This window comes from Lissotriton helveticus, chromosome 8 (assembly GCF_964261635.1).
Source record: "Lissotriton helveticus chromosome 8, aLisHel1.1, whole genome shotgun sequence".
Classification (NCBI taxonomy): Eukaryota; Metazoa; Chordata; class Amphibia; order Caudata; family Salamandridae; genus Lissotriton; species Lissotriton helveticus.
In genome coordinates this window covers 238,062,016-238,134,104 of record NC_136069.1, presented here as the reverse complement: position 1 = coordinate 238,134,104, position 72,089 = coordinate 238,062,016, and positions in this window count along the sequence as shown.

Below are 72,089 nucleotides of genomic sequence, written 5' to 3'. Positions count from 1 at the left end.
ATCATGGGCTCATCAAAAAACAGAGAGAAGTCTTCAAGACAGGGAGAGGACTTTTATATATTCTTTAAAATACACTCACTCTACCTAACCATGGTGCCCTTAGCCACCGATATCTGACAAAATCCTGGTGCATTTCACAACAACTACTCCCCTCTAAGGGGTTATCGCCGCAGTAATAGTCAAGGTACCCAAGGACCCCAACGTTTCCAGGATCTATGCACACTGGTTGCCACGATCGACAGGAGAGAGCGGAGCAACGTGTGCGAACCGGGTACCTAAGTACTGTCAAGTAAGGGAAGCGCACCCTTACGGGTACCTGCGCAGCCGGAGATGTGCAACTAAACATCGACTAGCACCCTGAGACCCTGCACTGGTAAGGAGACCACGTGGCGACAGGTAGCAACCCGGCCCGCAATGGATTTTGGATGACACAGTAGCCGGAAGTGAATAGTGCAGCCTGCTTCAGTGATCAAGAGGGCGGAATTTGCATTGCAGAGTGGGGCCTCCCCCAGCTACTGTCTTCGGACACAGTAAGTTGTGGGGGCCTACACGCAGGAAGAAGCAGTTGGTGCGCGTTGGCACACCAGAGCACGGTGAGGGAAAATTGTAGCGCCCACCACATTGGCGTGCATGATTACAAGCAGCCGTGAGGCGCCCACCTAGATGTGAGAGGAGCGAGAAGTAAGCGCTGCAGCACTGCCATGACAGGACCGTCCTAAAGAGTGGCTGAGTCTTGATGTGCATGGTAAATCTGTCAAAGGGCTACTGTGGATGAAAGACACACCATCCGGGGCTCACCGATGGATATTCAGCCTAAGGCCCAAAATGGGGCTCCCGCCAGCATGATGCACAGGACACAGACAGCAGTTGCAAATCTCCAGGCTGCCTAGGGACATCTTCGCTTGCTTGGAGCAGCATAATCGGCGCGGCTCTCTTGGCATGCCCCCTTGCAGAACTGGGCCCTGGGGCGGTCCTGAGACACAAGGCGCACACCTTGGCCATCCAGTGCAGCCTAATGGTGGATCGCACCTGATCTGAGGGCCCTGTGTTGATGTCCTCTCTGTGGTGTGGCCCTTGGGACACAAGGGAATCCTACTGCTCCAGAGCATAGTGTGCCGAGAATAACAGCAGAGCATGAAAGCAGCAGATCTCAGGGATCGATTGAGGTGCACTCTACCATTGTAAGATAGGTAAAAGTGACAAATGGAAACTGCAGTTGGGCCTACACAAATCCCCCAGATCATGGGAGCTCACAGCAACTGATCCTGAAGCTACATCAGACAACCAGGATGGATCAGCGGATGCAGATCTGAAACAGATACTGCGCACCATGAAGCAGAGCTTGTCCAAAAAAGAACAGCAAAGTAGATGCTTTATCGTTCCGCATGGACAGAATATCTGAGTGCCTTGAAAAGCATGGAGGTAGGCTCAACAGGACAGAGCAAAGAATATCGGATGTTGATGACATCGTGAAGGGGGACTCAGAGGCGGACAAATCGAGAGACAACATTCTTCAATCGCTCCAACCAGACCTCGAAGTGAGATTGAGATGGAACAACATCCGTATTTTGGGGTTGGCGGAGTCATCAAATATAGGGAACATGGAGCAGCATGTGGAGCAACTACTCATCGCTCTCCTGGGCAGAGACACTTTTTCGGATATGTTTGTAGTGGAACGCACCCACTGTACCTTGTCCTCCGGCCGTTCCCGGCCGGCAACCCATAATAGCAAGAATGTTAAATTACAGAGACCGCAATGCTGCCATGAGGTAGACGGGTATATTGGGGACTGTTAGATCTGGGGGTCTCTAGCTGGCAGAGGTAGATACCAATGTCCAAATAGGGACCCTTGCTTCTAGTCAGGGCAAGGGGGATACACTCTTTAGATAACCCCTGCTCACCCCCTTGGTAGCTTGGCACGAGCAGACAGGCTATCAAAGGCAATGTGTAAAGTATTTGTACCAGCGCTCACAGTAACACATTGAAAACACCACAAATTGACTCCACACCAGTTTAGAAAAATAAAGTATCTTTATTCAAACTACACAAGACGAAAAAAAACAAAAATCCAACATACACAGTTCCAGAATAATTCTTTAAAAAGAGTTCAAGGGTTTGCGTCAAAATAATCCATAGTTGCGTCACTTTTAGCCCAAAATACTTGTATATGCGACAAAAGTTCCACTCGGCAAGTGCAGCGTCGCAAAACAAGCATAGTGTCACTCCTGAGACCCTGGGAGGCGAAACGACAACCCCGCTGCACGCAGCAGGCGTGTTGCGATGAATCCGGTCTGTAATGGGAGCGATGCGATACCTTGTGTGGATTCCGGCATGCAGCTTCTCCAGTAGGTTGCATCTTGCACAGGCACGATGTGACAATCTTCGGGGCGAAGATGATCTCCGGTGCAGATTGGCGCAGTGTTGATCCTCTTCTGCTGCGGCCCCTCAATGCGCTTGAGCTGGACTCTGTGACGATGTTTGCAGCAACGGGATGCAGTCTGCAAGCAAGCAGTGTGGCGGTTTCCCGCAGCGCCGACAGGCTCTGTGGTGGTACCTGCAGCGAGGGGAATCTTTCCACACCGGGGCAATGCGCTCTGCAAGCAAACGATGCGTCGGTTCTTGCAGCAGCAACAAGCGCTGCTACGATCTTCACTGCGACACAAATCTTCTCCCACTGTTGACAATGCGCTCCACAAGCGAGCGTTGCGTGCAAATTGTAGATTTCTTCTTTTCTTCTTCTCCAGCTCCCCAAACAGCAAGAAACAACCTCCAGAGGTCCCACAAATGGATCAAGCTCTCCAGGAAGGTCAAAACCCACACAGTAGAGTTCATGGGGGAAGCTGAGGGTGAAGTCCTTTTGTTCCTGGGACTTCTTAATAGGAGGCCAGCTCTCCTTGGGCCCTTGGACATCTCTTCAAGCAAGGGGACACAGCAACAGCAAAGTCCTTCCCCTTTCCTTGGCAGCAAAGCAACTGCAGGTCAGCCTTACATCAGGTCAGTCCTTCTTCTTCAGTCTTCCAGCTTTCTCCTTTGCAGAGGTTCCCTCTTGATCCCAGGATGACCTAAAGTCCTGGGGTCTGGGTATCCCTTTTAATACCAATACTTTCTTTGTTCTCTGCAGGTAGAGAGGCCTTTGCTTTGTCCAAACCAGTTCTGGTCAGTCTTGGAGCACTCTGTTTACTTGATTACTTCTTTCCTTTGAGAGACGGGGGCAGGGTCCTCAGCCACCCAGCAGGAGGTGGAGCCAGCATTGTGGAAGGCAGCCACAGCCCTTTTCAGGCCCAAGTACTATCCCCTCCCACCACTCAAGATGCAGATGGAGCTATTCAGCCCAGTGCTGACTCATCCTGCCTCCCGGAGCCACCCCAGCCCCTGTCACTCACAAACCAGACAGTCAATTCACAAACAGACAAAGGCACACAGAAAGGTCAGACAAGGAAACAGCCCCTTTCTAAAAGTGCAGTTTTCAAACACAGGATTTAAAAATCATCCTTCCTAAAAGATCAGTTATTAAATTCTGAGTTCAAGGATACCAGACTTCAATTTTCTATCTTGCTCGTATGGAAAGATATGCAAGTAAACATTATACACAGCATTCCACATTCTAGCCTATGGGCAAAATAGCGTTTCAATAGTGAAAAACGAAAATGACTGTAATTCACTATCCGAACATGTCACCTACACTAGTACATGCTCTATCTTTCACATACACTGCACCCTGCCCAGGGGGGTACCTTAGGTCTTCCATAGGGGTGTCCAATGTGTACAGAAAGGAAAGGGTTAGGCTTGGCCAGTGGGGACACTGGTCAGGTCAGAATGGCAGTTAGCAACTGCAGACAGGCACTGGGGTGGCAGGCCTGAGACACCATTTTAGGGCTACTCATGTGGGTGGCGCAATCAGTGCTGCAGGCCCACTAGTAACATTTGAATCACCAGCCCTGGCACACTCAGTGCACTTTACTAGGGACCTACTGGTAAAACAAATATGCCAATGATGGATAACCAAACACAATAACAATTTATACAGAGAGCCTATGCACTTTAGCACTGACCAGCAGTGGTAAAGTGCCCAGAGTCCTATTGCGAACAACCACATCACTTTGTAGTTTAACCCTCCTCTCGAGAGACTACACGAGCCAAGCGGCGGTTTGCTAAAGCGAACTCCGGATGACTGCACCTCGGTTAAAGCGAGTTTTTTCGAGTTCTTAATTATGTGTGTCTGGGTTAAAATACAAAGACATAATAACATAATTTTGGAATAAAAGCAAGCCTTTATTGTCCATCGAGAGGGAGCTGTGGCGGCATCGAACGCCGATTGGCCGATGCCAGGTCGCCACAACCAATCATATAGAAGTTCTTTAGAATAGCCCAGTGCCTCCCCCTGAGTCAGTCACAGACCGAGACAACGACGGACAAGTAGGCACAGAGTCCAGTTGGGCTATACTTCATTTTCGTTTTTGTTTTCGGTTTCTGATTTTGCTTTGCCAACGATTTTAGAGATGGATAAGTCAACCGGTTTATAATCTTACTGAACACTAGCAGATCTATTTTGGTCAGACACAATTATGGGATAGGTCTTTGCTGTCCAACATTAGTTTTAATAGATTGAATGTTACCAATTGTTGCAAGCAGTAGCTACGGCTGTGAATGCGAGTTAAAGTCCTCACTTTGGGATAGGTTAATACTAATAGGTTTTGCTCTACGTACAAGACATCTTTGTACCCTAGGCACTACTATAGGACAGAGCAGGTTATAGTAAGCTCTCTCTGCCCTTGTTAAATGCGGGGTTATCTTGTCCTTGCAGAGCGGGGTCTCACAGTTCCTGAGCCAGGTCCAGGAAGAGGTGAGGTCTTTTCCCCGGGCACACTGGGTGAGTACTTAAATATCTTCAAATTTTGAATAGATTTCAGTATCTAACAGACCACGTTAGCCTAATAAGGGTCCACGTATGTGCTTTGTTTTTTACAGATTTTGACAATACACCAGGTGCTAAGGAGGAATTCAAACAGATGAAGGAGAATCATATCCTTTACTGTTGTTATTTCACTTGTATGTTTTTTATAATTTTTTCACACATTTAATCACAAATTTGGCAGTAGCATCTACATCGAACAGAGGCCCTGACGAAAGCCTATGGTCCTTTTCCATGATAGGCTGAAACATGTTGGCCCTCTCGCAGCTATTTGTTTAAACTGCGATTATTTTGTTGCACTGTTCTTGTTTTTAAATTGGAAGGGGCTTACGTCTAATAAATAGTTTTTTGATAAGCTCCCTATGTTATGTTATGTTATGTTATGTTATGTTAGGGCTATTTGTATTGCGCACGGCTGCTCCAGCGAAGGAGCGTCCCGGCGCACCGACAAGGTGGCGAACACAACACAACAGAAAACAGAAAATATTATTTAAAAATGGGGGTATGGATTTTAACATAACTCAGAGAACAGAAGGGTTTTAGCGGCCTTGCGGAAGGAAAGCAAGTCGCCAAGGGTCCGGAGTTTCAAGGGGAGAGCGTTCCAGAGCGCGGCTGCCCGCACCCTAAAAGAGCGACCCCCCGCCCGACTGAGTTTGAACCGAGGGGCTGCCGCTAGTTCTTGATCCAACGAACGCAAAGTGCGGCCCGGGATGTAAGAGCACAAAAGTTGGCACAGTAAGGGAGGCGGTAGGCCCTTCAGAATCTTGAAAGATATGCACAGTACTTTAAAATGGATCCGCTGCCTAACGGGTAACCAATGCAAGGCTCGCAAGGTTGGACCGGCCGAGCAAAACCTAGGAAGACCTACGATTGCTCTGGCCGCTGCGTTCTGCACTCTTTGAAGTCGGGTTAGCTCGGCCTGGTTTAACCCTATGAAAAGGGAGCTGGCATAGTCCAGCCGAGCCAAAACCGTTGCTTGTACCACAAGTTGACGGGTTGCGGCATCAAAATATTTAAGGGCAGGTCGCAGATTGCGCAAGATGCCAAAGCAGCACGCCGCCGTCCTTTTAGTGTGACCAACAAAGTTGAGGGAAGGGTCCAGCCAGACACCAAGATTTTTGATCTCCGCAACCGGAGTGGGGGTGGGACCCAACTCAGGGGGCCACCAGGTATCTCCCCAAAGGTCCGTCCGCTTCCCAAAGACCATCACCTCCGTTTTTTTGGCGTTAAGTTGGAGACAGTTGGACGTCATCCAACCAGCCACCGCCCTAAGTCCTTCTCTGAATCTTGGGGCATCCACCCCAGAGTCCCCGCTGATCGTGACCGCTAGCTGGGTGTCATCTGCGTATGACACCATGGTCATACCACAGAGCTTCACCACCTCAGCCAGCGGCCTCACGTAGATGTTAAACAACGTGGGACTCAGCGAGGAACCCTGCGGAACCCCAAGAGACAGAGGATGACATTTGGACTGATAGGGCGGGGACGCCACACAGAAGGAACGATCCCTGAGAAACGAACGAAACCACTGGTGTGCAGTGCCAGTCACCCCTATCTCCTCCAGCCGCTGCAGGAGAATTTCATGGGAGACCGTGTCAAAGGCGGCGCTTAGGTCTAACAAAACAAGCGCCGCCGTTTGACCTGCATCCAGAACTGCCCGCAGGTGCTCGACCATAAATAACAATGCTGTCTCCGTACTGTGGCCGGCCCGAAAACCATTCTGGGTGTCGTCCAGAATGTTGGCACGCGACAGATGATCAGTGAGGGCGGTGTTAACATGCACCTCCGCGAGTTTGGCTGGCCACGGGAGAAGCGAAATCGGGCGGTAGTTCTCCGATTTTAAGGGGTCGAGAGATGTTTTTTTCAAAATGGGCATAACTACCGCATGCTTCCATGTCAAAGGCACCTGGCCAGATGATAGCGACATGTTGATTAAGTCGCAGACCGGGCGAGCAAAAGTCTGGTCTCTGAACATTGGTGGCTTGAGCGGGTCAACCGGCGACCCAGACTTGACTCGAAGGGCCAATGCCGTGTAAGACTCCAAAGAGAGACAGGGGAGAGAATCTAGCACCACCTGATCCTGCTGGATGGGTGGCCCCGTACTGGTTTGTGCAGTGGTGGGGAAGGCCCTATAGATGGTCTGGACCTTCTCCAGGAAGAAAGCCGCCAGCGCTTCACAATGGGTATTGGAGCTGATGGAATTGCCGGCAGGCTTCCTAGCCACAAGGTCTTTAAGGGCCTTAAAGATGGTTTTAACAGGATTCCCACTGCTGCGAAACTCCAGAGCGTAATATGCCGCCCGGGTTCTACAGACCGCGCGGTGATAGGACTTAACCGCAGCCATATACAGGTTTTTTTTGCTGCTGTCATACCTCTTCCTCCAGTCTCTCTCTGCACGTCTACAGACACTTTTTAGAGCCCTCAGATTGCCATCATACCAGGGGCTGGGGGCGCGGAGGCCACACTTACTGGAAACCATCGGGATAAGGGAGTCGAGGGCTCTGGTTACCCATCCGCAGAAATGGTCATAACCAGATTCCACGTTCTCCACTGCACCCAGAGGATCATCAGTGAGAAGGCGATGGAGATCTTCCGCCTTAAGTTCTATTTTAATCACTACACTCATCATTATATTTTTTGCACTGCACTTTCTCATCAGATCAACATTATGTGGTTCAATCTAGTGATTGTGGGTCATTACCCCAAGCCAACTATGGGGGTATGCCAGATGTCTCAATGATCAAGAGACACAATACCCTGGCAGGATTACCAGATGAGAATATTGATCTATACAAGTCATTGATGGGAATCCTCAATGAGGTTGATCAACAATCACAGGTGGCCCATTTTTTGGTGATCTGTTCTGTTAGTTAAATATGGTAGTCACTTCCTTATCTTAATGTACTCAATTAGACGTTAAGGTAGCTCGAAAGAGATCCCAACAGGGTTTCTAGCTTAGACCTCTAAGTTTGTTTGTTGTATATGCTGTTCTTTCAGGGGATAAAACTTAGGCTGGTCTCTAAATGTCCCTTTAGCCCTCCATTATCGTCCTGTTATTTGTGTTCCCTTAAGGAACCCTCCAGGCCCTGAGACTGGGTTTTGGGCACCTTGGGACCCACAGTCCCACACTCACTCCTTCTCCACTGAGACAGGACGTGAGCCCCTACACCCCTCCGACTACACTGGGACCTAACTGGGCTACACTGAACCTCTTCCACCTCACAGGTCTGGAAGATATCTGCACCACTCCTTTTGGGATCACTCCCCAATGTCTCTTCAGACTCTCTAGAATCCACCAAGAGGTCTGCCTCCAATGCAAGCACCCTGGAATCAGAGGACTCACACTCCACCAGGTGTTGGCATAGCTCTGGCAAACAGGGACTTAAAATTAAGTATGGGCCGAAAATCCGTTCCGCTCGTGGAATTTGCGGATATTCGGCAATTTCGAGATCCGCGAATCTTGCGAAATTGCCGAAAAATCTGCAAATACGCTCGCGGGGCGAATATTTTTTTTTTGCACCTGAGTTGAAGCTCAAATTCAGTAACGCATTATAATCAGCCCAAAAAACTAGTGAGCACGGTCGAGGCTAGGCAGGTGTGCTTTCTCCCCAGATCTACCGTCTACAATCAGCTGTAATCCTTGATGGAGGTCTTTGCATCCACGAGTTTCTCGAGCGCAATCCCCGTGTACTTCCTGTGACCAGGAGGCTGCTTTCTCCTCATCTGCTGCTCTGATCGGTCTCTGACATTTTATAAACAAGAGACATGTGAACTCGCATAGAAGCCCCGCCCGTTTGGCCCCGCCACACACACACACTAGGGTATGCAACGTCTTCCTGCCCTTTCCCCCACTGTGATGGACAGCTCACTCGAGGGACCTCGGCGAGGTGGCAAAGTTACAAACACACGTGGTCACTCGAGACAACTCGAGTCTTTTGGCCTTTACGCAGCTGTAGTGTAGGAAAAGCACTGTATATTTACCCAACAAGATAGCACTTACTTATTAGCTAGTAAAAATTACTCCTGTTGAGTGAAGGTATGGCACAACACGGTGGCCTCTTCGTGGATACATATGCAGGCAGGATTCACTCTGGCACGATGCTCCTGTCACAAAAATTAAACCTCAACAGGAAGCACTTACAGATATAAATAAAGCGGGTGCTCGAGTTGAAGCTCAAATTCAGTAACGCATTATAATCAGCCCAAAAAACTAGTGAGCGCGGTCAAGGCTAGGCAGGTGTGCTTTCTCCCCAGATCTACCGTCTACAATCAGCTGTAATCCTTGATGGAGGTCTTTGCATCCGCGAGTTTCTCAAGCGCAATCCCTGTGTACTTCATGTGACCAGGAGGCTGCTTTCTCCTCATCTGCTGCTCTGATCTGTCTCTGACCCTTGATAAACAAGAGACATATGAACTCGCATAGAAGCCCCGCCTGTTTGGCCCCGCCACACTCCCAGTAGGGTATGCAATGTCTTGCCGCCCTTTCCCCTACTGTGATGGACAGCTCACTCGAGGGACCTCGGCGCGGTGGCAAAGTTACAAACAAACGTGGTCACTGGACACAACTCTTTAGGCCGTTACACAGCTGCAGTGTAGGAAAAGCACTATACATTTACCCAACGAGCTAGCACTTACTGATTAGCCAGTAGAAAGAAGAAACAGTACTATTTGTGCAAAACCGCGAGTTCGCGAATTTTTTCATGAACTCGTGGATTTTTTTGCCATTTAGCGAAATTTTGCGGACCGCAAATCCACAAAATTCGCCCATACTTACTTAAAATATGTTCTCCAACAAATGAATCACACAGCCCTCCACAGTTGTTAACCAAGCTACCCTTTGCCTCACCCTCCAGTGCCTCAAACAAGTACCCCACACCACTCTCCTAAGACTGGCAAGACAGTATCTGACTGTCTCAGTCACACAAACCACACTCTTCTGGGCGTTCTTCACACTCACACACCGAGGTTTACCATGGGGTACCCCTCTCCCTGCACCTCTCATCTAGAGCCTGTAGAGTGTTCCTCCCACCATTAGGAATATGGTCCCCTGTGTCAGTCCCGCAATCTACTTCAGGGACACTGCACACCCCTGGAACTACCTCATAAACCTGAACCCCCTGGTGTATGTCAACCCCCTCCCTCAAGTCAGGTGCCACATCTCTGGGTGTTTGTACCTCTCCCTCAGCACTACATACCATAATCTTGCTGCAACCATCAGAGCTGGACTCCACCTCAGCAAAACTTACTTCCTGGGCACTCATGGCACTCAAGCCTCCTGAGCTCCAAATCAAGCTCCCTCATTCTCCATTCATGGGCCAAGGTCAATTTCCAATTCTTCCAAGGTATAAGGCTGCTTGCTCTCCTCTGCCTTGTTCTGGATTTCTATTTCCATCAGCTTTGTCTCAAGCCTCATGACTTCTAATTCATGATCTCTAACCCTTTAGTTTTCCTCCAACTCCTCTGGGGAAAAACTTCTAGCAGAATGGTTGCTACCTGCCCTGGAGGCTGCCCTGGGCAGAGGCAGATGATGTGACCTGTAAGCATCCCCTTGTGCATCCTCATCCACCTCTGCATCATCTGTCTCCCTAGCCTCTTTGGCCTCCCACCAGGCCCTTAGAGCCTTCCGTAGCACCTCCTTCCTGGAGCTGCTCTCCATGGGACATTCAAAGCTCCTGCAGAACTGCTTGAGTTGACCTATTTTGTAATGACTTAACATTTCAATATCAAACAATAGGTGCCTGAAAGGTTAGGCGGTATACTCTGCGCTTAAGGACTGCGCGATTTGGCGCTAACGCGGTGTTTTTTAAACTGCTTGTACAGCGTGCATTTTCTACGTTGCATTTTCTACTTTAATTTGGTGATTTTAAAATAATATTCTTCTTGTGTGCCTTAGCGCTTATTTGCCCCTCACTTGCACGTTAAAATCTTACCCTTCCACCGCTGTTTGGCGGGTCCGGTTCTGGGGTGGTGAGGGAGCGCCATACTGGTGTAACCAGCGAAGCCAGACGCCGCCATATTGGTGCGGGTCGTGGCGCCTGGTTTTCATTACTTCCGCCGGCCTACTTAAGGCGGAACTTGCCCGACGATCCTTCCCTGGCAATAGGTGCCTGAAAGGTTAGGCGGTATACTCTGCGCTTAAGGACTGCGCGATTTGGCGCTAACGCGGTGTTTTTTAAACTGCTTGTACAGCGTGCATTTTCTACGTTGCATTCTCTACTTTAATTTGGTGATTTTAAAATAATATTCTTCTTGTGTGCCTTAGCGCTTATTTGCCCCTCACTTGCACGTTAAAATCTTACCCTTCCACCGCTGTTTGGCGGGTCTGGTTCTGGGGTGGTGAGGGAGCGCCATACTGGTGTAACCAGCGAAGCCAGACGCCGCCATATTGGTGCGGGTCGTGGCGCCTGGTTTTCATTACTTCCGCCGGCCTACTTAAAGCTCCACTTTTTCAACGCGCAGCGGGGACGCGCAAGGTGACGCCTTCCCTGCGCCTGAGTCGTGCCAGAGTCCTGCCCGTCTGCGCCCGTCAGCGTTCCGGCAGCAGACGGGGCAGGACGGCTGGCAGACTTGGTTATTTTACAGGTACTATTGTATTTTTAGCTGTAATAATGTGTTATTCCTACTCGTCCGAGACCCTTTCCGATCTTCGCCCGCCGATAGGGCGCTGCCATTTGGTGTTTCCGGGCCACCGGGCATTAAGAAAAGGTTGTCAGGTCTGTGGCTGGCGAGCCCCTTTATATAACAGACCTAGTCATCCTTATCCGGAGACTACTCTTACTTGTCTACTTCTCAACACTCGTTCTCTTGGATGCCATGCCTTAGATATATGGAATCTGCTCGAGAACTCTGATATATCTTGCCTTTATCTTACCGAGACATGGCTGAGTGACTCCTCTGCCCCAGACTTAGCCAACGCCATCCCACCTAAATACTCTATTATTAGGAGAGATAGAACATCTGGGCGTGGGGGCGGTGTAGCTATTATTGTTAACAACCAATTGCGCTGCACTACCTTCCCGGTAGATAATATTCAGAACACTGAGGCACTTGGCTTCACTCTTCATTTGTCTCCTCAGTATGCTTGTACTGGTATTCTGGCATATCGTGCCCCTGGTCCTTTAGGCTCTTTTGTGGACGAGTTACAGGTTGCTTTATCGGTTCCATGTCTTAAATCTAAACATTGTCTATTGTTAGGCGATTTGAACATACACATGGACGAGGTCGCGAATCCCGACACGATAAAACTGATGGAGGTTACTGCAACTTTAGGATTTACTCCATTTATACATGATTCCACACATAATAAGGGCCATATTTTGGACCAAGTTTTTTCCACGGTTACGATTAATGCACTTGTCCCTCAACCCGTATTATGGTCGGATCATTTCTTAATTACCTTTAGTCTTTCCAGTATTTCTCCCGCCAGATTGAACTCTGTGACTTCGGCTAAACATCTGTCTAGGCCTTTCCATCTGTTATCTAGTGAAACGTTACTTCAAGCTTTGGCACGGTCACCTTGCACTCTGTCTGGTAATGTGGAAACTGACCTATCCATTTATACGGAATGGCTCAAAACCACACTGGCGGATCTCGTGCCCGAGAAAGCTGTCAAACCTGGAAATAAACGTGCTTCTGCTCCTTGGTTCTCATCTAAGCTTAAAGAAGCTCGCCAAAATTGTAAGAGAGCAGAAAGAATTTGGAGAAAAGACTACCACCCTTGTGAGAGAGTAAAATTTAAAGATTTGACAAGATCCTATCATAAAATGATTTGGAGTGAAAAAAAATCTTATTTCGAACGTCGGATAGATGATTCGGACAATTCTTGTAAGGAGATTTTTAAAATTGTTAGAGACTTTACTTCGCCATCCTTGGCCATTCCTGTTCAGGGTCATTCTAAGTCTTGGCTAGATGAGCTGGCACATTATTTTGTTGATAAAATAACTAGCATTCAAGCCGACCTTGCCATTTACTCTAAACAGTCTCGGGTTGTTGACCCTGACGCTCTTCTTTCTGTTAACCCCATTCTTGGGGAATTTCCGCAGTTAAGCCCTGCCGCTTCATTAGACTACTTGACAGGCTTGAAATCGGGCTCCCCTCTAGATCCTTGCCCGGTCTCTTGTCTTAACAAAATAGCCTTTGCGCTAAATGGTCCCATAAACTCCATTCTGAATTCCTCACTGTCTTCTGGCATTGTCCCACAGGCCTGGACGAGTGCTCTTATTCTTCCATTAATTAAAAAACCAACTCTCGATCCCATCATACACGCCAACTATAGGCCTATTTCTCTCCTCCCCGCTCTGGCGAAGGTGGCGGAAAGACATGTGCACCGATCTATCTCGGATTTCATCGAGAATAACAACTTGCTGCACAGTACGCAATCTGGGTTTCGTGCGAATTACAGCACAGAGACCGCATTGCTGGAAGTCACCACCGCCATCAGAGAGGTCTTAGACTCGGGAGGCAAGGCTGTGTTGGTTATGTTAGATTTGTCGGCGGCGTTTGACACCGTCCCCCATGATACCCTCCTAATTCGACTCTGGGATTGTGGTCTTAGGGGGACGGTGTGGAACTGGCTTAAGTCATTCCTAGCCAGCCGTCGGCAAACGATCTGGGCGCCACCTCACTCCGCAGCTATGTCAGCCCTGGAAGTGGGGGTCCCTCAGGGGTCTATTCTTAGTCCCCTGCTTTTCAACATCTTTATGGCCCCCCTTGCAGAGGTTGCGGAGTCGTTTGGCGCTCAGATCGTGGCTTACGCTGATGACACCCAGCTCTTGTTCACTCAGAACAAGAATGAGATGTTTGATGGGACACGTATCAGAGGCTGCTTAGAAGCAGTCTTTGATTGGTTCAAGAGACACGGCCTGAAATGCAACTCCGACAAATCGGAGCTGCTTTTTTTCGGGTGTGTCTCCGAACCAAACTGGAAAAGTTGGTGGCCCCAGGACCTTTTTCCCCCTGCCAATGCTAGTACCAAGGCTAAAAATCTTGGCATTATTGTCGACAACGAGCTGACTTTCGGACCCCAAATAGCCTGTCTTGCTGGGAAGTGCTTCGGTATCCTGAGGATGCTCAGGAAATTCCTCCCTTTGATTTCCGTGAACCATCGCAGGGTTATCGTCCAAGCATTGGTAGGGTCTCGCATGGATTATGTTAACGTCCTTTATCTAGGTCTTCCTAAATATCTAGTAAGGAGACTTCAGGTTGTGCAAAATTCAGCCGCTCGGGCTATCTATGGTCTTCCTAGAAGAGCTAGTGCCTCTAATTTGCTGAAGGAATTGCACTGGTTCCCTATAGCCAAAAGGGTGCTGTTTAAGAGCTTGACGTTAACTTACAAGGCTCTTCACGACTTGGGTCCCAGGTATATTAAAAAGCGTCTTGTTTTGTATAAACCGAGCAGAGCTCTTCGCTCTGCCTCCTTGTTTTTAATGTCCGTTCCTTCCATCAAACGAACGAGACAAGGGGGGCGCTCCTTCCACTACCTGGCCCCACACGCTTGGAATAAATTGCCTCTTGCTCTTAGACAAGCCCCCAGCCTGACGTCCTTTAGAAAGGCATTAAAAACCTGGCTTTTTACTTATGAATTGTGAAGTCTTTTAATTTCAGTTATGTTTCCTTTCCAATAAAGGCCCTCTTCGCTAAAGCGCCGGGACACTCCATTGCGAGTAGCCGTTGCGCTATAGAAGAGCCCAATTAACATTAACATTAACATTAACTTCAGTTCTGCAACATCAATTGCTGATTTACCCTTCTGAGACATGATGCATGGATGACTGAAGGATAAGATCAAAAATAGAACCAAATCAAAACACAGTATGTGGTTGCATAGTGGTCTGCACTAAACTAGTAATGTACACCCATTACTGTGGGTCAAGTACAAATACAAGTTCAAATCCGACCGCTGTCACCAATGTTAGATCTGAGGGTCTCTAGTTGCCAGAGGTAGGTACCAATGTCCAAATAGGGACCCTTGCTTCTAGTCAAGGCAAGGGGGATACATTCTTTAGATAACCCCTGCTCACCCCCTTGGTAGCTTGGCACGAGCAGACAGGCTTATCAAAGGCAATGTGTAATGTATTTGTACCAACACTCACAGTACCACAGTGAAAACACCACAAATGGACTCCACACCAGTTTAGAAAAATAAAGTATCTTTATCTAAACTACACAAGACCAAAACGACAAAAATCCAACATACACAGTTCAAGAATAATTCTTTAAAAAGAGTTCAAGGGTTTGTGTTAAAATAATCCACAGTTTTGCCCAAAGTACCTGTAGATGCGACAAACGTTAGAAGCGGCAACTGCAGCGTCGAAAAACAAGCGATGCGTCACTCCTGAGACCTTGGGGAGGCGATGCGACAACCCCGCTGCACGCATTGGGCATGTTGCGACGAATCCGGTCTGTAAGGGGAGCGAACCGATACCTTGTGTGGATTCCAGCACGCAGCTCATCCAATGGGATGTATCTCGCACAGGCACGTTGCGACGATCTTCGGGGTGGGGCCAATCTCCGGTGCAGCAGCGATGCGCGGCGCAACGTTATTCCTCTTCGGCCGCGGCCCCTCGATGCATTTGCACTGGACTCTGCGACGATGTTCACAGCTACGGGATGCAGTCCGCATGCAAGCGGTGCAGCTTTTCTCTCAGTGACAACAGGCTCTGCGACGATACTCGCAGCGACAGGAATCTTTCCGCACCAGGGCAATGCGCTCCGCAAGCGAACGATGCATTGGTTCTTGCAGCGGCAACAGGCGCTGCGAAGATCTTGGCAGCGACGGAAATCTTCTCGCACTGTCGACGATGTGCTTCACAAACGAGCTATGCGTGCAAATTGTAGATTTCTTCTTTTCTTCTTGTCCAGCTCCCCAAACAGCAGGTAACAACCTCCAGAGGCCCCACAAATGGATCAAGCTCTCCAGGCAGGTCAGAACTCACACAGCAGAGTTCAGGGGGGAAGCTGGGGTTGAAGTGGTTTATTCTTGGGACTTCTTAACAGGAGGCCAGCTCTCCTCAGGCCCTTGGAGATCTCTTCAAGCAAGGGGACACAGCAACAGCAAAGTCCTTTCCCTCTTCTTGGCAGCAAAGCAACTGCAGGTCAGCCTTACAGCAGGTCAGTCCTTCTTCTTCAGTCTTCCAGCTGTCTCCTTGGCAGAGGTTCCTTCTTGATTCCAACATGATCTAAAGTTCTGGGGTTCGGGTATCCCTTGTTATACCAATATTTTCTTTGTTCTCTGAAGACAGAGAGGCCTTTGCTTTGTCCAAACCAGTTCTAGTCAGTCCTGGAGCACTCTGTTTACATGACTCCTTCTTTCCTTTGAGAGAGAGAGGGGCAGGGCTGTCAGCCGCCCAGCAGGAGGTGGAGCCAGCACTGTGGAAGGCAGGCACAGCCTTATTCAGGCACAAGTGCTAGCCCCTCCCACCACTCAAGATGCAGATGGAGCTATTGTGCCCAGTGCTGACTCATCCAGCCTCCCGCAGCCACCCCAGCCCCTGTCACTCACAAACCAGACAGTCAATTCACAAACAGGCAAAGGCACACACAAAGGTCAGACAAGAAAACAGCCACTTTCTAAATGTGAGGTTTTCAAACACAGGATTTAAAAACCATCCTTCCTAAAAGATTGGTTGTTAAATTCTGAGTTCAGGGATACCAGACTTCAATTTTCCATCTTGCTCCCATGGGAAGATATGCAGGTAAACATTATACAAAGCATTCCCCATTCTAGCCTATGGGCAAGATAGTCTTTCAATAGTGAAAAACGAAAATGGCTGTAATTCACTATCAGAGCATGTCAACTATGCTAGTACATGCTCTACCTTTCACATACATTGCACCCTGCCCAGGGGGGACCTTGGGCATTCTATAGGGGTGTCCAATGTGTACAGAAAGGGAAGGGTTAGGCCTGGCCAGTGGGGACACTAGTCAGGTCAGCATGGCAGTTGGCAACTGCACACAGACACCATTTTAGGGCTACTCATGTGTGTGGCACAATCAGTGCTGCAGGCCCACTAGTTGCATTTGAATCACTGGCCCTGGCACACTCAGTGCACTTTACTAGGGACCCACTGATAAAACAAATATGCCAATCATGGATAACCAAGCACAATAACAATTTATACAGATAGCACATGCACTTTCAATCAATCAATCAATCAAATAATTTATATAGCGCACTACTCACCCGGAAGGGTCTCAAGGCGCTGGGAGGGAGGGGTCCTGTTACTGCTCGAAAAGCCAGGTCTTGAGTTGCTTCCTGATGGAGAGATGGTCGTGGGTCAGCCGTAGGTGGATGGGGAGGAATTTCCATGTCTTGGCGGCCAGGTAGGAGAAGGATCTTCCTTCGGCGGTGGCTCTGCGAATGCGTGGTACTATGGCGAGGACGAGGCTGGTCGATCGCAGCTGGCGGGAGGGCGTGTAGAAAGTGAGGCGGTTGTTGAGGTACTTGGGGCCCAGGTCGTGGAGAGCCTTGTGTGCGTGGGTGAGGAGTCTGAACGTGATCCTCTTGTTGACGGGGAGCCAGTGCAGGTCTCTCAGGTGGATGGAGATGTGGTTGCGGCGGGGGATGTCCAGGATGAGTCGTGCAGGGGAGTTCTGTATGCGCTGGAGTCTTTTCTGTGGTTTGGCAGTGGTTCCTGCGTAGAGGGTGTTTCCGTAGTCCAGTCGGCTGGTGACCAGTGCCTGGGCGACCGTCTTCCTGATTTCGGTGGGGATCCATCGGAAGATCTTACGGAGCATGCGCAGGGTGTTGAAACAGGATGACGAGACGGCGTTACTTGTCTGGTCATCGAGAGGGAGGAGTCCAGGATGAAGCCCAGTTTCGTGCGTGGTCTGTTGGGTTGGGGGTGTTGCCCAGGGCAGGGGGCCACCAGGAGTCGTCCCAGGCGGAGGGGGATGATCCCAGGATGAGGACTTCCGTCTTGTGTGAATTCAGTTTCAGGCGGCTGTTCTTCATCCACTCGGTGACGTCTTTCATTCCTTCGTGTAGGCTGGCTCTGGCGGTGGCGGGTTCGTTGGTGAGGGAAAGGATCAGCTGGGTGTCGTCGGCGTAGGTGATGATGTTAACGTTGTGTTGGCGTGCGATGGCTGCAAAGGGGTTCATGTAGACGTTGAAGAGGGTGGGGCTGAGTGAGGATCCTTGTGGTACGCCGCAGATGACTTTGGTGGCCTTGGGTCTGAACGGGAGGAGGCGGACTTTAGCACTGATCAGCAGTGGTAAAGTGCCCAGAGTCCTATTGCCAGCAACCACAAGTCAGGAACAACAAAGGAGGAAGAAGCAAAACGTTTGTGGATAACCCTGCAAAAAGGGCCATTTCCAACAGGGACGCTACGACGTGAGGGCGCAGACATATCCTTATTCCCGGACTTCACATTGCAAGTCCAAGAGGCAAGATGTCTTTTCATTCGTACCAGAAAACGGCTCAGAGAAATGAACCTAGAGTACACCCATAATACCCTGCCAAGCTGAGACTCAGATTGGATGGGAAGTTGTATTTCTTTACTGACCCCAAAGCAGTCCTGCGCTTCTTGAAAGAAAAGGAAAAACCTTCAAGGCGGGGGGGGGGGTCACCAAACAGTTCTCGTCTAAATACAGATGCCACTCAGGACTCTGATGACGAACAAGGAGAGTGAGAAGAGCTGGGAATGGATCTTGCCATTGGCGTCTTAGATGTTGATGGGATGGTGTGATCTGTACAGAGGAAGGAACTCTAGCGCCGCAGGGAATGTCAAACAATGTTGCAACATGGATAAGTAGTTTACTTCCTTTGTGTCAGTTGATTGGAAAGTACTGTAAGGGGCTTATGTGGGCCACTACATTGGAAAAAGGCATATCAGAAACCAGCTCTCCACACCATGAAATTACTTTGCCAGCTTAGGTTATTCAATTGTGAGCGGGAGTGGTGCAATTGCTCGGAACTGAGCCTCTGTGTGAACATTTATGCACCAAAGTAAAAGTAGGTGACAAAAGGGTGGCGTTAAGACCTAGGAGAGATGGAAACATCTGCCCCAAGTGTATCAAACTATTTCACATGTTTTTTTGAGGGTTATTAAGCACAAAAGGAATGAAAGGAGGGGAGAGGTGATTTCTGCCGCTATGGGAATTGGGGGCACCAGGCTTGTTACACTTGCAGTGATCCGATTCCTACTTTTGATATGCAAACTCATTGGCACCTGAGGGTTGTAAGGTGCAATCCTTGCAACTTGTGACCTGGAATGCCTTGGAACTAAATGACAACAGGAAAGTTAGGAGGGTAGTGGCTAATTTAAAGAGGCACTCAATAGATGTCTCAGTCTTGCAGGAGACACAACTCATGGCAGAAAGCAGTAGAGCAGTGCAGCGCAAAATGCAGGGCCAGTGCTAAACAGCCAACTACACCTCTCACACCAGAGGGGTACTGTTATGGATAGAAAAGTGGTCCGGGGTAAACATGACAGGACTTCTCAGGGACCCAAACAACAGGCTTGTAGTAGCTCTCTGTAGCAAGGGCGATCTTAGATTTGTATTGGTTGGGATATACAGCCTGAACCATGATGATCCCTACTTCTATAATTCCCTAGAAGCGAAGCTGGCGCAATGGGCTGGGAGCCCTCAGGCATCTTAATCCAGATATGAATAGACCCAAGGGTCAGCCCAGGTGCCCATCAGCAGCAGTGTTAGCCATAGTAGACATTATGCGCAGAGGAGGCCTTTTAGACAGAAGGAGACATAGATCTCCTTCAGTGAGGGGCTACACACATTACTCCTCAGCCTGTGATACGCACACTGGCATTGATTACTGGTTACTCTCTGGGGACTTGAGCACGAGGGCAGTGGCTTGCACCCATATCCCCAGAACATACTCCAACCATTCCCCTTTGGTGTGAATACAGATCGTCTGGGGTCCCCGCATTAATCTGCAGATTCCCGCCATAGTCATTATTAGACGCTGTCTTCAAAGCAGAACTGATGAATAATTTAGGTTCTGTTCAAACATTCGCCACAATATCGTAAACCTTTAAGGTGTATATCAGGGAGGTAGTGATCTCCTCACACAGAGGAGTCCTTTGGTCTACGCAAAGCAGGCTAGAAAAGGAACTTGGAAGTATAGAAAGGGCACTTTCTGGGGCGAAGGACTCCATACCACTGCAGAGCTTAGGGTAAAATTGGCAGGATTTCAAGACACAGCAATGATGAAATGAAGCACATGGGAAAGTATGCTCTCGCTCACTGTTATGGGGAGCGGGAAAGATCAGGAGCTACGCTGGCGGGGATCCCAAGACCTCAGAGGTGCTTAGATAAACTGACAGACATGAAAGATGACGATGGGCCCACTTTACACACTCCATAGGAAATCAAAGATCACTTCCGATCCTATTACCAGACATTGTACTCATCACAAACACCGAATGATAATGTTGCACTTGATGAATATTTGTCATACATCAAAATGCCATGGCTAGTGACAGAGCATAAGGAACACCTGATGGCTCCTCTGGAATCAGCCGAAATCAGGGATGCGCTGTGACGTATGGCGGCCAGCAAAGCTCCAGGAGCAGATGGTTTGATGGTGTCGTTTTATAAAGAGTTTGAGGATCCTACACCTTAAAATGCTATACGAGGAAATGGCGGAGGCTGGGATAATGTCCCCCTCCTTACAACCCACTCATTGTTCCTCATATAGGCCATTGTCCCTGTTCAATGTGGACTCTATAATCTACACAAAAATCTTGGCAAACAGGTTGGCGCCAATATTTCCAGCCGTTATTCGCCCAGAGAAACTGGGATTCGTTCTTAGCTGGAATTTAACACACAATCTGAGGACACTATTCGGTGTAGTACAGAGACTGAATCCAGAGGTCAAGACTGCAGCTGTATTCCTCTATGTCAAAAAGGCTTTTGACTCCATGGAGTGGGAGTTTCATGTTTGCAGTCCTGCGCAGGATTGGAGTTGGGGAGGTCTTTTTCTGCTCGATCGCGGTTTTATACTCATCGCCTACTGCTAGAGTAAGAATCAAGGATGCAGTCTCTAATGCATTTGACATCACGCGGGGCACAAGACAGGGATGCCCTCTGTCTCTCCTGCTAAACATGATCTTAGCCGAACCACAGGCGTGTGCAATTTGCAAATTTCAGTCTCACATGGGGTTGGGATTCCCAGGGTACACTCTGAACATCTCCACATATGCTGACGACACCCTGCTCTATATTCGCAATCGGGACGAAAACTTCTCCCCCATATTGCGAGATGTGGTCCAGTTTGGCGGGCATTCGGGCTTGTGCATCAACTGGGACAAGTCTATCATATTCCCTTTCACTCTCATCACTGCAGCGCCAGTCTTGGAGTTCCCTTTGCGTTGGACCACAGACTTGGTAAGATACTTGGGCATTAGGGTCCACACTAACACAGCTGTGGTAATATGTGAAGGATAAGGTGTGGCCATGCAGAGAGTAACAGAGGGTGTATACAGGTGGATCAGGCTCCCACTGTCACTAATGGGGAGAGTGGCTTTAATGAAGATGGTGGTTCTGCCAAGGTCTATATTTTTATTTCAAAACATACCTATCCCATTACTGCGCACTCTATTCACGCAATTGCGCCCCCAGTTTATCAGGTTAGCATGGGCGGGGATGCAGCCCAGAATACGAGGGAACTCACTTACCTTACCTTACAAATTAGGCGGATTGGGTACCCCAGACTTAGAAAAGTACTATAGAGCAGCATACAGCACATTCGCACATTACTGGGTGCACGGCCCACACACCACCCCTTACCTATACTTGGAGAGGAATGCAGCTGATCCGCTCAAACTGCCCCAGACACTATTCCAATCTAAGAGACAACAAATATTCGACTTGTTATCCACTACCTCACAGGTGCGGCAAGTATTGCTACACATGCAGGCTGGGGCTTTGATGTACTCACCAGAGATCCCTCTGAGCTGGTGCTTGTGGTTCCCTCTGAGGCAGGACGGTGAGGCAAGGAAAGCACTACACACTGTGGGCATCTATAGGATGGGGGATTTCTTCAAAGATGGGTTGATGATATGAAGCTGGGAAGCACTTCAGAGACCAGAATCACAGCCGTCAGGTACTGCACTGTTCTACTTCTTCACGGCTCTGCATACCTGGCAGGCCATATTCCAGAATGCAGGAAACCTGTTGGGTGGAAGTACTGAAAGTCAGGCTGGAGTGGCAAAGTGAATTGGGTAATCCACAGAGCGACAAAGAATGGCAATATTGTTGTGCCCGTACTAGCACCGTCCCTAAATGGGAGGCATAGGCTCATCCAATGATAAATTCCTGCATAGAGCCTACTGCACTCCGGAGAGGCAGTATCGATAAGGGTTATCATAGAATACCAAATGCCAAAGATGCGGGAGAGACAAAGCAGGCTTTTGGCATCTAGCTTGGCAGTTCCCTGGGATTCAGACATTCTGGTGCACAGTTTTTGATGAGCTTTGAATCATTATAAGCACTGGCCTAGAGACTGATCCTAAGGTGGTATTGCTAGGATGGGACCCAAATGTGGAACAAGCAGTGCGCCCCTTAATAGCCATTGGTCTCCTCTTGGCCAAGTGTCACATGGCAATAAGATGGGCGGGCGGCCCACCACCCACAATAAAAGAGTGGCAAGCAGACATGTTGTATTGCTTCACACAAAGAGACACAAAGAATGAATTACTCCCTCCCATCAGTTGACCAAAGAGTTGTTGGGATCCCTATCAAACATATCTCCTTAGTAAAGACGCAAGTACAGGACCTGTAGGCGCTGAATGTTACAACACCGATGTGGTATAGGGGTAGAGTGGTATGGGTTGAAGCAGCGCATTAGTGACAAAGGTGCGCCTCTGATACGGAGATTTATTATGGAGATTTATTATGTTGTTGCGGGAATGCGAAAAGCTAAAATGGAACTGTTGTCAACTATTTTTTACTTTTTTTTTACTTGAGTTTTATATAGCTCTGACTAGACCCGGAGGTATCAGAGAGCTTTACATAAGGGCACAGCGAGTTACAAGTTACAAATGTATCACAGTAGTCACATAGTGGATAAATAAACAATACAGGAGTAAATTAGCAAACACGAAAGTCAGGATAGGAAAGACCAGGGACAGCAGGTAATCCACAGGGAGGAGACAGCAGCAGGGAAGAAAACAAGACAAATGTCCGTGATACGGCTGGGTTAGTGACGGCCATAGCGCTGTCCCAGGGCCAATCTACCCTTTAGCTGTCGGTGCAGCTCCACCGGGAAGCAGCCATGTATGTGTTTAGGGCCCAACCAGAGAAGAGTGAGGATCAGGAGGGAATCAGAAGGCTAGAAACCAAAGACGTTCTCCACAATCTCCCTTTTGCTCCCCCGAGAGTTCCCTCCCTCCAGATTGCATACACCAGGCTGTTCAGCATGAGTTTTTATTAGTCAACCCCTTAATGTCACAATTGCTATCTCTTGATCTCTCTGTTTTCTCCCTCTGTTATATTTTTTAGTTCAAGGGGGGGTTATTCTTGTAACCAATATTTAGGACATAATGTTTACGACAGTCCACAATAACCTGGTACCATGCTCCAAAGCAGATATAAAAAGCAGTTTAAAATGAAAGCAAATGTTTTGTGAGTCTACTTCTGTAGAAAATGTTTAGGCTATTTACAAAGATAAATTGTACCTGAGAGTAAGTTAAACTTGTAAGATTACTCTTACACTTACAATTAACTTTACAAGTTCTGGCTATTCAACATTTACATGTGTTAAGTTTTCTCAGAGGTTTAGATGTACGTGGTACTCCATATGTTGTAGGTGGAGACTGCACAAAATGTGTGTTCTTCTTTTGGTCACCTTGCCATATAATAGATTGTATGATGCATCATATATTGTCATGCCTGGTCACGATGTATCTGTCTTTATTTTGTCTGCTCAATAAAAAGTATATAAAAAAGTGTTGAATGTGAATCATCAATTATTATCAGTGTGTGTAAGTCATCTTATTGCCCTGATGAAGCACCATTTTTCTGACTGATACTGGTGGTTACTTTCTGATTTTGCCTAAACGCACAAACAAAGGGGTAGGATAGTGGACCAAATAAGCAACCAAGCTGGCACCACTCCAATACATTCACCAATTCAAATGAATCAAATACAAATATAGATTCTTGTGTGCAAAATCTTCAAAAACGCCCCCTGTCCAAACCCCTGTTACCAGGGGCAACCAAATGAAAACAGAATTAAAGATGCACCACTTTGCAACAAATATTCAACTAAATAAAGGAAAAGAAAAACTTGACCAGTGTACAAAGACTGTGTGGATCCTTAGTGAATTAGTATTCAAAGGATTTTATTTGAATATTTGTTGCAAAGTGGTGCATCTCTAATTCTGTTTTCACTTTCTGATTTTGCCCTAAGCTCTGCTGACCAGCCCACGGCCAGTACTCTGTTTAAAAGGTATATAGTAATTAGGTGGACCAGTGTGGCTCGTCTCACAGAATATACATGAAGGAAGCAGACGAGAAAGGTAATTTGGAACCTACAGTGTCAGAAGGCCTTTGACACTCTGAAGGAAGCTAAGTGTACTGCACCAGTGATACTGGCCTCTGACTACACAAAGAAATTTGTGGTGCAAACAGATGCTCCAGCATGACGGATTGGGGCAGTGTTGGTACAAGTGAATGAGGAGGGCCAGAATCAGCCATTTGCCTTCATTAGTAGGTGAGTACTCCCCAGAGAGCAAAGATGGAGTGCTACTGGGAGGGAAGCCTTTGCTGTGGCCTGGTCCCTGAAGTAGTTGAGACCATACCTGGTACTCACCTCCATGTTCAAGTCAGAGGTGGGTGGAACTCGTGGAGTTTTACTCCAATGAATGCTGCGGAATTACACAAAATACATGAGATTGCACAGAGTTCTCTGAAAGGTGATCTTTTGGCATGTTGCACTGCTCTCACTGATTTTTTAACCAGGAGCTGGTAAATCAACGAGAGTGGAACCACGTGCATCACCAGAAGGCACTGCTTCTTTTTGCTGCTCAAGTAGATTTTCTATTTGAGGATCATTTTTCTCAACCATGTGATGGTACTCTGAGTTTTTCTGGAACTCCGCAATCCAGGTGGAGGGCGGAGTGGGCAAACTCCAAAATCTCTGCCAGTGGAGCACATTTTACTGCCCACCCCCAGTTCAAACTGACCACAGACCTCTCAGATGGCTCATGCAGATGAGGGGAAGTATCCCAAACTGTTGAGGTGGTCAATTTCCCTACAGGGATGGATTTCACAGTAGAACACAGACCTGGGACTGCCCATGCCAATGCGGATGGATTCTCCAGGTCTTTCCCTTTAGCTTATGAGAGCTACCAGGGTGTAGCTTTGTTACCCATCACCTTTCATCTGGTGGGGGCTGTGGGAGTAAGTCATCATTAGTGCCCCCATCACCCCAATTTGTTCGACTGATACTGGTGGTTACTGACTCTGTTTATTCCCTGGGTTCTACTAACCAGGCCCAGTCCTCTGTCCAAAGGTATATGGTAATTAGATGTAATTACAATTGGTTCAGACAACCCACCTGTAAGTCCCTAATATATGATAGGGAATGTAGTCTAGATATCCCAGGTGACTTAATACACTTACGTGTGCATTCCTGTGGTGTCTGCTGTTATTTTAAAGCCAACCCTGCCTTGCAGGCTGGTTTTAAAATAAAACTGTTTGCAAATTCGATTTGGGAATTTAAGGTACTTCCAAAGTCTAAAAGGTCCTTTTTATTACATAGGCAATAATTTCCCCCACTTTGAACCAAAGGTCTTGTGGTACAAAGAACGAGAAGCAAGTCATTGCAACCCTCCACAGAAGAGCTTGCTTGTCTCTTCCATTTAAACATATATACATTCATCTTTTTATCCTTGCATCCATCCGCTGATACCAACGTTTTCACCTTTACATTCTGTCATTCATCCAGTCTTCCTTCCAACATTCAGTTTGATGCCATTCCATCCACCCACCCACGTCACACCCATTTGTTTATCTTCAAACCTATCTATCAAAAATACCCATCCTGTCACTCAATTATCCATTCTTTCACTTATCCATCCCCTTCATCATCCATCCATCCACCATCCATCCATCAATCAATCCATTCATCCCTACACCCATCCTTTCAGGCATTCATCCATCCTTTGGCTCATCCATCCACCCTTTCACTCATCTATCCATCCTTTCACTCCATCCATCCATCCTGTTTGAATTCTCCCTTTCACTCATCCATCCATCCTTTTACTCACTCGTCTATGCACCCTTTTACTCATCCTTCCATCCTTTCACTCACTCACTCACTCACTCACTCACCCATCCATCCATCCACTCATTCACTCATCCATCCATCCATTCACCTTTTCATCCAGCATCCATCAACTCTCCCTTTCACTCAACATCCATTCTTTCCCTCATCCCTCCTTACATCCATTATATCACCCATACATCCATACATCAACCCACCCATCTATCTTCTCACTTCCATCTATCCATCCATCCATCCATCCCGTTTTTCACTCCATCCATTAATCCCCCTTCCATTCACCCTTTTACTCATCCATACTTAAATCTATCCTTTCACTCATTTATCCATGCATCTATCCATCCACCCCTTTACTCAACCACCCATCCACAATTTCACTCACATATCCATCTATCCATTCATCCATCCTTTCACTCACTCCTCTTCCCACCATGTTGCGTTAATTATGAGCCTTTGTCTGCTGAGTTGCAGGCAGAAGAGGCCCATCAAAAACCCCACCCCCACTATAGCTGCTAAAGTGGGGGTTGATAACACCCTTGCATACAAGCCACCCCTAAGGTCTATGATAGGTGCCCCCAGGGATTCAGGTGCCTTGTTATAAAAACAGGGACATTACAAAAGATGTTTTATTTGCCCTAATGAGGGAAACATTGCCTCCAATGTCTAACATGGAAAGGCTTTATTAAACTTAATAAAGTCTAACTTTTTACAGGAGTTACTTAGAACCTTCACTCATAGTATCATAATAATAGTCACAATAAATCCAACACCTTGCAAAAGTAGAATTTATTATAACTATGGTAGGAAAGAAGTTATAGAACAGCTTTCTTTAAGGTACCAAATTCAGCCCTGTAGCAGCCTCTCCTTGTTGGTCAGCCTTTGACAACCTGAGCCAAGTTGCTTCTGGTTAGGTGGAAAAAATGCAACCATCTGGTGGGAGGAGATCTGCTTCCTGGGTAGGCAAACTGGTCTTAAAAGGGAGATGCAGAGATAGCAGAGGAATCAGGCCCACCCCAACTTCCTGCACCCCGAGCTAGATGGGAGCCCTTTAATGCTATTAGTAGATGGGCTGGAAGGGGAGTGTAAGGAAAAGTTAGCCACACCTGTGGGTTGGGTTAGCCATACCTGAACTCCCAGGAGAAAATGTCTCCATTTTTATTTTTGCAGAAATTTGCATTCTGGGACAGAAATAAGCCATGCTTCTCAGGAAGTGGGCATTACAGAGGGTGGCAACTTAAACCCCATTGATTAGTGGTTCCCCCACCCTTGCCAGGCCAGAATATGGAATAAACATGGGAGAGCTGCACTGCACCTCAGATCTCTGCTTGGAAACATCTGGTGAGGAAGGACTGCTCTGATGGACCCTTAGAATGCACACAGAGAGGACTGCACTCAAGTCAAGTCAAAGATAGCTTTATTCGATTTTGATAAAAAATCATAAAAGCACATAGAAATACATATATGTACAATAAAAATCATTCATAATTAGTTAATTAATCGAGCAATCTGCCGAGCATTTCAATTAAATTAAATTTTCAGTTTTAGCAGAAATATAACAATGACATAAAAAATATTATAGCATTGAGGATCGACATCTAAGGATACTTTTTAAAAACAAGGAGACCGCATTTATAGTCATTTCATCTTGCAACAATTGTATCTTAATAAAAGCAGGTCTACATTGTCTCAACGCCCACAATTTTAGCAATGGTAGTAAAAATCTCCTCCTACTATGCGAATAGAATTTACAAAATAAAATGCAGTATATGGATGATTGCAAGGAGATATCATCGCATGGACATGGTATTAAATTTTAAATTTTTTGCCCAGTCATTAATAGCAGGAAAAGTGGCCATCCTAAAGAAAGTTCCAGTTCTCAAACGTGCTAGAAGCATTCTACTATAACTGGAGTGATTTGATGACAGATATGACTGTATACCTGGGCCCTGTAGTAGGTATTGATGTTGAATAACAGACACCTTCATCCTCTCCACCTGCCAAAGTTGCTCCTCCAGGTGTTCAAGACAGGCCTCCTTCAATGCTTTTCTGGAGAAAGAGGATAAGGTAGATGGAACATTGTACAACTCAGGGTGGCCTATGTCTGTTAAAAAGTCTTTTACATAACCGAGCCAAGGAATGTTTTCAGCTCCTTGATGTTTGACACAGTCTTGAATAATGGCCCGGTTAAACTCAGTTTCGGTAGATGACCACACTTTGTGCCATAACAAGACTGGTGAAACCTTGATTAAGTCTGTTATGTAGACCAAGGCAAGCTCCTTGTGACAAACATAACTAGAGGTAGATTTAGGGACGGCCAGCAGGAATCTCAGAAAGGCATTTTCACATGTTTGAATTTCTAAGCAATCTGCGACCCCCCAGATGCCTGCCCCATAAATGGCGGCCGAAACGCACTTAGCCTTAAAAATCTCTAGCAAGACGCGTACCGGTCTGCCCCCCAGTTTGTTTGCAAACTGTTTCACTGGTCCAATGGCACGAAGAAAAGCTAACTTCCTTGTAGCTACAGCAGTGGACCATGTACCTTTTTTTATTAAAAACAATCCCTAGGTATGAAAAAGTGTTGGTAAGTTCTATCTTTGACTGATTTAAAAAGGTGTTACAAGGTACATTCATTTTAGATGAGCAGCACATGGTGAAGGTTTTCCCAACATTGATTTTTAAACCTCTTTCATCCATATATCCCGCAAAGCTTTTCAACGCCTTTTGGAGACTTACTTGGGTCCTCGCCATTATAACTGCATCATCTGCATACAGTAATATCGGTACCGCTACACCTTCGATTTTGGGATAATCCAATTTTTTATCAATTAAAAAAGCTGCCACGCTATTTATATAGATGTTAAATAAAAGTGTGCCAAAATGCAGCCCTGCCGCACACCTTTCATTATTGAAAATTTCTTTGTGCATTCTCCATTTTTTCCAAAGCGGACTTTTGCCCCTGCCCCTCTATACAATTCTTTTATAAAGTTAAGGATATTATAATCGATGCCTATATCTTTTAGGGTGTCCCACAGTACTTCATGACTGAGACAGTCAAACGCTGAGCTGAGATCAACAAAGGTCATGAATAGATTTCCCTTTTTGGCCACTACATACTTGTCCCTGATTATGGTCAGATTAAGCCCTTGTTCGACTGTACCTACGCCTGAAGTAAAGCCATACTGGAACTTAGAGAAGGCATTAACCTCCTTGGCCCATGTATGTAGTCTATTCAGTAAGACTCTACCAGCCACTTTCATCAAAGAATCTAAAAGTGAAATTGGCCTATAGCACTTAGGATCATTACGATCTCCCTTTTTAAAAATTGAGACTACAATCGCCTTCTGCCAGGTCGATGGAAATCTCTTTTTAGTATAGCTGTTTAACACATTAGTCAGGAGCGGTGCCCAGAGGGAGATGTTGGCCTTGTAGGTGTCTATCGGGACTCCATCCGGTCCTGGGGCTTTATTCAGGGCACTCTCTACAATAGCTAATTCTACTTCTGCTAGGGAGAAGACTATTGCCAAGGGGAACAAGCCCCGAGTATCAGACTCATCAATTGTCTGGTGGCCGAGACAGGTCGAGCTGACTAATTCATCTTTTTTATATAGCTCAGAGAAGTGGTTTACCCATACCGCCTCCTCTATAGCAATCTCGATTATATCCGTATTCCTTTCTATAAAGAAGGGGGCATTTACGGCCCTCCAAAAGACTGTATTATCTTTCAGTGCGCATGCCTTGTGGAGGGCTAACCAGGCATCCTCCTTTATATCTGACTTCTTCCTTTTTATTGCAGCTTTATAAAATAGTCTGGCTGACCTTATTTCTATTGTATTTCTGGGTGCCTTTTTAAGAGCTGACTTTAACCGGGAGTGAGCTCTGGTACACTCAGAGTCAAACCAGCCCTCTGGTCTAATTCCTTCACCCACTCTTGTCCTGCGTGTCAGTTGGTTACAAATTTGACCTGTTATCTTTTTACAAGCAAATACAACCTTAGTTGGGCTGGGGTTTTCCTCTAGGCAGGTCGCAAAATCATCTAGATGTTCTGATATTAACGTATGCAGAAAAGTGGTTGGATTTATCTTGTTCCATTTAATGGAATATCCATTAACTCTAGAGAGTGTGATCCCATGATGATAAATATTTTCAACCACATCACTCTTCTGCAGGTTTCCCACCCCAAAACTAAAAGATGTATGTATCGGAAATTGATCGCTCATTGAGTTGTCCTCAGTTTTAAAACTCAGGACGCAACGATGATAGCTAGCTGTAAATAATGTAAAGTCGATCACTGACCTAAGGCCTCGTCCATTAAAGGTAGGCTGGAAGGCGACCTGAGGACTACAAAGCTCATTAGGAAAACCTAAGTCCCATTCACACATAAGAGCATTAAGTAGAGTACCTAACTTAGAATGCTCAAAATGGGTGCATGGGTCACCCTTCAAATTAACCAACCCGCAAGTGCCAGATTCACTATAAGGGCATAGATGAGAGTTAAAATCGCCCGTTAGTATGACACATGTCTCTATTTGCCCACAGTCTTGTTGTATGTGTAGGGTATTGATTAAATCCCCCATGACCTTGTCTACGTCATCCTTTGGAATGTTATTATAAAAGTGAATCAGGATGACCTGTTGATTTTCTCCCATCTTTAATCGCAGTAGTTGGTAATAATCTCCTCCTACGCTCAGTGTCTTTACCGCCATGTTTAACATGTTTGATATATAAACGGTCAGACCACCTGAGCTCCTACCCCTGTTGTTCTGTTTAGCCGCTAGGAAGAATGTACGGTATCCACTGATATGTATCTCCAGCTGTTCCCAGCATTCCTGTAGGCATATAATGCTGAATTTATCAACAAAAGTCAGGAAGGTGGGGTCTTTACCTTTACTTGATAAACCCGCTAAGTTCCAAGACAGGGGAGTTAATTTGCCCACAGTTTCATCCGGCAAGGACCTCTCATTGCCTTGCAGTATGGGTTCCAAAGCCCCCCCCCATAGTCCTCCCGTGGATCACTTGTGGCCTAGGCACGTGGGGATTTGCTTCCCAAGTGTCCATGGGCATAATTGGGTTCTACACTATTATTGTCGGTCTTATCCTTTGTGTATGAATTCCCAATGGATGAATTATGTGCACACTCATCTAGCCCTTGCTTGGATGGTAACTTAGATATATAATGCCCTGTCCCATTCTCATTCATATTGGGCTTAATTTTTTCCCTCCTGGACTTGTCTGATTTCATAGGGTGACGTTACCAGTCAGTCCACCATCTCAAGGCAACTGTACCTATTTGCAGTGGGGACCCCCCCCCCCCAGTTTCCCAGATATAGTGGGTTCCTATCTGGGTATCCTCCCCACTCTTGGTGTCCACCATTGCCCCAGTTCCCCCCTATCTCAAAGCCTTGATGTCTCCTATGTTGGTAGAAGTATGATAGCCGTCTGGTTTCTATACCTGCACCACTCGTTTGTATCCTCCATGTGCAGATGTAATCAACAGTGCGCTGGTCATCAAAATTGACCAGGACGCAGTCCCCTTTTAGTGTCTTTTTATCATGCCCTACCCATGGCACCCTACGTACCATTAAGAACTTACTGGACATATGTGATGGGAGTGGGCGATTGACATTGAGCCAGTAAAAAACTTTGTTCTTAAAGGACCAGCTTGGTTCATCTTCATACTCTTCAAGTTCAGGTACCCCTGTCAAGACGACTACATAAGGGCTTGCCTCTAGTGGTAAATGCACAACAAGTCTGCCCTTTGAAACCCCTCTTTCCCCATGTTTTTTAGAGAGAACAGCAGGGGTATTAGATGAAAACGCCTCCCTCCCCATTTGCTGGATCTGATCAGGGGTTTTAACTACTGCTGTCTTCTCTGTTGGAATTGCAGGATTATTGGTTGCCTTTCGCACGGGTATTTGAGGTTGTTTAGTTATTAAACTTGGTTGGTCAGGTTTTGTAGGTTTACCATTCGCTATCTTTTTTACCCCTGGGTTCGGTGGGTTCTTGGTGGGATTATGCAGTTCATTGAGCTGTTTTTCAATGCGCACTAATCTAATTTACAGAGGTGCAAGGAGGCTTTTAAACAAATTCCCTATTGTGGTTAAAAGTTGGCCATCAGTATCCTCTTGATGTTCTACATCATTGCTAGCTAGGATCTCTACGTCAGATAAATCTAAAGCCACATTTGCAGCTTCTGTTGGTAGAGGTTTGTTCCCTTTCTTGCTAGTCTGTTCTTGTCTCAACCCTTGGTTTTTAGATGAATTGCAAGCACCTTTGGATTTAGCTGTCTTTGGATTCTTTGCCCCTGGCATAGTCGTTTTGGTGCCTTTCTTTTTAGGTTTTGCACCCTCCCTCCTCTCCCTAGATAAGCTTATACTGCTTTCAACCTGTGGGGTGTCTAGTGTGAGCAAAGGTGTTTTTTCAAAATCTAAACTAATCGATGAGTCTGATGGGGAAGGAGAAGTTGTGCAGTCCCCCCCTAGCGGGAGACAGTGCACATCCGCTTGGACTTCTATGAGTTCCATTTCCTCAACAGGTTCGGGAGTACGAGCTGTCGCTAGGTGCCCCATGGATGATCTTTTCGCGAACGCGAGATCTTGGGACACCCTGCGTTCCATTAGGCACATACCTTGGTCGATTACTGAGTTTGTCCTAGTAATGAAATCATCCAAGGTGCCTGTTAATTTTGCCCCCCCCCCCGCTGCTGTTTTGCTCCTACTACCACGGGTAGACATACTTGCAGGCAGAGTCAATATGTGGCCACGGTTCAAGTATAGTTAATATATTACATATATTAAGGCGCAGTCAAACATACGGAGTGTTCTAAGTGTTGATCTCCTGTTTTAGGCAAAAGAGAGGGGGTCCGGGCCGGTCTTGTCTGGGCTTTAACGGGCTTAAATGGGCCCGCCCTTGGGCCGTGCTTCGCCCGGCGTCGCCCGCGCGCCCCGCGACGCGGGGGCTGGTCCCGTTTTTGTAGCGCCTCCGGGCGCGGAAGTCCGGAGCTGCGGCTGCTTCCTGCGGCAGAGTTCCCTGGGAGTTGTAGTCTCCTCTGCACAGCGGCCGCGCCGAGATGGATGAGGCAGCGGCAGCGAGGGGAGACAGAAGCTGGGACACGGAAAGTAAGGCGGGAAGCACTGGCAAAAGAGTTCTGGTCAGGTTAATTTAGTTTAAAGGCACCCGCTCCCCCGAGGCTGGTCCCGTTTTTGTAGCGCCTCCGGGCGCGGAAGTCCGGTGCTGCGGCTGCTTCCTGCGGCAGAGTCCCCTGGGAGTTGTAGTCTCCCCTGCACAGCGGCCGCGCCGAGAAGGATGAGGCAGCAGCGGCGAGGGGAGACAGAAGCTGGGACACGGAAAGTAAGGCGGAAAGCACTGGCAAAAGAGTTCTGGTCAGGTTAATTTAGTTTAAAGGACTGCACTCATAAGGACTGCACCCGCTGCACTCTCAAGGCTTCACAAAAGAGGACTTTACTTGTCTTAAAGGATCAAGGAGTCAACTCCCTGATCAGCAACAAGAAATAAATATGCTAGAAGAGGCCACCTGCATCCTCTACCACAAGGACAAGCCCAGCTGACTAGCTTCAAATATAATTTACATGGCTTGAACAGGTGCATTGTGGGAGTTGGAGTCCCGGACCCCCAAGAGGCAAACCAGAGCTTCTGGACCCGTTGGCTGGTGTTCTGCGCCCTCTCTAGCCCTCAAGGAACCTTTCAGAAGACATTTTGAAAGTTTGGGACCTTTTTGACAACATTTGGTAAAAAGCTCCATAAGATAACTATTCTCGATGACGAGAATCAAGCTAGCGACATTGAACTGCGACTCAGACTGACTTCTGTTTGCCCTGCTGAAAGCTCCTGAGCTCTTCGGCATCCACAACTTAGACAAAGAACTCCAAGATTCACTGAGACATTGCGCTGCAGCAGGTCGTCATTTTGGAACTGAAATCTGCATTGACAAAGCAGATTGCTCGACGTTGAGAGGAAAAGCTCCATAAAAGTGACTAATTGCGATGGTAAAAACTTGACCAGCTCCAACCACTCAATGTATCCAACCCACACTCCATCATGGTTGGCTGAAACTTTGACTTGGTCCCAGTCCAGCACAACCAGATTGCCACAGTTGGAGCTTTTCACTTTTAGGCGCTTGGTTCCCTACATTGTATTTTTAGCCTGATTGCTCATCGACCAAGCTACAAAGGGTTGTGCAAGGTTTAAATTATTGACACTTGACTGGACTTCATTTGTGATTGTGATTGTATTACTATTTGTAGATACCTACCTGCATTTACTAATAAACTACCTTCCAATAGACAGCCACTGGTTCTTACTCGGTGCATCATCCCACCCATTGTTATTTTCCACACCATGCCATCTCAATTTGGACCCAGCTATATGCAAATCAGTCTTGACCCTGCTCCATTGGGAACAGTCCAGTTCAAACTGGCAGGTCAGGTCATCCCTGAACCACAACAAAAGCAACCCAAGGATGGTTTCACCCTTATTAAGACTAATCAATTGGTTTCACCAGAGGAGGAGCATAGGACCATATTCTAAAAGATGTGGATTGACAGTCACCATTCCAAACCATTTTCCCCAGAAGCTGGCAGTGTGTGAGATTCCATTAGGGAGACTTACACAATTCTAGCATGTTACAAAGCAACAAAAAAAGGGGAGTTTATGGGTCAGGCCCAACTTGTGCTCACTACAGCTTAGACAGTTTGTAGCATGCCACTATTCTGATTTTGCTCATTCGATAAACACAATAGGAGGAAACACAAGCATGCAGTTTCCATGCTGAAACCAGTGTGCAAACATGTATGAGCATGCTCACCTAGCCCCATATAATCGTTAAAAAACCACATCTCACAATCAAGCAATGGTCTAACAACCTACATTTATTTTTCAATGACAATGTTTCTTGTAAGAGAGGCCATCAACTCAAACTCTTAAAAGAAAAAGTGTCACAAATAGGTGTTAAATTGGCCTATTAGGTCCAAAAGAATTCCCAGGGCACCAGAGACAACATTGATGCTATATACAAACCATCACACTAGAAGGAAGAAGAACACACCTTTAGAAGAAAAGGGTATCATCATCTCTCCACACCTATCAGCTAACATTACATATAGTCACTCAAACTAATACTACACTCATACAGAAGCACATATACTTTAGTAAGTGATAAGTAACATTTGATTGACTATAATAATGAAATAAATAATATACTAATTAAGACTCATTCCCATATTTAGGCTTGTAAGGTGTCTCGTTCCCACTCAAAGTGAATAGAGATTATGACCTCCACCACTCTGGTAGAGGATTGGTTGCTGTATTTAGAGATCCCCTGTCTGGTAGGGATCTTTCTTCTGTAAAGCGAACCAACATAATGGCAGCTCCCTTCACAGCAATGAAATTTACTGAGCAGGGACCATGTTTGTCCAGAAAAAAAGCTTTCAAAAGTGGGACTGTATTTTCCCTGAACAAAAAGTAAATGGCATCGATATGCAGGTCCTTTTTCAGTGCATTTTGGGGCCCTGTTTCTTCCATAACTCGCATGGTGGACATGAGCAGGGAAGGTGTGTGGCAGTAATGCTGTCAATTGGGTGGAGTGACTCTCACTGTCACTAAGCAGTCCTGTTGGCAGGGACAGGTAGACTGCCAGTTTACGGCATTCCTTCAGCTCCACTGAACCCTAGATAAGGTGCTCAGATATCCTTGCTCAAAGAACTTCCTGGATTATGTTTCCTAGGAATTCCTTAGTCCTTTCTACCCCCAAATTCCTTAAAGGAGGATTGAGCCATGCCAACGTCCATAGTTCCAACCTCCAGAGTCTTCTCTAATGTATTCTGATCCAAAAAAGTATATTATTCACGATATACATGTTGTTTACTTTGCAGAGTATATAATATAGTATATTTGTGTGCATAACATCCATACTCAAATAAGTAAAGGTCATAATGCTATCTTTATTTTCTGCCTCAGTAGGGTTCACAATTCTATAGGTCACTTTCCCAATATCTTACCAGAAAGGGTAACAGTCTACAGTATCTTGGATCTCTCTATTTTCAAAACCTTTCCTAAAGGCACCATAAGTATTTTATGTCATGTTTAAGGTTGATCTACTCCACATCCTGAAATAATCCTGAAATGCAAAAGTTGATCAAATCACTATGATGTTCCAGCTTTGTTAACTAACTATGCACATTTTACAACTGAGATACTGAGCTTTACTTTTAGAGATATCATTCTCCAACACATTTAGTTTTTCTGACTAGTCTGCTGCTCTCTACTGATGAAGGGCTCAACCCAGAAACACGTGTCTAGAGATATACAGCAATGTCTGCACCAACTTTGGAGAAAAACTCCAGCTAATTTTGAAGTTAGTTTGAACTGTGTACTGCATTTACCAGGATGCAAAGGGGCGAATTGTGCCGGGACTGTGAGGCAGTGTGCTCCAAACCCCCATTCTATTTTTCTGAAGTAGACCTGAGAGTTGTTTTAATTACACCTGAGTAATTTTCACAATTTAAGGTGGAGTTACTGATAAATAAGCAATTACACCTGCGTGAATAATAAAAAGTCATTTGGGGGGGGAATTAGCACAGAAACAACACATTTTGCAAGTGTGAGCAGCTGCTCATGCTGCTGTTCATGTTCTTTCGCATTTAGTACTTTTTCTTTGCACAACGCGCATTCTTACACTATTTTTGATGGAAAGTTGAATTTTGTGCTAAGAAAATAGAGCTAGATGTTGGAAATAAATTGTGGGAAATCCTACCCCCAAGCAGATTTATAGTGCGCGAGCAGCTGCTTAAATTGGTCTTCATGTTCATTTGCATTTAGCTCTATTTCTTAGTGCAAAGTACATCCTTGCATCCATTTTGGATGTGAGAGGGCATTTTTGCACAAAGAAATTCCATAATAATTCCACATAATATAGCAGAATTTTTAGGTATTTCCACGTGATTACGCTACACCGAATTACGTAAATTATGCATGCCTCTAAAATGCAGATCTTTTACATATGCAGAGGTTTAAGGGAGTTGTGAACCCTCAAACCTAGCAGCCACAGCAGGGATAGGGTTCTTAAAGGGCCTCTTCTGTGTGCAATTCAGCAGACAAAAGCTGATAATTACCGCTATAAATGAATACAGAATCATTAGAAGAGCAAGCAAGAGTAAGATAGAATGAAAGATCTGTAAATAGAAAAGGGAACAATAGAAGGAATATTGAATGGAAGGAAGGTAGGGTGAAAAGATTGACGGATGAGTGAGAGATGGGTGAGTGAATGGATAGCAGACTAAAGGGATGGATAGATAGGTGGATGGATAGGTGAAAGGATGGCAGAGCAAAATAATTGATGGATCTGTGGGTGAAAAGACAGGTCAATGGATGACAGAGTGTATGGACAAATGGATGAATGGGTGGATTGCAGAGTGGACGAATGTATGATGAATGGCAGAGAGTGTATAGACAAAAGGATGGATGGATAGATGGCAGAGGGGATGGATGGTAGAGTGGAGGGATCAGTGCCTGAGTGTGTGTATGGATGGATGGCAAGCAAAATGGATGGATGCGAGGCAGATGGGATGAATGGATGGATTGATGGATGGATGGATGGATGGAAGAGTGGGTGGATGGATGCCAAAGAGTATAGATATGAGGAGGGATGGCTGGGTGGATAGACTGCAGAAAGGATAGATGTGTGGATTGATGTATGGACCAATAGATGGCAGAGTGGATGGATGGATGTGGATGGATGGATGACTGGATGGATAGATGAATGGCAGAGTTGATGAATGGATGGGAAGTGGATAGTTTGACTAGTGGATTAAAGAATCCATGGATGACAGAAAGCAAAGATGAAATAGGGGATATCAGGGTGTACGGAATGGTGAACGGATAAATGGATAGATGCTTGGCTGGGAGAGCCAAGGGAACTCTTCTGTAGGAGGGGTGGGCTCATTTGCCTCGCATGCTTGGTGTCACCTGAGGTCTAGTTGAAAGTGGGTGGTATTTTACTTTTCTGGCAACTCCCTTTGCAGAGAATCTTCATTCTAGCCATATTTTGGAATGTAACGTTTTGGGGTATTATTTCAAAAAATAAAACAAATGGCAAGAAAATGTACATTGCTATTTGCATTTACCAATCAGGGTAAATCTAGGTATGTACCTACAGTGCAGTGCAAATATTAAAGGACAAACACTGCAGCAGATTTTTAAACAAATAGTGCAACACGACTTTGCAACCAAAGTTGCTGCTCTATTTTTCATCAAGGGATGAGAGCAGTGCTGGGCCATATTTACAAAATGTGTCAGGTTGGTGCTTTCTTGTGGTGTGCTGGTACACAAATAAGCTGCTTAGCACCATGCAGGCACCTTTGCACAATAATACTAATGTGTGTGTGTGTGTATGCGTGTGTGTGTGTGTGTTTGTGTGTGTGTATATGTGATTCTAGCATAGGTTTTGTACTGGATGGATGGTTTTCACTTTCAATACAAAATCCTATTATTAGAATGTTTTTTTTTACCATTTCACACACTGGATGTGTGCTGTACAGTGCACCACACTCAATAAGTGATGGATGGAGATATTAAAATATTTCTACAACTTTGAGGCTGCCTCAAGGAAGTGTTATTTTGTTACACACATTCAGGATTGACAATTTTTCAGATCTTGCTTTGCGTCAAAAAATACGGGTGTCAGCGCTGGAGCACTCAAGTGCCAGAAGTGGAATGCCCCCTCAACAAAGCAGGGCATAGCAGCTCAAAACGATTTTGCTAGGAGAGCAACTTTCTTGGGCAAATTCCTGATAAATCTGCCTCACTGTTTTTGATTTTATGCTTCAGCGTAAACTATCAATTATATATTCTTCTACTGGTATTCAGTACAAATGAGCAGTTACCTATTGTTCGTCTTTTAAAGATCATTTTGCTTTGGATCAAAACTCATCAACAATGAAATATAATCCTTTTTTTAAATTTAGCTAAACATTTTTATCAAAGCAAACAGGTCAAATAACATTCTTCATGTACTTCTTTAATATAACTTATACATGTTTAAATAATTGATGTGCCCATGTTGTAGCCCGTTAAATAGAGTTCAACCAAAGGCTCATTTTTACTGTTGTGGTCTGTGTATGACTTTAGAACCGCATTTGCAGTCCGTACACATGACAAGAAAGTCTCGTTTTTACCAATGATTTCTTTTCAGCGGTGTGTAGAGTCGTACATTGAAGGTTCAAACAATATCCTGTACAAGAGTCATCATCTGTTTGGAGCGTTTTCCCATCTTGGAAACAGGCGAGGCACCATGATCTATTTGCTAACAGCCGGCGTCGTGGTTCATAACAAGCCACTGTGTAAAACAACCTGGCATGAAAGCTTTATCCATTATGTACTTTTTCTCTCTGAGAAATAGCCTTGAAAATCACAAGGCATGTACCAGACTCAAATCTACACAATGAGCACCTGCTGAGTCAAGGACATGGCATATTAATGTTGATGAAGTGTTGACATAAAACCCAACTAGCAAATGAGCTCCCTGGCGAATTGGCATTTTATTACAAATCATTTATTTCTGGATGTGTGAAATAAGAGGATCTAGTTGTGTTCTTTAATGTTAAAACCACAGGGCAATATATTCCAAATTACATACTGAAAAATCAAAAAGTGCATCACAAGAATAGAACACTGCAGTGATGAAACGATAGTTCAATCTTAAGAATACTTGGGAATAAAATAATTTTAACAGTTGAAAGTTTAGTAATGTGTTTAATTAGAGTATAATAAAATTAATGGAGACTGTTCATGCAATGGTTGTAAAACAATTGTCCTTGTAATAAAGTTACCTTGATTATGAAGGACGAGAGCAATATATCAGAATTATATATTTTACCTTTTTTCTGAAGGCACATCACCATAATAGCAATTGTTGAATTACGCAGACATAAAGGAATTAAGAAAGTGTCCCTTTACTCATACTGATACAACACAATGATATGATTATAGCAGAACAAGAAAAAAAGGGTGGTGATGCCACATGTGGATGGATCCAGGGATCTTATAATTAGTACTCCACTCTGAGGTATAATGCCCAAGTTCAAAAAGGCAACTGGAGAGCCTGTGTTTTTATGGTTTCCAGGCGCAAAAACAACACCAGGTCCTAATAAAGATCAAGGCACACCAGAATCGCTGGTGCCGATCTATCTACTTAGTGGTTTGTAATCAAACAACTATAAACCAATGAAGTGTGACATCCTCACACGTACTAACTATAACTTGTGCCCTAAGGTAACTAAGACTCGCTCCCTCATCGTGTACTGCCAATTACCCCACATATTACATCACTCATGACGTGTTCTATGATATTATTGATAATATGACTGCAACCTTTGCAATGAAATTATTGATGAGAAAACGGTGCATGGCAGGGTCGAGAGTTAGTGTTTCCATGGGACACAAGGTATAGTTACCAGAGCTAACAGCTAGTGACAAATTTCAGCAGTTTAGTACCTTTCAAATATTACGATACCACTGAAATTCTCATCTAACTACATTGTTACTGTAACCTTTGCTTTTTAGGTTAATTTCTAGGGATTTTATTAAACGTAAAGCAACCCTTTAGCATATTCCCTCCCCCAACCCCAGGCAGCAAACCCCATGCTGCACATAGCATTTGGTCATGCTTGCCGTGGAGTTTGCTGGTCCAACCCCACAGGAAGTCAACCTCATGTTGTGCTTGGCCTTCGGCTGTGTGCAGCAGGTGGTTGGCCAGAGAGTCTACACTGCAGCCTGGTCGTCTGTCCAACACTTCCCAGGCAGCCAACCACACCTTGCGCTCGACCTTTGTCAATTCGCAGTGTGAGGCTGGCCCACAGTCAGTGCACCCCAAGCTGTGCACACCCTTTGTCTGTGTGTAGAAGGTGGTTGGCCACAGGAAAGTCAACTACCCCTGCAGACAGCCAACCACCCTGAGTCAATAGTGGCCCTGGGGACCCCATTCCTGGGGCCACATGACATTAAGATGGGCAATGGGGCAGCACGGCCCACAAGCCTTATCAGGCCATGGGACCCCATCCATTGGAGCAGCATGTCATTAAAAAGGGGAGGAGGCCATGCAGCTCCTCTTGCCTTATTAAGCTCCGGTGGACCACACCCCCAGGCCTATTGCAATTGAAAAGGGGATGTGGGCTGCGCAGCTCCCCTCCCTGAGCATTTTATTGCTTTGAGGACCCCATTCCATCTCCTGAGGCACACCTGAAATATAAGTGGGTGCATCATTTCCCACCTGCTGCACCCACCAAAGAGCACATTGGGGCTGAGGGATAAGACCCAAGGCCTCTGCGGCCTCAGCCAGCTTACCGCAAAGTGCAAGAGCTAGCATTGCTCCCACCCAGAGTAAGAACCTGGTTTTTTTGCATGCTCCCTCCAGGCAAGAGCATTTTCTGTCTGTTTCTCTGTCCACAGGAGTGCAGACAGGGAAATAGGAGTCTGCTCATACCAGTCAGGAGCATGTTTCTATCTCCCACTGGTTGGGAGCACATTTGCCTTTCCTGCCCATACTGCTGCCGGCAGGGAGGGCATGTTTGCTCCCGAGGTATAAAAATGCTCCTGCCAGGAGGTAGTGAACATATATTTCCCTGCCTTTGCAAGTGCGGCAGTGAAACTATTCTTTTCTGGGGGTAGGCTCCTTGGGGCAGAGGAATTGAGCCGGCCTCAGATGCTGGGGTTCTCATGGCCTTTTTGGATAAGGGAGGGCGACCAAATGGTGCCACTCTCCTTTTTTACCAATAGGCCCTAGGTGATGGGTTTCCAGGGCCTTTAAGGGATCACCTCCCTAAAAAAAAAAAAATAATTGGGTCCCAGGAGCCTACAAAGACTCTGGTGGGGGACTGAATGCCACTACCATATTTTGGCCCTGTGTGATGGTGTTTCTGGGGCTTCTTAAAGGCTTGAGGAGTCGGGCTATTTGCCCCCTTCCCTTTACCAACATGTTTGTCCCAAGAGATGGGATTGCTGGGGCATTTTTAGGCTCAGGGAAGGCAGCCACACAGCTCCCCTCCTCATCAATGAAACATCGACCGCGGAGGATGTGGTCCCATGGGCCTTTTTGAGGCTTGGGGAGGAGGGCCACATGGTAGAACACTTTATTTAATATTTTGCTGTAAATGCCCCCTATGGCTGAGTCCCAAGTCCTAAGATGGTTGCCTCTGCATCCTTATTGTTGTGGCAGCAGCCAATCAGATCTCTGCGGGAGATCTATGGGCCTGCAGATAGTCCATGGTGTGAAATACACAACGTTTTTCAGCACTAAATGCTCAAAAACTACTGAACAGGTTTACACCAAATCACAAAAGCACTCTTTCTGTACCAAGATCTAGCTTTCTGCCAAATTTGGTATAAATCCATCAGCAGTATGAGCTGTTGCTGTGTCTAAGGTTCTTATGGAAAGATGAATGGGGAAACACGTTTTGGGACCACCCCTTTTTCTTGGCACCTGCTTGGTGATTTCCTGGAACCAAAGATATAAGTAAACTAAAAAATGCATTTCCTATGGAAACACAGTCCTAACTATACCTAACCAGTAGTGACATTTTAAAGTGAAATTACCCCCAAGGTGGCCCAGGGCCTGGGGTCAATTAAGATATATATTGGGGCAGCAGCATGCATGTGCCCCCTCCCTGAGTGGATTACGGCCCTGGGAGCCAGTACCCTGATGCCTATTATCATTATGAAAGGGGAGGAACATAAATTCTCCTTCCATAACAGCTTCTGGCCTGGGGACCTCACCTTCCTGAGGCCTGCATAATATTCATAGGGAAGGCGGACACACAGCCCCCCACCCTTGAGCTGATTGCAGACCCATCAAACCCTTCCCCTGGGACTCAGCATAATATTTAAAGGGGATGGTGGCACAGGCCCCCACCTGCCCACACTGATTACAATCCTGAATACTCCAGGCCCCTGCATTAATTACAAAAGGGGACGGGGCGTGCTGCCCTCCTTCTGAGCCTCTTAAGCCCTCTGGCTCCGTTGTAGTGCCCGGGGCAGTCCATCCATGGGACACAGTTTCCCTGCCTGTAAGAGCATGGTTTGCTTTCACAAGGTGGGAGCTGCAAAAATGTTCCCACTGGGTGGGGGAAGACATTTCTTTACCTGCCCGTGCTCTTACCGGCAGGAAAACTCAGATTACTCCCGCATGACAGAAGCACAATGAAATTGCTTACTCCCATCAGGCGGGAGTAATTCTGGTTTTGACTGCACCCAAGATGAGTGTATGCAGGGAGTAGACAGGGCTGTGGGGTCCCTGGGGCTCCCCATACAGTTCCCCATGCATCCCCCATGCAGCTCCCACTGTTGTGACTTGGGTATACCCATGTGGGTACCAGGGCATCCATATTAGATCCCAAGCATGGGGGCCCCACAGTCTTAAAGGCTAGGTGAGGGGTGCCATACACCTTCCTCTCCTCAGGAAAAAGCCCGGGGGATGGGGTCTCTGCCACTTATAAAGGCTGAGGGAGGACAGCACATCCCCTCCTCATAAAAGACAATAACACAGATATGGGTATCCTGGGTGGGCACCAGGACACACAAAAAATAATTTCCTCACTAAGCGCTGCTTATGACCTTACATATTAAATCAGTTATGATGTGTTCAGTGACATCATTGAATTACTGCAGACAACTGAACTGTGCATTGATAACAATATGGGCATGTCGGGAGCGCAAGTTAGACCTAACTTAGGGCATGGTTAATAGATTGCTGAAATAACTATAACTCATGAATTTTAGTGAGGTTTTTTTGGTTTAAAATGTTAGGCTGTCACTGAAATTTTGACCTAAATGGTTAAAGCTTACTTATAGTTAGGTAGATGTTACTTACATTACCATACAAAAACACACCACAAACATTTGAAATGATAAAGTTATAGTTATAACTTTCACTTATGTCTTCTGCCACATCCCAAAAATACCATAAGTAGCACATTTTGGAACAAAGTGATATGAAAAGATGCCACAACGTTTTAGTGGAGAATGGATACACACTTCTAGTACAGAGCCTTTCTTTATTGAATAAAACTATCCCCAGGATAATAGATTAGTTCATGCTATTGATAAAAACAGGCGCTGTTATGAAATGAAGAATGGCTGTCCAGTAGCAAAAGAGGTGATATGACCTAGAAATTTAGAGGACGTTATTCCAGAATAGGTATACGGGAGGCATAATCAGGTCCCTGTAAACTAATGGGATTGTAGTAGTGTTTTTAGTATTAGACAGCAATCAATTGATATATTAAGAACATTCCTACGTATACTTTCAAGGCGAAGTTTAAAACATAAAATAAGTACTTCATAAGGCTTGGATCCTTGCAAGCTAAGAAAGTATACAAATTTGCAGGGACACAGTCTAATTTGTTTATCAAAGAAAGTGTGCCAAAGCCTCTTTAACATTTTAGGATGTTAGCAGTACACCACTCAATAATGCAAACTTTATTTAGGAGGCTATACTATGTGGAAACCCTGGCTTTATGTTTAGGAGAAATGAATAGGTCACTTTTGCATGGTAGTGTGACCGAGGTAGAAAAGGTTTGTGATTATGTGCAGTTTTGTTCCTTTGGTTGAGAACAGTACTGTGGGCAAATTGAAGAGTTGATAACAGGACACATGTACTATAGTTGATAGTTATGAAGACAAGAATATAAAAATTCAAGACAGTATTTGCTGAAAAACCAGAGTATGTTTGTGTATTCTGTCGATACACTCACTACAAGAATCAAACGCAGACTGTTGACTTACATTTAAAACGTGAAATACAGAATAATGATAACCGGCAAAAGTTTGTACGGTACTTATTTGTAGAAGAAAGATTTGACTTGTCCACACTTTAAGTTATATGTAAATACTGCTAAAATTAATTAAAAGGATAATAAAATGACTACTAGAGTTGTGAGTTGTACATAACAAATTAGAACTGGTTCCCATTCCAGAAGCACTTCAAGGTTTAAATATTTATGAGTCCTTTCTTATTCAAACTAAACATCCATTTCAGGCTAAAGTATGTATGGAGACAAAGACAGGCAAGTTACTCCCAACAGAGCTACAAAATGGTCAAAAAGGTAGAGTAGTGGATTTGCCATTACATGTCAAGAAAAACATTGAAACTGTGGGGTAGATAGAGATTTAGAGGAAGGGCTAGTAATTCTTGTAAATAGTGTGACTACCAAATACAAGAAGATATGACAGGCATTAGCAGATGTTACCAAAGTTAAAAAGAGCAACTTTATATCTGGTACAAAACAATATTTACTATAGAAATGTGGAAAGCCTGCAAGATGTCACATATGTGGAGGATCAGACATTTCCATCACAGGTCAGATTGAGAAGGTGGATCAGTCCAGAACAGAAGAAATGTATTAACATTATAGCATCCACCCTTTGCATTCTAAAGAGGTTATTTGTAATACCACTGAGCTGTTTCAAACGAAGGAAACATGAAGTGTGTGGGGAAAAAAGTTTAGAAGCTTGATGTTTCCCACATCTTTTTCCTACTGAAGCAGGGGGAGGGTATGATGAGCGGACTGTGAAAATACCTGTAGCTGAGTGTAGATGAAGTAGACTATATTCAGAAGATCCTAAATTCCGTCATTGTATTCCATTTATTTTTCACCTATTATTTGAGAGTGACTTGTCTGGCCTCTCATATGCTGTGAATCGTATTCTAAGAACAGGAGTTAATTTGCATAATATATCAGCAAGAGAACTTTTGGAGAAAGTTCAATGAAAACGTGAGCATTTGGAATACAATTTAATAAACCTACTGGCATGTCAGCATGGGACTCATTAATATTGGTATTAGCGGCATAGTGAACTCAAGTGCATATTGAAGAACCTTGGAGTACCTACGTGGTTTCTGACGCTGAGTTATGCATGGAAAGACCTGCTACAATTCTTGCAGGAGGCAAATTCAAATATAAAAGGAATTTATCTGAAGAGACGCCAGGAGAACTGTGCTCACTAGATCCTGTAAAGTTTGCATATATTTTAATCACAGATTTCAAGCAATGGTGGCTTTCATCTTGAACATAACAAAACCTCCTCTTGGTGAAGTGATTGATTTCTTTCGGTGTAAAGAGTACCAAGACTGAGGTGCTCCCCATATTCACATGTTTTTGTGGGTAAAAGATGTCCGTAAGTTTGGAACAGACAGTGATGAGTCTGTGTTGTCTTTTATTGAGCAGTATGCAACTTGCTCCATCCCAAAGGAGAGTAGCAACAACGTATTAAGAGAACACGTTCTATGTTTCCAAAATCATAGATGCCGGAAATATTGTCATTGAAAAGACAAAGCAAAAGGGAAATTTTATACATCATGTTTCTGATTCCCACAACCTATCATCTCACAAGGAAGAGCCAACAGCTTTCTGTCTGCAGTCAGACATACACTTACAAGGAAATGACCAAAAAATACATATAACCTAAGAATAACAGAGGCCTCCAAGTACATTAATGACTAAAATCCTGTGATTCTGAAGATGTGGAATGCAAACATTAACCCTGGGCAGTGAAATCTGCTCCACTCGCGGAGTTTGCAGAGTTTTCCGCACTTCGCGTTACCCGTATCTCGTGGAGATCTGAAAAACTCCGCTCCGCATAGCGGAGCAAAGTTCTTTTCTCTTTCACATTCGGCAACGTCAAGTTGGTGATCGCAAGCAAGCAAAATCAACCTTCCTCTGAGATTTTTCCTCGTTCGCGATCGTCAACATTAAGTTGGCGAGGGCGAGCGTGGAAAATCAACATCCCACGAGATTTCTGAACGCGGGGAGTCAGGTTTCTCAGTGCGAGAGGTCACATATGCTCACGACAGCTCGCGTTGAGAAACTGCCCGTTCGCATTGAGAAAGCTGCCACTTGAGTAAAAATGTACTTGAGGGGCAGAAAAGGAAAGCTGTGCATGGTGCCGATGGCAATGATTGCACAGTGCGGACAAGCATCCGGCACTGTGCAACCAACGAGAACGGCATTTTTCTATTGTACTCTGCTGCTAGTGGAGCTCTGCCTAGTGCGGCAGGGTTTTTTTTGCACTTCGCGGAGTTCTGCGTTGTGCAACTCTGTGAACTCTACACAGGGTTAGCAAACATGGATGTGCTGTTGGTTGCAGACAACTCAATTGCTGTTTGCTCGGTATGTTACATCTTGTATACCAAAGTCACAGAAAACTGACAGTAAAGAGATGTTGAAGAAGATTTCAGCAGAAAAGAGTTCTACAAAGAAATGATACTGTTTTTGTGGGAAAATGCTTTCTCACAGAGCGATTGGCTCCAATTAATGTGTAGACCAGTTAAGCTCAGCCAGTTTGCTTTCTAAATCTAGAGGAGTTCTATGGGCAATTTTCGGGCTTGCTCATACTGGTAACAGCGTACCTAAGTATTTTCCTGAAATTCAGTATCTTGCAGAATTTTGAGCCCCACAATACAGATATTCTAAAGAGTAACATGCTGGATAAGTACTATCCAAGAAGAAATCTTCATCTGGAAAGGATGTGTCTTTATGAAATACTTTAACGTTATAATTTCAGAAGTAATGTCAGTGAAAACATAGATGAAGGTAAATTTGCTGTGGCTGTGTGTGAGACATAACAAAGGAAACTAAGTTGCCAATCTCCAGACCAAAGACATTTTTTCTATTTAGCCTTCTTACAGTTGTTTAAGCTATGGCAAACTGAAAGTGAGCTACTTGGCGAATTTGAATGTTATGATGACTCATTCAACTCTGTGAAAGACAGCATTGAGTCCTGTTTGTTTACAGTGAGTCTTCAAATATTGAGAGAAGAGATTAAACAAGAAGAAACATTTGACACTGAAATAGCAAGAAAGAGTTGTCGGAGCAGTCAAAGTTCATTGAAAATGAAGCTGCAATAGGTATGAATGAAGTCGAGAATGCAATGCTGCAAGTAAGATGGGAAACTGTGGATATATTTATCATTTATTTAACAACCTTTTTGAGCACACAGCTCCCCCAAAGGTCTCCTGGTACTATTGGGGGATAGTAGCAAGGCGGCAGGATCTATGGAGGCAGGATTTAATCGAAGCGGCTAAAAAGTACAGTTTCTAGATTTTTACGGAACTGAAATAAAGGAGTTACAGTATCTAAGAGAGAGCGGCAGAGCGTTCCAGAGTTTCAGGCCCAATACGGAAAAGAAGTGAACCTTAAGACGAGCTCTGAGGAACCTAGGCACTGAATACAGAAAAAGGTTGGATATTCTCAGCTCACAGGTGGGGACATTTGGAGACACCAGAGCTTGGATATAGGAAAACCCTGTCTAGTGCGGAACATGTAGCACAGGGCCTTGAACTTGATCCGTTTGTCAACTCTCAGCCAGTGCAGTCTCTGCAACAGGGGAGAGATAGTCGAGCATCTCGGCAGCCGAAAGAGAAAGGCAGACAGCCGCATTTTGGATGATCTGCAGACGACGATTAACAGCTTTGTCAGCAATCAGATGCAGGACATTCCCATAATCCAATCTGAGCATCTGGGGGATGAGCCAGATGCTTTTCTTAAGCCATTTCAGAATGGAAAAATAGGAGGCAGTAGGCTTAGAGACCTGTGGTGTCAAGGAAAGATTTTTGTCAATAATGAAACCAAGATTCTTCACTTTATCCATTGGCACGGGCAGATACACCAGTATGGCAGGCCAGTGGCTGACTCTCCACAGACCGGGGTTATTTTCCAGGATCAGAACTTCGGTTTTATCACCATTGAGTTTAAGGGCGTTTTTGTTCATCCAGATTGCGACATTAGACAAACCTTACCTGAGGAGGGAGGGGTCTTTGCTACAAGCCTTGTAAAGTGAGAAGATAATCTGAGAATCATCAGCATACGAGAAGATGGTGAGACCAGACTCTTCAATCACATCCATCAAGGGGCAAAAGTAAATGTTGCAGAACCCCCAAGGGTAATGTTAGAGTAGTAGAGGTGTTGTTTGCTGAAAAAACCTGAAAGGTTTGTTCCTTCAAAAAGGACAGCCATTTTAAAGCAGTGTCGGCAATGCCTAGAGCTTCCAAACTATCCAAGAGAATAGAGTGTGAGATCGTTTAAAAGTCTGCACTTAGATCTTAGAGGATAATGACGGCTGTCCAATCTAGAGGTGATTAGGGCCACTGCAACTGCCTGTCTGGCCATACAGGGGAGTAAGTCAATTAACTTTTTCAGTGACTTTATCTGATGGAAGCAGGTCCCAGCCACGGTTAGGAATTGCAGGTGGAAGGATAGTGCTGAGTCAAATTTGACCCCCAAAATCCCTAGCTACCATTACTATATTGGGTTGGAGAATAAATGTCAGAAGGCCACCATTGTGTAGGGGAGAAGATGTTCACTTTCCCCAGTGGCATGATTTCTGTTTATTCTGAGGCACATTTTAAATGATTTGCTTTTATCCAATGAAAGACTGCTGTGAGACGATAACGAAGATTTTCCTCAGCCAGTGTGCTATTTTTATCTAAGACTAGAATTAGCTGCATATAGTCCTATTCACTCAGGCAGTACTCTTGCACTCATACATTTACTCAGGCACTACCCATGTACTCATCCATTAACTCAGGTACTACCCATGCACGTATCTATTCCCCAGGTACCACCCATGCACACATCCAATTGTCCATTCACTCAGGCACTACCAATGCACTCATGCAATCAACCAGGCACTGCCTGTGTATCTATACAATCACCCAGGCAGGACCCAGGCAGTCATCCACTCACTCAGGCACTACACCTGCACTCATCTATCCTCTCAGGCACAGCACATGCACTCATCTAATCACCCCACCACTACCCATGCACTCATCCATCCATTCACTGAGGTGCCACCCATGAACTAATCCAATCACCCAGGTTCTACTCATGCACTACTCCAGTCACCCAGGCAGTACTTATACACTCATCCAATCACTCAAACACAACCAATGCACACATCCAATCACCAAGGCACTATTCAAGAACGTACCCAATCACCCAGGCACTACCCTTGCACACATGCAATCAATTAGGCCCTACCCTTCCACTCATCAATTAATTGAGGCATTACCCATCCAATCACCCAGGCACTACCCTTGCATTCATCCATTCATTGAGGCACTACCCATGCACTGATCCAATTACCCAGTGACTACCCATGCACTCATCCAATCGCCCAGGCACTATCCATGCATTCCATCCATCACCAAGCCACTATCCATGCACTCACACAATCACCCAGGAACTACCCTTGCACACATCCAATTACCCAGGCACTACCTTGCCCTCATCCAATCCCTCAGGCACTACCCTTGTACTCATCCATTCACTCAGGCATTACCCTTGTGCTCATCTATTCACCCAAGCACTAGCCATGCACTCATCCATTCACCCAGGCAATACCAATACCCATGCACAAATCCAATCAACCAGTCAGTACCCTTGCACTCATTTATTCACTGAGGCACTATGCATGAACTTGTCCATTTACTCAGGCACTACCAATGCACTCATGCAATCAACCAGGCACTACCCGTGCACTCATCCAATCACCCAGGAGGTACCCAGGCACTCATCCAGTAACTACTCTTGCACTCATCCATTCACTAAGGTGCCAGCCATATACTCATCCAATCACCCAGACACTACTCATGCATTATTCCAGTCACCCAGGCACTACCCATGCACTCATCCAATCACTCAGTCACTACCAATACACTCATCCAATCACCCAGAGACTACCCTTGCCCATATCCAACCACCCAGGTACTACCTTTGCACTCATACATTCATTGAAGCACTACTCATCCAATCACCCAGGCACTAACCTTGCACAAATCCATTCATTGAGGCACTGCCCATGCACTCATCCAATTACCCAGGTACTACCCATGCACTCATCCAATTACACAGTCACTACCCATACACTCATCCAATCACCCAGGCACTATCCGTTCATTCTCCCCATCTCCCAGCCACTATCCATGCACTCACCCAATCACCCAGGCACTACCCTTGCACATATGCATTCACTCCGGTAATGCCCAAGTACTCATCCCATCATCCAGCCACTATCCTTGCACTCACACAATCACCCAGGAACTACCCTTGCATAAATCCAATTACCCAGTGTCAGGGACTGTCCGGGACTATGTGGGGAACACAGTCAGGGACTTGGACAAGGACTGGGAACTGCGTAGAAGACGTACACAGAAAGGAGGAGTACAGTGCTGCCCAGGATCATACAGGGAGTCAGAGGAGAAAAAGGTATCCAAAGGGGAAGCCTGTACAAGTGAACAAGATGGGTAAGACTCAGAAAGGAAGGGCACTCACAAGGCAATTTAGCATTCAGACTAACTACACCCAGGACGGACGTGCAAGACATATATATAATACAACATTAACAATAAAGGGGGGTGTTGGGTAAAGCACTCAGGAGCTCCACATGGTAAGACTGAAGCCCAGTAAGTTTCTTACCCGCAATTGCTGTTACAGATACAGACTGCAAATACCCACATGTAGGATATGCATGCAAAGGCAGGGTCTGTGGAGCTTATACCTATAGTGATGTTATACATGTAACTCAAAGACAAAACTCACAGTGAACAAGAAACACCACCTAGGTAGTCAGCTGAGCCCACGGATCAGGAACAGGAACGCGTAAGGCAGTAACAGCAAAAGGGTAGAACTAAACACAAGCACAATAGACAAGGAGCTAGCAAGGAGGAGTGCTTAACAGGAAAGGAAGGAAATGACAGGGCACACTTGGCAGAAAGCAGGTAACAAACATACAAGGTAACAGAAGTAAGACAGCAGAATAGAAAGGCAGCAAACTAGAACTGGAACCAAGGAAATGGGAAGCAAGGCAGGGACTGGAGACAGATATACAGAAGGGGAGGCTACAAGGGTATACTAGAATAGTGCAGGTTAAGGAATCAAGAAAACAAAGTAGCATAGAAGGCAGCGCTGGGGCAGGAACAAGAAGTGAGCTAAGGCTCAGGAGTCAAGGCCGCACTGCAGACAGTGCTGGTTTAGGAACCGGGAACTACCAAAGCGTCAGGAGTCAAGGTAGCACTGCAGGCAGTTCTAGTTCAGGAACAGGGAAATTACTAGAGCTCGGGATTTAAGGTAGCACTGCAGGCAATACTGGTTCAAGGAAACAGGACATAGCTACAGCTCAGGAAACAAGGATTCAAGAGAGCACTGCAAGCAGTGCAAATCAGGAACAAGAAATAGCTTAGCCCAGGAACAAAGAATAACTATAGCTCAGGAACTCAGGAAACAAGGTAGCACTGCAAGCAGTGCTAATTCAGGAGAAGGGAAACTGCTGCAGTTCAGGAACAAGGAATACTAAGTCTATGGTGTCAGGGTAGCACTGCATGAAGTGCTAATTCAGGAACAGGGAAAACAGCAGCAGGTCAGGAACAAGGCATAATTAAAGCTCAGGAAACACTGAAAACAAGAATAGCAAAAGCTCAGGGAACTCTGGAAACAAGGATTGGTCTCACCGGTAAACAACTACAATGACTAACCTTTGCCTGAAGGGAGCTGGGGCTTAAAAGAGCTCACAGTAATCACATGCAGCTGGTGTGAGCAGGCTAGCAGCAGCCAGCCACAGGTGAACTGAATTCCTCCACCCATCCTTGGCCTGCAGGGGTGGAGACAAACTAGTGAGCAGGGAATTCTGGGTAATGGAGTTTCAGGCATAAGTAGGCTGGCTTTAAGTCTAAGCAGGCTGGCTTTCACAAAACCCAGCATGGATTGGGACTGGATGTCAATTCCCAAATAGTGTCCAAATGGCTGGAAGTCAAGATATGCATGCAGGGGAGTATCAGGAAGCATATTAGAACACTGGAGAGTCCCACAGTTCAGCCCCCTGGTGGTGGACAGGAGAACACAGGGAGCGAATTGTGACAGTACTCCCCCTCCAAAGACCGTCTCCTGGAGTCTGGAACTGGATCTAAAGCCTTTGCTCCTAAGAATTAAGTCAATTCCCATCATAGATTCAGTGAACGCTATCAGAGGACTGAAGGTAAATTGTGATGATCTGGAGAGTTGGATAATACTCTGTAAATTAACAGTAGTATTGAAGGTAGAACTTGAAGAGTCCAAATCCAGTGACAAGGGCTTAGAAGCCTGCGTTAAATGTGTTTGAAGTCCTGATGATGACAGGCTAGAGTAGCACTCTGAAAACAAAGGCTGATTGACTGTAGGGTCAAAAGCAGATAACGGATTGGCAGGAGGCACAGAGGTCAAAGTCAAACTGGCTGAAAATGAAGGAGGTGATAGGAAGCAGACCTGAAGTTCTGGCCCCGGAAGAAAACATACTAAAGCTACACATGCAGGAGACTTAGGAAGCAGGTATGCAGGAGACCCAGTCCCTGGAGGCTTACATGTTGAGAGTTTTGTCTCTGGTGCTGGAGGTTCAGTCTCTGAATGTATATGTATTGAGACCTCTGAAGGCTGGGAAACTGGAAGCACAGGGTCAAATCGTTGGCACAGTAGAGGCTCAGGTCCAGAAGGCAGGGAGCCTGGAAGCTCTGGTGCAGAAGGCAGGGAGCCTGGAAGCTCTGGTGCAGAAGGCAGGGAGCCTGGAAGCTCTGGTGCAGGAGGCAGGGAGCCTGGAAGCTCTGGTGCAGGAGGCAGGGAGCCTGGAAGCTCTGGTGCAGGAGGCAGGGAGCCTGGAAGCTCTGGTGCAGGAGGCAGCAGGCCTGCAGGTTCTGTTGCTGGAGGCAGCAGGCCGGCTGAGGACTCGGGCTCTGGAGGCAGCAGGCCAGCTGAGGACTCGGGCTCTGGAGGCAGCAGGCTGGCTGAGGACTCGGGCTCTGGAGGCAGCAGGCCGGCTGAGGACTCGGGCTCTGGAGGCAGCAGGCCAGGTGAGGACTCAGGCTCTGGAGGCAGCAGGCCGGCTGAGGACTCGGGCTCTGGAGGCAGCAGTCCGGCTGGAGACTTGGGCTTTGGAGGCAGCAGGCCGGCTGCGGACTCGGGCTCTGGAGGCAGCAGGTTGGCTGAGGACTCGGGCTCTGGAAGAAGGTAGTTTGGAGGCCCCGGTACGGATGGCAGGACAGCTGCAGGTTCCGCCTCAGATAGCAGGTAGGCTGCAGGCTTGGGCTCAGATGCCAAGCAAACTGAGGATTCTAAATACTCTGAAAGACGACAAGCTGATGGCATAGGGGCACAATGATGATAGGCTTTAAATTCTGGAAAGGGCGGTAGCCCTTGAACAGTAGCTTCCTTGTTGTCTGTAGTGAAATCTTCACAGTTGCTTTGCACATAAAAACACTCTGAAGTTCTTTCTTCAGGATGGCTCAGAATAGTGCTTGTCTTAGCGTCTGTGATGATCAGACTCCCTTTACCATTTGGCAGTTCACATGTCTTAGTCAGAGGAAACAAGTGGTCTTTGGAAATGTTCTCGTTTTCTTCTGCATTAGAAGGTGCTACAGTTGCATCAGAGCATACAGTACTATCATTTCCTGACTTTTCAATATGTGGTGTGCTTGAAGGCAAAACAGCAAAGAAGGGGTCAGGATTTTGTTCCTTATCAGCAAGGAGGTTGACTTCTGTCACAGCCGTTAAATCAAGAGCATGGTCTGAGTCACAGTACATTGTCACATCAGGGATTATGTGGGGCATTGGTTCATGCTTTGTCTGTATGTTACTGGCCTGTCTATGGGTTATCTCTGAGATTGAACTGGCCTTACCAGAAAAAGAAAGCAAGGGGATGTTTTGGGTCTTGCCTGAAATTTGGGGTTCCTAAAAACTGGAGGCACACATCTCAGATGTAGCACCTAGATGTAATTTAGCACTAGAAGACCAAACAGAGGCGTTAGAAAATTCAGGATTCAAACAAATACTTTCCTTAACTGCACTTTGAGACATGTTACTATGGCTGTACTGAGTGGAATCTGAGTGATTAGCCACAGGATTATTTTCACAATTACTAGACCAGCTCTGAGGGGACTGCAACACAGCGTGCAAGGTTTCATTCTCCATTTCTAAGGAGGCTAACATAGAAGCTGAAAAGTATTCTTGTACCAGGGTTTTAGATTCCCACTTGAACTCTGGGTTATAATTTTTTAACAGAGTTTGAAACATTTTATTCTCCATTTGTAATTCCAAAATCTTCCCTTCAAATATATCCTGTGAAGATTGAAAATATTTTACTAGGTGCACAGTCAAAATATCGACTCCAAAAAATCGACTGGACATAATATCGAGTTTTAAATATCGACTGGACAAAATATCGACTGGACAGAATATAGACATCAAAAATATCGTTTTTAAGGTAAGTAAAGTAATATCGACTGTTAAAAATATAGACAGTAAAAATATCGAAGTATATAATATAGGTTCTTAAAATTATCGAATTTTTTATAATATAGAATTTTGTATAGTGTTTTTTAAGTTATTATATGTGTGAAAAGTGTGTATTTATGTTATAAAAAATAATATTTAATGAAAATGTTATTTTTTTAATTTTGCGTTATTTAATTCTGTAGCGGGTTGTGGGTTTATAGGGGAATAGGGTGGGAAGTAATTCAATTATGATTAATTAAATATGTACATTTATTTATTGTTATTCATTTTTAATTGTTTGTTAATTAATTTATATTTGGTAATTAATTAAATTTTAATTGGCAATTAATTTAAATTAATTGATTAATTGTTAATTATGTTAATCTTTCTAATTTAGTTTCTGTAGTGGGTTGTGGGTTTATAGGGGAATTGGGTGGGAAGTAAGTTATTTATAATTAATTAAATATGCAAACATATTTATTAGTATTGTTGTCGAATTAATTGTTAATTAATTTTTTAAGGGTAAATAATTAAATTAGAATTGCTAATTAATTTTATTTAATTGGTTAATTGCTAATTATGTCAATTTAATAATGTATTTTTGTAGTGGGTTGTGGGTTTATAGGGGAATAGGATGGGAAGTAATTTATTTATAATTAATTAAATGAATCAATTTATTTTATTGTATTTAATTTGAATTTATTGTAAAATAATTTTTAAATGTTAAATTATGAATTGTTAATTTGTAATTAATTTGTATTATTAATTTAATAATTGTAATAATTAAATTGAATTTGTAATTTTAATTGACTGATTTTTATATTATATTAAATTCGTAATTACTTTTAATTAATTTTTGATAGATATTAATTTATATTTATTGAAATAATATATAAAGTATTTAATTTCCCTACTGTTGCACTCTCTGGAGTGGTAATAGTAATTTTTACCCCTACGCTATCCAACGTTTTCCATACTGTTGCACTCTTTGGAGTGGGATTAGTAATTTTTACCCCTACGCTATCCAACGCTTTCCCTACTGTTGCACCCACTGGAGTGGGAATAGTAATTTTGACCCCTACGCTATACAACGCTTTTCCTACTGTTGCACCCACTGGAGTGGGAATAGTAATTTTTACCCCTACGCTTTCCAACACTTTCCCTACTGTTGCACCCACTGGAGTGGGAATAGTAATTTTTACCCCTACGCTATTCAACGCTTTCCTCACTGTTACACCCACTGGAGCGGGAATAGTAATTTTTACCCCTACGCTATCCAACGCTTTCCCAACTGTTGCACCCACTGGAGTGAGAATAGTACTTTTTACCTCTATGCTATCCAATGCTTACCCTACTGCGGCACTCTTTGGAGTGGGAATAGTAAATTAAACCCCTACGCTATCCAACACTTTCCCTACTGTTTCACTCTTTGGAGTGGGAATAGTAATTTTGACCCCTACGCTATCCAAAACTTGCCCTACTGTTGTACCCACTGGAGTGGGAATAGTACTTTTTACCCCTACGCTATCCAACACTTCCCCTACTGTTGCACTCACTGGAGTGGGAATAGTAATTTTTACCCCTACGCTATCCAACGATTTCCCTACTGTTGCACTAACGGGACTGGGAATAGTAATTTTAACCCCTACGCTATCCAACGCTTTCCCTACAGTTGCACCCACTGGAGTGGGAATAGTCATTTTAACCCCTACGCTATCCAACACTTTCCCTACTGTTGCACCCACTGGAGTGGGAATAGTAATTTTTATCCCTACGCTATCCAACACTTTCCCTACTGTTGCACTCACTGGAGTGGGAATAGTAATTTTTACCCCTACGCTATCCAACGATTTCCCTACTGTTGCACTAACGGGAGTGGGAATAGTAATTTTAACCCCTACGCTATCCAACGTTTTCCCTACAGTTGCACCCACTGGAGTGGGAATAGTAATTTTTACCTCTACGCTATCCAATGCTTACCCTACTGCTGTACTCTTTGGAGTGGGAATAGTAATTTAAACACCTACGCTATCCAACGCTTTCCCTACTGTTGCACTCTTTGGAGTGGGAATAGTAATTTTGACCCCTACGCTATCCAACACTTTCCCTACTGTTGCACCCACTGGAGTGGGAATATTAATTTTTACCCCTACGCTATCCAACACTTTCCCTACTGTTGCACTCACTGGAGTGGGAATAGTAATTTTTACTCCTACGCTATCCAACGATTTCCCTACTGTTGCACTTACTGGAGTGGGAATAGTAATTTTTACCCCTACGCTATCCAACGCTTTCCTCACTGTTGCACCCACTGGAGTGGGAATAGTAATTTTTACCCCTATGCTATCCAACGCTTTCCCTACTGTTGCACCCACTGGAGTGGGAATAGTAATTTTTACCCCTACGCTATCCAACGCTTTTCTCACTGTTGCACCCACTGGAGTGGGAATAGTATTTTTTACATTTTGCTATTGTACGTTAATAATATTGGATATTATTTAATTATATTATGTTAATATATATATATATGTTTTAAAAAAATGTGATTGTAAAAAATGTTTTATAACTTTTAGTAAATATTTAATTATTATAATTTAATTTAAGTATTTTTAAGTATATTTTAGTAATTAATTTTAAAGTTTAATTTAATTTAACACTGTTTTTAATAAAGTCGATATTTTTTAAAACTATATTTTTGTAAACGATATTTTGTACTCGATATTTTTGTACTTACCTGTTTGTACATACAAACTCAATATTTTGTCTGTCGATATTTTTTCCTCGATATTTTAGGTAGTCGATATTTTGTCAGTTGATATTATGTCAGTGATCCATTTTTCTACAAGGACTGTGGTAGACTTTGAAACTTTACAACAATTAACAGAACTAAACCTTGGATTTTGTTTAAACTTGATACTATATGCAAACATATTTATTGGTATTGTTGTAGAATTAATTGTTAATTAATTTATTATGGGTAATTAATTAAATTAGAATTGCTAATTAATTTTATTTAATTGATTAATTGCTAATTATGTCAATTTAATAATTTATTTTTGTAGTGGGTTGTGGTTTTATAGGGGAATAGGATGGGAAGTAATTTATTTATAATTAATTAAATATATCAATTTGTTTTATTGTATTTAATTTGAATTTATTGTAAAATAATTATTAAATGTTAAATTATGAATTGTTAATTTGTAATTAATTTGTATTAATAGTTAAATAATTGTAATAATTAAATTAAATTTGTAATTTTAATTGACAAATTTTTATATTATATTAAATTCGTAATTACTTTTAATTAATTTTTGATAGATATTAATTTATATTTATTGAAATAATATATGAAGTATTGAATTTTCCTACTGTTGCACTCTCTGGAGTGGGATTAGTAATTTTTACCCCTACGCTATCCAACGTTTTCCATACTGTTGCACTCTTTGGAGTGGGAATAGTAATTTTTACCCCTACGCTATCCAACGCTTTCCCTACTGTTGCACCCACTGGAGTGGGAATAGTAATTTTTACCCCTACGCTATCCAACATTTTCCCTACTGTTGCACTTACTGGAGTGGGAATAGTAATTTTAACCCCTACGCTATCCAACGCTTTCCCTACTGTTGCACCCACTGGAGTGGGAATAGTAATTTATACCCCTACGCTATCCAACGCTTTCCTCACTGTTGCACCCACTGGAGTGGGAATAGTAATTTTTACCCCTACGCTATCCAACGCTTTCCCTACTGTTGCACCCACTGGAGTGGGAATAGTAATTTTTACCTCTACGCTATCCAATGCTTACCCTACTGCTGCACTCTTTGGAGTGGGAATAGTAATTTAAACCCCTACGCTATCCAACGCTTTCCCTACTGTTGCACTCGTTGGAGTGGGAATAGTAATTTTGACCCCTACGCTATCCAACACTTTCCCTACTGTTGCACCCACTGGAGTGGGAATGTTAATTTTAACCCTACGCTATCCAACTCTTTCCCTACTGTTGCACTCTTTGGAGTGGGAATAGTATTTTTGACCCCTACGCTATCCAACACTTTCCCTACTGTTGCACCCACTGGAGCGGGAATAGTAATTTTTACCCCTACGCTATCCAACACTTTCCTCACTGTTGCACCCACTGGAGTGGGAATAGTAATTTTTACCCCTACGCTATCCAACGCTTTCCCTACTGTTGCACCCACTGGAGTGGGAATAGTAATTTTTACATTTTGCGATTGTACGTTAATAATTTTGGATATTATTTAATTATATTATGTTAATATATATATATGTTTTAAAAAATATAATTGTAAAAAATGTTTTTATAACTTTTAGTAAATATTTAATTATTATAATTTAATGTAAGTATTTTCATGTATATTTTAGTAATTAATTTTAAATTTTAATTTAATTTAACACTGTTTTTAATAAAGTCGATAATTTTTTAAAACTATATTTTTGTAAACGATATTTTGTACTCAATATTTTTGTACTTACCTGTTTGTACATACAAACTCGATATTTTGTCTGTCGATATTTTTTCCTCGATATTTTAGGTAGTCGATATTTTGTCAGTCGATATTATGTCAGTGATCTATTTTTCTTCAAGGACTGTGGTAGACTTTGAAACTTCACAAAAATCAACAGAACTAAACTTGGATTTTGTTTAAACTTGATACTAGTGGTCTGTGTTTTAATAGGTCTTCTCTCTCTTTTGACAAACCGATCACAGTTTATTTTGAAAGTAGTATTTAACAAGGTTCCTCTAGTATTCGGTGTTGTGATCTGTACTGGACTAACAGACTGGGTAACATCATCTAAATGGAAAACAGAGGTTATGAAATGAATCTGCTCTTTCTTTGGCTGCTGTGTGGTTAAACATGCTTTAACTGGGGTCATTGAACTACCAGTTTGGTAAGATGCTGATAAATACGGTGTCTGGAAATTATCTTAAAAGAAAACATTGTCTTGACAGGGGGTCTCCGAGTTACAAACATCAGGAAAATGTCCCCTAATAGTACCACTCTCTAAATTACTACTTTGTCTTTCTGCTGCTAACAAGGTCTGCAGAAATTCGTTTTCATCCTGTAGGTCATAGGCTGACATCAGGTGAGGATCAGGGTTACAGATAGAATAAAAATCTAACATAGACGGATCAGCTGACCACAGGGAATAATATTCAGCACGTAAGAGTCTGTTTTGTTCAATGAATCGATCTCTAGAGTCTAAGGACTTTCTACTAGGTTGTATAGAACTGTGATTTGGTAATGGATGTCTGCCAACCTGCACAGACTTTCTGGATCTGACACTATACATATTGGCAAGGACTGACTGGGAGAGCTCTGAGAAATAAAAGGAGGTAGCTAACTGAATGCAAAGAAACCTCAGAAGTGACCCTGGAAATGTGGGTTGGTCATTCTGTCAGGGACTGTCCGGGACTATGTGGGGAACACAGTCAGGGACTTGGACAAGGACTGGGAACTGCGTAAATTTGTTTTCATCCTGTAGGTCATAGGCTGACATCAGGTGAGGATCAGGGTTACAGATAGAATAACATAGACGGATCAGCTGACCACAGGGAATAATATTCAGCACGTAAGAGTCTGTTTTGTTCAATGAATCGATCTCTAGAGTCTAAGGACTTTCTACTAGGTTGTATAGAACTGTGATTTGGTAATGGTTGTCTGCCAACCTGCGCAGACTTTCTGGATCTGGCACTATACATCTTGGCAAGGACTGACTGGGAGAGCTCTGAGAAATAAAAGGAGGTAGCTAACTGAATGCAAAGAAACCTCAGAAGTGACCCTGGAAATGTGGGTTGGTCATTCTGTCAGGGACTGTCCGGGACTATGTGGGGAACACAGTCAGGGACTTGGACAAGGACTGGGAACTGCGTAGAAGACGTACACAGAAAGGAGGAGTACAGTGCTGCCCAGGATCATACAGGGAGTCAGAGGAGAAAAAGGTATCCACAGGGGAAGCCTGTACAAGTGAACAAGATGGGTAAGAATCAGAAAGGAAGGGCACTCACAATCAGAAAGGAAGGGCACTCACAAGGCAATTTAGCATTCAGACTAACTACACCCAGGACGGACGTGCAAGACATATATATAATACAACATTAACAATAAAGGGGGGTGTGGGGTAAAGCACTCAGGAGCTCCACATGGTAAGACTGAAGCTCTATAAGTTTCTTACCCGCAATTGCTGTTATAGATACAGACTGCAAATACCCACATGTAGGATATGCATGCAAAGGCAGGGTCTGTGGAGCTGATACCTATGGTGATGTTATACATGTAGCACAAAGACAAAACTCACAGTGAACAAGAAACACCACCTAGGTAGTCAGCTGAGCCCATGGATCCTGGCGATCAAACAGGAACGTGCGAGGCAGTAACAGCAAAGGGGTAGAACTAAACACAAGCACAATAGACAAGGAGCTAGCAAGTAGGAGTGCTTAACAGGAAAGGAAGGAAATGACAGGGCACACTTGGCAGAAAGCAGATAACAAACATGCAAGGTAACAGAAGTAAGACAGCAGAATAGAAAGGCAGCAAACTAGAACTGGAACCAAGGAAATGGGAAGCAAGGCAGGGACTGGAAACGGATATACAGAAGGGGAGGCTACAAGGGTATACTAGAATAGTGCAGGTTAAGGAATCAAGAAAACGAAGTAGCATAGAAGGCACTGCTGGGGCAGGAACAAGAATGAGCTAAGGCTCAGGAGTCAAGGCCGCACTGCAGACAGTGCTGGTTCAGGAACAGGGAACTACCAAAGCTTCAGAAGTCAAGGTAGCACTGCAGGCAGTGTTAGTTCAGGAACAGGGAAATTACTAGAGCTCAGGAGTCAAGGTAGCACTTCATACAATACTAGTTCAAGGAAACAGGACATAGCTACAGCTCAGGAAACAAGGAGTCAAGAGAGCACTGCAAGCATTGCAAATCAGGAACAAGAAATAGCTAAGCCCAGGAAGAAAGAATAACTATAGCTCAGGAACTCAGTAAACAAGGTAGCACTGCAGGCAGTGCTAATTCAGGTACAGGGAATAGCTATAGCTCAGGAACTCAGGAAACAAGGTAGCACTGCAAGCAGTGCTAATTCAGGAGAAGGGAAACTGCTGCAGTTCAGGAACAAGGAATACTAAGGCTATGGGGTCAGGGTAGCACTGCATGCAGTGCTAATTCAGGAACAGGGAAAACAGCAGCAGGTCAGGAACAAGGCATAATTAAAGCTCAGGAAACACTGGAAACAAGAATAGCAAAAGCTCAGGGAACTCTGGAAACAAGGATTGGTCTCACCGGTAAACAGTTACAATGACCAACCTTTGCCTGAAGGGAGCTGGGGCTTAAAAGAGCTCACAGTAATCACATGCAGCTGGTGTGAGCAGGCTAGCAGCAGCAAGCCACAGGTGAGCTGAATTCCTCCACCCATCCTTGGCCTGCAGGGGTGGAGACAAAGCAGTGAGCAGGGAATTCTGGGTAATGGAGTTTCAGGCATGAGTAGGCTGGCTTTAAGTCTAAGCAGGCTGGCTTTCACAAAACCCGGCATGGATTGGGAATGGATGTCAATTCTCAAATAGTGTCCAAATGGCTGGAAGTTAAGATATGCATGCAGGGGAGTGTCAGGACGCATATTAGAACACTGGAGAGTCCCACAGTTCAGCCCCCTGGTGGTGGACACGAGAACACAGGGAGCGAATCGTGACACCCAGGCACTACCTTCTACTCATCCAATCATTTAGGCACTAACTTTGTACTCATCCATTCACTCAAGCACTACCCTTGCACTCATCTATTCACCCAGGTACTACCCATGCACTCATCCATTCCCTGATGCAATCCCATGCACAAATCCAATCAGTCAGTCAGTACCCTTACATTCATCCATTCACACAGGCACTATGCATACAATCATCCATTCACTCAGGCACTACCAATGCACTCATGAACTTAACCAGGCACTACTTGTGTACTCATCCAATCACCCAGGCAGTACCCAGGCGCTCATCCAATCACCCAGGCACTACTCATGCATTACTCCAGTCACCCAGGCAGTACCCATGCATTCCTCCAATCACCCAAGCACTACCAATGCACTCATCTATTCACTGAGGCACTATCCATGAACTCAGCCAATCACCCAGGCAGTACCATGTACTCATCCAATTACCCAGTCACTACCTATACACTCATCTAATTACCCAGACACTATCCATTCCTTCACCCCATCTCCCAGCCACTATCCATGCACTCACCCAATCACCCAGGCATTACCCATTGACTCGTCCAATCACCCAGTCACTACCTATACACTCATCAAATCACCCAGGCACTATCTATGCACTCTCCCAATAACCCTGGCAGTACCCTTGCACTCATCAAATTACCCAGGCACTACCCATGCACTCATCCAATCACACAGGCACAACATTGCACTCATATATTCACTCAGGCACCACTGCTGCACTCATTGTACATCCATGCACCACTTTTGCACTCATTCCATCATCCATACACCAGTCATACACTCATTCCAACAATTATAAAACATTTTTTTAACTGTAACAGGAACCTTTTTTTTGTTGATTTCAAGCTTTATATTTTTTCTTCTTGTTTATGTTAATAAAAATGGCAACTGGGACGACAGGAATTCAAATAGCATACTCCATTTTTTAGCCTGCATGTTGTTTTGCAGCATTGCGAATAGCTATAACATACTGCTCACCAGCACTTACACTTCAGTCCATGCAGTACATGGCCATACTTGAAAACTTTGTTGTCGTAGTCTGCACCTCTAAAGGGACTTTCTGGCCGGGAATTGTTGCTGCTGACAATGATATAGAAGGTCCTCCAGCTCCCCACTGGTTGATCAGCAGTTGGAGACATTTTCTACTATAGGTTTTATGGTCATAAAACATGGACTTCGTCCCACATTAATTATTTTTGTTCGTCCCTCTAGAGAGGGTCTTGTTGTAGATTGTGCATTGCATTTGTTTTGCAGCAGTTTTATATTCAACAGATGGGATTTTGAAATAATCCCATGCTACACTGGCTCTCTCTTTTGAAGGTTCTTCTTCTAAATCTTCAGTCTCCATCTCCACCACATCCTGGTTCTTTTGTTGTTGCTGCAGATTCCCTTCTGTTTCCTGTGTTGCCATTTTAATGATAAAAATGACACAAACTCTCCACAGCAAGATTGATCCACCTTTTCAGGGTGAAGTTCCATGAAAAAATATTCAAGAAGGACTACGTTGGTAGTCACAAAAAATATTTTTTTTTTGTAAAGGTGTTTTTTTCCTAAATTGATCACAGAAAGAAAAGTTAAAACAATATTTTATTAGATATTTACACTTAATATTTATTTTAAAAATGTCTTATTTTTCAGTATATGAAATACATCTGCTGATCCCAGATTCTCCACAGTAAATGTGACAATGTTGTGCTGAGTCAAAGACATTTTCAAACAATAAATAGCTATCAATGTACTTTCTGATCTAACACATACCAACTCAAAAAATGAGTGGTATAGAATATAAATCTAATATCCAATATCCAATAATAGAAAGAAAATATGAAAATCTTGGAGGCTAACTTAAAATAAAAATGGACGTTACAATTCAGAAATAGAATTAAACAAAACCTTAGAAATTTGCTGAATAAAAACAAACATTACATGGACGTTATAATTAGGAATTATCATTTAAAAAAAACCTTAGAAATTCTCTGAAAAAAACAAAGGTTACAGGAACGTTATAGTTAGGCTCAGATTTCACAAGCACAACTCCAGATACATTCAGCAGTTATAGTTAGCTGGGCTACCTATAACTCGTGCCACTGCAATGCACTGCTTATGACCTCACATATTACATAACTTGTGAAATGGTCTGTGACATCACTGATGACATCCCTAGTGTATTGATGAGTGAAGTATTGTTCAGCAGAGTAGGTTTTGGTATACTAGTAAGAAGTGTAAATAATGTGTTGCAGAGTAGAGCCATGTATGGTGGAGTGTTGGGTACTACAGTGGCATCACGTATACTGTGTTAGGGTACAAGGACATAGAGTTTAGTTCAATACAGTGGAGTGGGATGTCATGCATCAGAGGGCATATGGTACAGTGGAGCAACTTGTAATATAGTTGAATGCTATGTTTTTATGCCCAGGTCCCAGAAATAACCTGCGGCTCGCCCTGCTCCCTCCAGCGTACTTCACGGGACCATGCGGTGACCCATGATTGCTCACCTATCACACCTTCCACAGTATAACACAGCACTCTTCGTGATCTGGGAGTCACGAGTTGCCATCAGAGGTTTTTATCCTTTAGGGGTTTTTCTCTTGGAGACTCCTTCTGGATGGCACTGTCTGCTCCGCCATTCCATTATCAGCAGCACTGTCACTACCAGAAAGGGTAGCCCCTAACATGGGCAGACAATAAAGATCAAGAATCATAATCGTGAACCTTTCTTTTGTACCAAGATCACGGAAAGAAGTCTATCCACTGAAGATCCTGACAACGTTGTGCAGTGGAATAGTTTGATGTCTCGTACATTCTGACAAAGTGGGGCACAACAGCATACAGTGCAAGGGCACAACTTATTTTCCTTTTGTAGAACTGAACTTTTTGTACTTGGTTTTTAAAATTGTATTTCATGCACTTACAAGTATCAGAGTTAACTAAACTGGATTTGTATACCCTTATCCACAAACAATGGCAATTTGTGTATGGGTGGGATGCCTTGGAAGTAAAGAAAACTATTAGCTTTCAGAACCCACCTTACAAATAATAGACATCTGCAATGGTTGTAAATGGTAAGTTTATAACACAGTACTACAGTGATATTTGAACGTATGTAAGAAACAGAACTTCTAGAGAATCCATTTTTGTTTTTCATTTTATATGCCTCTCAGACTGAAGTAACATTTGTAGTTCATGGTAGTCATCATGAAACACTGGGAAAACAAATCAAGTGAATTATGAAAGAACCTATAGATGGTGTCCATGTCCAGCTCTTCACACATTTATTTAATTAATGGGATATATGTGAAATCATAGAAGGCAACAATACTTATAGCAGATTTTTTAAAAGGTCATCAATAATGGAAACCTTTTGGACGAGTGTGATCAAAAGTAAGAGTATTATCATCACATTCAGTCCAACCTGTATTGTTCTTTCAGTATATGGTATAGTGTCCTGATGCTGCAGTATCTCTGTGATCAAAAGTAATAGAACTAGTAGAAAAAGCGTGCCCTGAAATACAAATGTGAGAAGCAGTAAACTAAGAAATAAGTATATTGATATTTCTGTTAATGACAGAACATCTTTGAATCATCAAAAATAGATAATTTTGTTACCATTGTTAAATGAAGGGTTGAGGCAAATTCAGACCTACAGTTTGGACATCTTCGTATCTTACATTTTCTATTGGAATGGATTTGAGGTCAGGTATTTAGACGTGAAAAAAGTTGTCACCACCACTTGCTGTCCTTTTGTAGAGCAAAATGATGAAGAGTAGACCCAAAATTTGATGGTGCAAAATATTAAAGTGACTTTATTGTGCCCAGGGTGCCCGCCATGACGCGTTTCGCTTCCCTCTGAAGCTTGATCACATGACATACTACGAAAGATCCTGAAGGCTATTGAAAGTGCCAGTGCATAACAGGACTAAGCAAATCCAGTGCAAACCAATTGGAGACATAAACATGGAAAAAACGCTGTGCAAACTATGCAGGATCACTCCGTGCAATACAGTACTTTTCATATGATAAAACATTGTACGCTATGGGGCATATAAAATTGATAAAAACCCAGGTAATTTGTTATAAAAAAATTCCAATCAAACCCCTGATTGAAAAATGTAAATACCTTATCTTACTGATATCAATAAATATAGCCCTTCATCACATAGCATAGTAGATCTGTTGCACAGTGTAAGTTATTCATACATTTACCATTTGGTTATTAAGGATGCCATTACTACCTTTTAAGTTCATAAAGCCCACAGTGGGCCAAGTAAACCAAAGCACTGTTACGCAAATCCATTCTCAACTTAGTGGACATGCCTTCCTAGTGGATCTGATATGCAAAATACCCTAAATGTGCAAAAAAACGCTTAAAGTGCAAAAAATTCTAAACTATACATACAATCTTTTTGTTACACATTGAGAATTTTTTTTAAAAACCCAGCGGAGACAGAGGCAGCATTATTGTTGATATATGGGATAGATAAATTCCCTAGATGTCATAACTTTGTATCATTAATCAGTCAGATAAAGTCCCTGTAATAAAATAGCCATACAAAAATGTTTCTTAAAAACCCAGACAAGCATTTTCGAAAACCCTAAAAAGAAGTATCAGACTGAATTTTATAAACAGGTATGCAGATCTTCCCTATCGAAAAGCCCATTATGATTCTTACTGTCAAGCTCCAGTATATATCTAGTTTTGAGGAGACGTAGCTTGGCTTCACGATCTCCTCCTCGTTTACATGGAAGAACTGTATCTATTACATAATACTGAAAATGGGCTGGGTATCCTGCATGTTTAATTTCGAAATGCCTGGCAACCGGATATGCCTGCTCCCGTCCTGTGATTGCCCTGATGTGCTGGAGTATCCGTTTGTGGGCGGGTAGCTTGGTACTACCATCATACCTCAACCCACACGGACACTCCAGCACATAGACTGCATAGTCATTTCTACATGACAGTCTTTTAGTAATGGCAATCGGTTCTGGTTTGAAAGGACTTGTGTAATGGTTTTATTGTTACCAAATCGACAAGCTTTACATTGGGGACACTTCTTAAAACCTTTTCTTAAAGACAACCATGTACTAGAAATTTGCATTTCCAGATTGTTACTGACTAAAGCCTTAGCCATGGAAGGGGACCTTCTAAAAGTAAGTACTGGTTTTCTTGCTACACTTCGACCAATGACAGGGTCAATTTTTACCAAGTTCCAGTTTTTATAGAAGATCTTTCTGAGTTCTGCGTGTTGCCGATTATAAGTAAGGATTAAACGGGTTGGTATGCTTGGTTCCTTATTGTTTTCCGAGTTTTGATTGACTCTGGGAATTAGTGCTTCCTGCCTTGTCATGTTCTGTGTACGTCTAATAGCACTATTCAAAACTTGATGAGAATAGCCCCTAGCTAGGAAACAAATCCGACTAGCCTCCTGTTCCAATGTACACTCTGGATCAGAATTGCAAATTCTTCTGATCCGCAGCATCTCCCCATAGGGGATACTACGGATAAGATGGTGCGGATGGTGGCTAGCCGCATGCAGAACCTTGTTTCCGGCCGTGGGTTTCCTGTGAAGTTTAGTGGCTAAATTGTTATTCTCCACATAAATTTCAACATCCAAAAAACAGATTGAATTAGCATTGATATTAGATGTGAAATTGAGATTCAGATTATTGCTGTTCAGCTCATCAATGAAGGCCCTGGCACTGATCTCTGAACCCCTCCTTATAAAAAACAGTTTGTCAATGTATCTCAAGTACAGAAGTATATTGTGGTCAGTGATTTCTCTGTGTTGCCCAAACAGGACCTGCTCCTCCCACAGCCCCACGTGCAAGCACACATAGCTGGGGGAGAAGCAGGCCCCCCCATCGCCACTCCTCTAACCTGTTGGTATATTTGGTTGTTGAAAATGAAGAGATTTTGCTCTAGACACATCTGCACCATAGAGAGTAACATTTTGTTATGAGTTGAAAAATTCATTGGACGCCTGTTTAGAAAATGTTCAACCGCTTTTAGTCCATCATAGTGCCTTCTTGATGTATATAGGGCAGATACATCCAGAGTCATTAAAAGCAAATCTGGTCCCCAGACAACCTGATCAATTTTTCTTAAAAAACAGACGTGTCCTGAACATAAGAATCCAATCCTTTGACCCAGTCCTGCAAAAAATAGTCGATGTATTTGGACATATTCTCTGTTGAGCTGTTAATAGCCAAAATAATCTGTTGTTCCGGGGGTCTCTCTATGTCTTTATGAACTTTCAGGATCAAATAAAAAGTGGGGTTGACTGGATGTTCCTTCTTCAGGAAGCAAAATTCATTCTCTGATAACAGTTCCCCACTCCTCCAAGCCTGGAGTTTTGAATATTGTTCCGTCCATGTGGATTTTAGAATTTGGAAGTTACTTCTCCAGTAGCAAGATGTGTCTCCCAAATGGGACTCCGCCTCCTCCAAATACAGATGGCGGGGCCACAGGACGATGTTACTGCCCTTGTCAGCTTGTCTGACTATTATATTGTGATCAGACTCCAACTTTCCAATTAGTTGTTTGTAACACCGTTTCTGTTTGCTGATAATATAATTCCTCTTATTTGTGGCGGTATATAGTTTTTTTAAGTCCTGGAGCACCATATCCTGGTATACATCCAAATTGTCATGGACCATTGTGGCTGAAAAACTGACTTAGGTTTGAAAGGGGTGATACATTTGCTTGAATCATCAGCCAATGATGGCTCAGCCATATTAGTGGACTCCCCCTGCTCATTTTGTAAAGCCCAAATTTGTTCAAAGGACTCACGGACCCCAGCAGATAATATCGAGGGACTAAAGATGATGTCTGTTTGAGTTTTCATTTTTGGTTGCAGCCGATGAAATTTGCTCAATTTTAATTTTCGAATAAATCTGAAAGTGTCCATCCTTGTATCCGCATAGTTTAGGTTGCATGGCTGATAGTAGGACAGCCGTAAGCCTAGGACTGATCTCTCTCCCGCAGTCAGCTTGAGATCCATCAAGTTGATTACTGAGTTGTTTTTTTTGCTGATCCGGATTCTGATTCTGGAATCGATTCCAACATCCCTGTGTCACTTTTTTGCCCATGTTTCTGTTTTTGCTTGCTGCACTTGAGTCGCTGGCCACGCTTGAAGTTTGCTCTTTGCCTTTTTTGTTGCCAGGGGGTACACGTGGTCTTAGTGTTTCCCGGTGATCCTGGCATAAGCAGTTGACTTCTTGTGCTAGTGTGAGCTTGGTAAACCCCAAACTTGGATCCCTGGTGGCATCCCCTTCCGGATCACTTTCTGCGGCTGAACTCAGATCCGAAGCGGACAGTGATATCATAGTGGTCTCACTTGCTTTCCTTTGGGGTGGTCTGTTTACTCTTGCTTTGACTGTGTCATATCGGCGAGCAAACGTAAAAACCTGCCCATTTTGGTAGTCCGCTCGGTCCCTCTCAAATTTAAAGGCCTTTCTTTTCTTTATTATTTCCTCATCCCCGTGAAGTCTGAACATCATCTCGTCCCTCATTTTTTTGATTTGGTCGCTCATCTCAAGTTTTCCATTTTCAATTTCCATGGCATCGATTTTCATTTGTAACTTAGCGTGATCACTTTGGGCATATTTATTGAGACATCTACAAATATTTTAAATGGTGTAAGAGTGGAACTTAAATATAGGCAATTTAAGAATTTATGTTCCAAAGAGTAGCTTACACCAAACTGGAAAACTGAATAGCACCTCTACACATATCTAGCATATATCTTATGCCACGTGTAGAGTGGCATATGTGGCTGTGTAGCAGAATTTGGAGATAGAGATTTGCTAAAGTCTTGTATAAAGGTTGATCTAAATGTTCCTTAATAACTTCATCTGGTGGTATAATAAAAGATTGACAGTGATGTTGCTATCGCAATTAATGCCATTTTGATTGTTAAATTGATGTTCTGTAATTTTGGTGTGTTTTGTTTTATGTGTTTTTTTTTCCAATTCTTGTTCAGAATCGTTGTTTGGTTCAATTTTACTTTTGAAAGACATTTTAGGTTTAGTAACAATGAGATATTCACCCAGATGATGAGTGCATGCCTTTTGAAAACTATTGTATTCGCTCACACAGATATTGTCTGCATAAATTCTTGTATCATCAAAATCATATCCACTAGTGAACAAACGCCAACATGAAGCTTGATACCATCTATGATCAAAACATTCAATTTTTTTAGAACTCTCCCAAGTACTTGGCATGTATCAGTATTCAAAATTAAGTACGCCAGTTTGGTATCATGCTCTACAGGCAGTAAAATTAGATGGCGCAAAGTAATTCCTTTGATGTTATATGCTGATAGGTCAGTAGGAGCAGTAACTAGACAAGATACATTTGAGGTGGTAACTTGATGCCCATAAGCAGTAATTATTTGATTAGAAAGGTTTTCTTAATTCTAGGTTGGCAGCTCACATGTTGTATTGTAAGTTCAAAAGTAGTACATTGACATAATCCATTTTCATGTTAACCCCTTCGATGCTCATGACGGAACGGTTCCGTCATGAGCGACGGTTGAGCTGTGCTCATGACGGAACCGTTCCGTCACGACCACACCCGTTTCTTAGAACGCTCAGCACAGCGCGAAAATTCGCGCCGCGCTGAAGCGGTTAAATGTCCATAATCTACCGACTGTTTTCTGTTTTTGTATATTTGTAGTTGTTCCAAATTTAATTGAGGTAATTTGTAATCCACATTAGCTACATGTTTTATGACTTTGTCCATGGCATCTTGAACCTTGCTAATGGCAACCACAGCTTCTTTATTAATAATTGGTTTTCCGAGTGGGTCACTATTTCTGCAAGTAGAAGTGTTGTTAGTTGATAGAGTATTGTGTTAACTTTGTGCATAATTGTGTTTTCTTCTG